A 69,301-nucleotide genomic window follows, 5' to 3' on the forward strand; every position below is an offset into this window, starting at 1 on the left:
TGGGAAACAGAGGCTGATATGCGTGCCAAATATCCCCATTTTTTTGAATCTTCAGGTAAATTCCTTTACTTTATGTTCGAGGACGAACATGATTTTTAGTGGTGGATAATGTAATGACCCGTTAGGTCATTTTGAGAATGAGTCATCTCTCTTTCATAAAATACTCTCTCCGGAAAAAAAAATTAATTATAAATTTGGACTATTCGATAACTACGGTTATTTAGTTGAGGGTAACTTTAGATAACTAATTTAATTGATGGACTAAAGTATTAGTTTAATTAATATCTTATACCACTTTATTTATTAAAATAAGTATTAGGGTTTTACTTTTGATTCATAATTGGTTAGAAAATAAAAGAAAAGAGAATAGAAGAAAAACTTATCTAGGCGCTCGCGAAGAGAAACCAAAAACTACTTCAGGTAATGACTAATTCGTGTCCTTCAAATTAGTACATATATTAGTATATTGCTTCACTCATTTTAGTGTTGGGCTGAGAAGTGTTTTTAAATTGGAAATTAATTTCTGTGCAACATGGTTGCATCTAGTTTAGTGGGTAAGTTTTAACTTCTAGTAACAGTAGGAATAGAAGTAATGAAGATCAGATTATAAGTATTTTAATAATAAAATGGATGAGAAGAGATAGATATGGATGAATTATTTAAAATATAATAAAAAAAATTTCTTAGTTCATGCAAATTAAGTTATACGGTTTCGTACAATTTGGGTTGATTGTGGATTCTTTTTATTCATTTTTGTAGCTATCATATATATTGGTATATCAAATTAAATATTAAGTGTATTGTATTATATGAATACTATTAAGTTTAGGATGTTTGGAGGAATTGAGACCTAATCCTAGACTTGATTATAGACTTGTGTAAGTTTGGGGTCTAGGCTAGACATGGGTGTTGTTAGTTTTGAAATCTTATTGTGGTTAATTATTTGTTTAGATCATACTTATTTGGAAACCCAACGAAAAGGGAAGGCTCAGGTCTCGGAGTAATTGCGTGATTAATTAAGGCAAGTGAATTTCTAAATCTCAGTTTAAGCTTATAGATGCTTGTATTTCTGTGTCATATATACTAGGGAGTAATGAAAATTAGACTGGATTATTGACTGTATGATTGACCATAAAAAAATAGAGATGAGGGTATAAAATGGTGATCTAATGACATGTATTGGTGGAATTGATATGTTGTGATTTTGGACACGTGAAATGACTATGTTGATGTGAGATATGAAAAATTATTGTGGTTGTCATGTTATTATCGTGAATTATATGAACATGAATTGATTGCACTGGTTCTGACATATTGTGTTGATACTGAAAATGATATGAAACAAAAGGGGTCGGGCCACACGCTCCGTGGCAGGTATTATGAAATAAAGGGGTCGGGCCATACGCTCCGTGGCAAGATATATATATATATATATATATATATATATATATATATATATATATATATATATATATATATATATATATATATATATTGAGGGGACGGGCCACACGCTCCGTGGCAGGTTACATGGACAGAAATGTCCCCCATGGGTTCCGGACTGTGATTCAGCGGATGTGTACCGATAGGACAGACATGCATCATTTCATTGCATTGCATTGCACCTTTCTGACATTTGTGAATTTGTGTTTACCCCTATGTTGCTCTGTGTATGTTGAACTTGACTTGGTATGATTCATTGATGAGAATTTGTGGACTGTATTACTGTTGTTATTGTACAAGTGTGGAGTTGGGCTGATTTTATGCAGGTTGTAGTTAAGGAGGTTCGGTTGGGAGGACAGGAGTACTTGTATCTATTAAGCTTTTCTTAGTTTCAGCTATCCACTTGCTGAGTATCGTGTTGTTTGGTACTCACCCCTTGCTTCCACACTTGTGTAGGTTGTGAGCTCGGACCTACTTGATCTTCTAGCATTTTCTACTACATCTGAGGCTATCATTCCGAGTGTCGAGGTAGCTGTCACATTTATCTAGCGGACACCTCTTGCTCTTTTCTTATGTTTTAGTCCTATTCTAGAGACAAAGACATTGTGACTGTATTTCTTTTCGTACTTCAATAATAAATTAGTGGCTTGTACACGTGACAACCAATCTTGGGGGGATGTTGAGCTTCTTTTATGTGTTTTCACTTAAGTTAAATTTTGATCCTTTTCTTTTTCTTCTGCATCTACTTTTCGTTGGGTTTTAGGCTGACTCATCTCAGTGGATTGAGATGAGTGTCATCACACCCGGATTCGGGTCGTGACAAAATCTACCTCAACCGAAGAACCGGAGTAAAACAAGTTAATCCACCAATGCCTTTCCTTTTTTCAATGTCTCACGTTTCCAATCTATCAATTATACAATATTCGTAAGCAAACGAGTCCGTAGACACCCATATTACTATAATCAATTTTCTAAACCCCAAGCCTAGGGTTAAGTCTCAATTCCCTCCAAATATCATAAAATTGATGGTATTCATATAATACAATACACCTAATATTAAATTACCTATCTCAATATATTAAAATATGAATTATACTTTGATAATTACAAGACAAATCTGGAAAAGATAAAAACTGTATGCTAACCCACAGATACACCATATATTCCTATATCCCATTCTAATTCATCATTACCCACATATACCCTCAATTATTTGATAATAATTAATTAATAAAGGACTTCAAGGCTTTGTCCCTTCTGAAACTTGAACCAAAACGCTAGCTACTGTAACATTCCAAAACCAATCCTCCACTCTTTAATTTATATAATATACTACTACCTCTTATCACATATACATACTACAATCACTGCTAATCAATTACTAGAGAAAATAGAGGTAAAACCCTCACCTGTCGTTCCTTCTGGTCACTGCAGGTAAGCTTTTGTATTCTCCCTTTATCTTATAAAACGATTATTAACTTAAATTAATAAATTTTATCCTTTTATGTTAATAAGCGATATAGAGTATTAAATAAATTATCAATTTAACCTACCAATTAAATTAATTATCCAAAGTTATTCCTCAACTAAATAATCATAGTTATCGAATAGTCCAAAATATCCATTAAAAATTTACGGAATGAGTCTATTATGAAATAAAAAACTCTCGTACTCAAAACGACTCAATGGGTCATTACATTAAGTGATATTGATTAAATGATTTTAAATTTTTTACTCTAATGTATGTGTGTGTATGCGTATCAACTCATTTTTTTCCGTACAAATCTAATGTGAAGAGGTCCATTGAGATGTCCATAATTAAAGTTTTTTCGTCATTGATTGTTGATTTTGTACTCAAAGTAGTTACAAAATATAAAAAAATATTAACAACATTCAAAATAATAAAGCTATAAGTAAAGGATATTAATTTAAAACTAAAGGTCATAGCTAAAGTGGATTCCATAATTTTCAAAAAATTATACACTAATTAAATTAAAGTAGAATAAAAAAGAAAAAATTCAGAAATAGTTGTTATTATAGAAAATTTAAAGACATATAATTAAACATCTATTAGTGTAATTTTTATTTTTATCTTAACTCAACAAATGAAAAATGGAGAAAGATCAATGTGGTAAAAAAAAATTAATTGATATCAGAAAATAAAGAAGGACAATTTTATCAAATTATCTTTTTTAAGTTAATATGTTTCTAAAAAAATGTATGACAAGTAAAAGGAACAGCAGAAAGTAATGAGTTTGAATATATTAGTTGGAGTATAATTTTTAGGAAATTAAAAAGCGCCTTTTGAGTTGTCTTGAGAGTTAAATTACTGAATGGTCCAAAATTATGAATAATAAAAGTAGTCCTGACATATATGGATACACTATTCTCATGCAGATGTAAATGACTTTGTATTTTTAACAAAGATAGCCAAATTAATGTTTGTTCAACATGTACAATTTGTTTGTGACTTCTCGTCTGTCAATAGGAACCAGAGTTTAAACGATGACGAATGACGGAATTAGAATTTTAATTTAATAGATTCTGAATTTTCTTAAAATGATTTTTTAGAGTGTTAGTAATAATTAGATTTTAAATTTAAGTGTATATATATAATGAACTTGTTAGCACAAATATATTATTTGAGCATAAATTATAATTGGTTCAGTACTTAGAATTTTGAAATATTTTGTACATTTGGAATTCGCTTACTTAAAATGTGATGCCAACATTAAACCTAATTAAATTTTAGTATGGATGAGCTTTCTCTTTTCAATTTCGATTTTATAATTATAGCTTGTTGGTGAAATTATAAGATTACAAATTACAATTGAAAAATAAAATGAAGAAATTAACTTCACTTCTTGGCTGAGGCGCGGATATCTCGCTCTCTTTAAGGAGATTCAAGCCCACTGCAGTAAATCGTTTCACTGGTCCAGCAGTAATCCTCTTGACTTGTCCCCTCCAGGATACAACAGCCTTATCACAAAAATGTAACTCAACAAACTCTGGACAAGAGTTGAGTTTAAAGCTCTACACAAAGAACACCTCCCTTCAACTAATAAGAACTCTCTTTTTTATATAAACTTAACTCTCTCAATTTTTTCTTCTCTTATTCTTCCATTTCAAAACAAAGAAGATCTCTCTATTTATAGGAGAGAAAATCATTCAAAGATGAAAAAATAATAGAATGCCATCATTATCATCATTTAGTGTACCATTATGATTTAGTGCACCATTATGATTTAGTGCACCACTTATTAGTGATAATTAGATTAAAAATACATAATAATATGATTTAGTGCACCACTTATTAGTGATAATTAGATTAAAAATACATAATGGTATGATTTAGTCTTGCACTAAATAAAGATGATAATGAAAGACATTTTATGCACTAAAGAAAGAATAATTAAAGATGACATTAAATGTCATCAAAGGACAATTGCTAAAATTGTAATTTAATAAAATGTTAAAATGCTCACACTAACAATCCCCCACTCATTTTAATATTCTATAAGAGAGTTTATCAGCTGAAGGAAGATTACTATACATAATGAAGGTGTGCTCTGCATTGAACCTCCACTTAGTGAAATAATAACTTTTACTCCAGAGTCGTAGTGGTCTCAGACTTGAACTATGACTGCTTAAGGGAAATAAAATATTACTGCTCACACATAGTAATCAAGGTATTGTCACGAGCTTTATAAGCCAGCACATTACGGCCTTGTGCTATCCCGGTTTTATGAGTATTTTTTGAGAATAAGCCTAATTCTCATAGGAAGCGGCCTACTTCCATACTCACATAGGTGAAATCTGTCGAGAGTGCTCCTGTAAATTTAACACTCCACCCATACGGGCTACAAATTTTCATTAAGAGTTTTTTAAACTCAACCTCCACAATTCACTACAGGAAACAATGCACTCACATCATAGGGAGGGAATAAAAATAGTGCATTTTTTTCACAACAAGTCATCATGTGATTCGTTTTTCCTATTGAACCTGGTTATAGGATCTCTAGTCTCCAAGTTGGGTTTCCTCATATATGACTCATGGATTTATAGGCTTCAATCCCATCCCCCTCGATGTGCTCCAGACCTTTTCTCTTGTTAAGGCCTTAGTAAAAGGATCTGCAAGATTTTCACAAGATTTGACATAATCAACATTAATGGTACCACTTGTCAAATATGATCTTACATTACTGTGTTTCCTCCTTATAGGTCTGGATTTACCGTTGTAATAACGATTTTGAACTCTACCAATTGCTGCAGTGCTATCACAATGAATTAAAATTGGAGAAATTGGTTTTTCAAAATAAGGTATTTGAAATAATAAATCTCTTAACCAATTCGCTTCCTCACTAGCTGAAGCTAAAACAATTAGTTCAGCCTCCATGGTAGAGTTAGCAATTATAGTTTGTTTTTTTGATTTCCAACAAACAGCACCACCACCCAATGTAAAAATGTAACCAGTGGTAGAACAGGAATCACCTGCTAGAGTGTTCCAATCTGCATCAGAAAAGCCTTCAAGTACAGCAGGATATTTTTTATAGAACAAACCACAAGTTTTTGTTCCAATTAAATATCTCATAACTCTTGTTATAGCATGCCAATGTTCCTTACCTGGCTTGCTAGTAAACCTGCTAAGTACTCCTACTGCATATGCAATATCAGGCCTAGTGCAATCAGTCACATATCTCAAACTTTCAATTACGCTAGCATATTCCTTTTGATTTATCACATCAATTTCACTTTGAACAGGAAATAAGTGTACACTTGAATCAAAAGGAGTTAAAACATGCTTGCATTCAAGAAAGTTATATTTTTTTAAAATTTTCTCAACATAATGTGACTGGTCAAGGAAAATTCCATCACATGTTCTAGTAATTTTTATTCCTAGAATAAAATTTGCCTCACCAAGATCTTTTATATCAAAATGGCTTCTAAGAATGTTCTTAGTATCATCAATAACATTCATATTTGAGCCAAAGATCAATAAATCATCAACATATAGGCAAATAATAACATGTGTATTATTCCAAGTCTTATGATATATGCACTTATCACACTCATTTGTTTTAAAATCATTTTCAATCATGCAGGAATCAAACTTTTCATGCCATTGTTTTGGTGCCTGTTTCAAGCCATATAGGGATTTAGTAAGTTTACATACTTTGCTTTCTTGGCCTGCTTCAACAAAACCTTCAGGTTGTTCCATATAAATTTCTTCATTAAGTTCTCCATTTAAAAAAGCAGTTTTTACATCCATTTGATGAATATGCAAATCAAAAATTGCAGCCATAGCAATTAAAAGTCTAATGGATGTAATTCTTGTAACCGGAGAAAAAGTATCAAAAAACTCTAGGCCTTCTAGTTGCTTAAACCCTTTAGCAACTAGTCTAGCCTTATATTTATCGATTGATCCATCTGGTTTTAACTTTTTTCGTAAGACCCATTTGCAACCAATTGTTTAACAACCTGGTGGTAAATCAACTAACTTCCAAGTTTTATTAGAAATTAGTGATTCCATTTCATCATTTACAGCCTCTTTCCAAAAAATAGAATCATACGAAGATAAAGTTTCTTGTAAAGTGAAAGGGTCATCTCCAACATTAAAAACATAAAAATCAGGCCCAAAATCTTTTTCTACTCTAGCTCTTTTACTTCTCCTTAACTCAAAATCATCAATTTCTTTATTTTTTAAAATGGAAGAAGAAGAACTAGGTAGTGATAAAATATTTTGTTCAATTCTTTGACCCCCACTATTTTTAGAATCAAAAGAAAATTTATTTTCATGAAAAATAGCATCACCTGATTCTATTACAATATTATCTTCAAGATTAAAAAATCTATAGGCTGTACTATTTGAAGCATAACCAAGAAAAACACAAGTAGTAACTTTCTTACCCAATTTTGTAACTTTGGGATCCATTAGCCTCACAAATGCTAGACAACCCCAAACTCTTAGATATCCCAAATTTGGCTTATGACCTTTCCACAACTCAAAAGGTGTTAGTTTAGTCTTTTTATGAGGCACTCGATTTAACACATAACACGCAGTCAAAATAGCTTCACCCCAAAAATTCAAAGGTGCATTTGACTCAATAAGCATGGCATTAGTCAATTCAACCAAAGTTCTATTTTTCCGTTCCGCTACACCATTAGATGAAGGAGAATAAGGAGGAGTAGTTTCATGAATTATTTCCAATGATCTAACAAAAGAATTAAACTCATTTGACTCATATTCACGGCCTCTATCACTTCTAATTCTTTTTATTTTCTTTCCAAACTGATTTTCAACCTCATGGAGAAAAAATTTAAAATTTTCAAAAGCATCACTTTTATTTTTCATTAAGTAAACATATGTAAACTTAGAAAAATCATCAATGAAAGTGATAAAATATCTATTTCCTCCACAAGTTAAAATTCCTCCAAGTTCACAAATATCAGTGTGAACTAATTCTAATAAATCAGTTTTTCTTTCAACTTTAAAATGAAGCCTTTTAGTGATTTTTGCTTTACTACAAGCTTCACACTTTTCAAAATTCTTTTTAATCACTGGATTAATCCTAAATTACTCATGATTCCAACATAACGATCATTAATATGACACAAACGAGCATGCCAAAAATTAGTAGAAGAAAGCATGTAAACAGAAGTAGAAATTTTATTCATTTCAACATTCAGTTTAAACATCCCATCACAAGCATACCCCTTTCCCACAAAAATACCTTTTTTCACAATTACATATTGATCAGATTCAATAATTTGTTTAAAGCCTGCTTTATTAAGAAGAAAACTAGACATCAAGTTTTTTCTCATGGAAGGAGTATAAAGTACATCTTTCAAAGTTAATATCCTTCCAGAGGTAAAACACAATTCGACATCTCCCATTCCAAGCACTTGAGTAGTATGAGAATCACCGAGCATGATGGTTTTGGGCTCTCCAAAAGGAGTATATTTTTTAAACCAATCTTTGTCATAACAGACATGACGGTTTGCATCAGAATCAGCCCACCATCCATCAACATTCTCAACCATGTTTATGTCTGTAATCATTGCCACAAAAGGCTCTTCGGTAACGTTTGCCTGAGGTATAGGATCACGTTTCCGGTATCTGTAAAATCGAGCAATATACCCACTCTTGCCACAGATAAAGCACGGTCCTTTATCATAAACTTGTTGATTTTGGGCTTGGCTATTTTCACCATTATTTTTCTTGGGAAGTCTACCATTATTTTTCTTGAACTTTTTCTTCTTAGGCTTCAAAGAGGTATTTTTGCTAGATTCAGGAGTAATATATTTTGAAGTAACTAAATTTACCTTCGTTGTGATGTTGCTCTCTTCATTTTGTAAAAGTGCATCTTGACCCCTTGCCTCCTCTTCCATGCGGATTTTCATGATCAAAGTCTCAAGAGAGGTTTCCTTTTGTTTGTGGCGCATAGTTTTTTGAAACTCCTTCCATGAAGGTGGAAGTTTGTCTATTATGCCACAAACAATAAGATTGTCTCCAATTTTGACTTCCTCAGACCTGAGCTCTCTAACGATCATTATAAAATCTTGAGCTTGGTCTATCACTGATTTATCATCCACCATTTGGAAACGAAAAAATCGACTAGCAGCATATTTTTTCGCTCCAGCTTCTTCGGTATCATATTTACTCTGCAATGCTTTCCATATTTTCTTTGCACTAGAGTAAGTTCTATCATAATAATCATAAAAATTATCAGATAGACAATTAAGAATATAATACCGACACTTGTAGGAATCATTATTGTACTTTTCCACTTTCTCTTGATGAGAAATTAGTTCATCGTTATCCATGGAGAGGATGTCAACTTTATTAGGATTTTTTTGAGTCAACACATATGAAACATTGAGAAGACTTAAGTAGAAAAGTACTTTACCCTTCCATCTCTTGAAATGATTACCATTAAACCGAAATGGTTTGTTTAGATCTCCCATCTTGATATCCGCGGATTTTTCAATTGTAGCCATATTGAATCTCCTTAAAATTGTTGGTGAAATTATAAGATTACAAATTACAATTGAAAAATAAAATGAAGAAATTAACTTCACTTCTTGGCTGAGGCGCGGATATCTCGCTCTCTTTAAGGAGATTCAAGCCCACTGCAGTAAATCGTTTCACTGGTCCAGCAGTAATCCTCTTGACTTGTCCCCTCCAGGATACAACAGCCTTATCACAAAAATGTAACTCAACAAACTCTGGACAAGAGTTGAGTTTAAAGCTCTACACAAAGAACACCTCCCTTCAACTAATAAGAACTCTCTTTTTTATATAAACTTAACTCTCTCAATTTTTTCTTCTCTTATTCTTCCATTTCAAAACAAAGAAGATCTCTCTATTTATAGGAGAGAAAATCATTCAAAGATGAAAAAATAATAGAATGCCATCATTATCATCATTTAGTGTACCATTATGATTTAGTGCACCATTATGATTTAGTGCACCACTTATTAGTGATAATTAGATTAAAAATACATAATAATATGATTTAGTGCACCACTTATTAGTGATAATTAGATTAAAAATACATAATGGTATGATTTAGTCTTGCACTAAATAAAGATGATAATGAAAGACATTTTATGCACTAAAGAAAGAATAATTAAAGATGACATTAAATGTCATCAAAGGACAATTGCTAAAATTGCAATTTAATAAAATGTTAAAATGCTCACACTAACATAGCTTAGTTAACTTTTATAGAGAATTATATTTCCCATATCTCAATTTATGTAATATATTTCTATGTCTATTTATGTGACATATTTTTCTAATTATAAATAGTGTCTTGCAATTAGTTATAACCGATTCTACTTAGAACTTGATTATTTGTTAATTGTCAATATGATAATTCATAAGAATAACAGGAACTTCAAATTCAAAGGGATTCCAAGTATTTTATATCTTGTGATAAATTATTTAAATTACGTTGTCATTCGTCTCTACAGAGAAGAGAAGTCAATCAAGTGGCAGATGATTAATTAGCTAAACATGGAAGTGGATACTCCATTATTAGTTATTGATAGGACTTTGTGATTAAAAAAAATAAAAAGAAAAGGTAATTGTGTTTTCCCTGCTAGAACTGGCTATTTATTTTCTTGAAAAATATTTTTTTATTTTATTTTAAAATTAGTGTGTGGTTATAAAATTTTCAAATAACTTGAAGTTGAATTTCAAATTTGAAAAAGGGATCCAAACTTGTTTTTTAATCATATCTTCATAAATTTCAAATAAAATACTCTCGAGCATAATTTTATTTACAACTCAAACTTTATAAATTTCAAATAAAGTGAAAAATATTTAGAATCTACGTCTAAACACTTACTAAAATTGGCCGTCAAAAATAGGAATTTCATCAACTTGCCAAACAAATGTAGTGAGATATGTTGACTAACCCATCCTCAAGAAAATGGTTATATCACCAAGTTTCAAGCATTTAAGATGGCCATACGCCATAATAACTGAACAGTCTCGATCAATTTTATGATATAACACGATGAATAATAATCATAGTATCATTTTCTGTTGGGATCATTTTCTTTGCAGCCATATATCCTTTTCACCCTTTCTATTATATTTTCTCATATTTACTTTATGAATATCTAGGGACTTATTTCAGGGTTGTTTTATTGGAAGAAAAAAAAAAGGCCTCCCAATTTAAGATTTCAAACAATTTATTAAGAGTTTAATTATAAATAAATACTGTCACGTAAAAATTTTAATTAAGTTCTGTGTACTTAAGTGCATAAATTGTTTACGCCATAGGTTAACTAACCTATTCTTGTCTTGTCTATGCTCCAGCTGAAATAATATTTTAACTTTTTTAGCTAACTTTGAGATTCGGTTAATTTTTTTTAACAGCATCTTTTCCTACGAGTGCAATGTGAATACCCGAAAATTAGAATATTACTCTTATTATAACCGATTAAATTATATTAATAATGTAAAAGTTATTTATAAATTACAAAAAATAAAAAAAACCGTTGGTTCAGCCAAGGGCCAATTCAAGACCTCACGCCAGTTGTTTTTCCCACCGTTTGAACGTACGCTACACATCAAATTTGACTTCTTTATTATAGCTAGTAAAAGTTTCTCGAGATGATAAAATTAGTTCATAAAAATTTGATTTATCTAATTTATGTAAGTTTAGGTCGATCAGTTATTTGTTCATTTATTAATTCAATTTATTTTGTGTCAATTTATTTCGATCTATCTAAGAATTAAGTTTATATGATTCATAAGAAATCTTGTAAAAAAAGTTATTTTATTTTTTGATATGTTATATATAGTTATAAATATTTTTAGCCCAATTTATTTCAACATACGTAACTTTTGGGTGGACACATTTATAAATTTTGTCTATTCTAATCCATTCAAATCCGCTTATTTAACAATTCTGGTAGTTGATAATGGATGAATTGCTTAAGAATTATTGCTTAAGAATTAGTACAAAATTAAAGATGTGTTTCGGGGATAATGAAATAGTTGAAATTTGCATTATCGTCCACATTGTGACCTTAATCTTATCTTATCATCTATAACGATTTTCTTAATTATTTTTTTAAAAAAAGATTTAATAATAATCCTCACGGCCGAGAAATGTCAAAACTGTCAAGTTAGGGGGTTCCATCGTGAAAGGGAAAATATTTATTTGTAGTTACTTGAGAAAAATGACAAGAATGGTCCCTTATATTTGTGAATTGGTTTGAGATGGTACCCTTGAATGTCTCCATTAGCAATTTGATACTTTAAGTATGCAAAAGAAACTGAATATTTTTGTGACATTTGGCGGTGCAGCTTTTTGCAATTTCTGTTAATTTTGGTGTATTTTTGCTGATATAGCTTTTTCAAGTGTAATTTTATTATTTTTGTTTGTTTTTGTTGTGAGGTGAAATTTTCTTGAGATTTGACAGAACCTTCCTTAGATTTCTTGTTGAATCATTTGTCTTCACAATTCCCATTAAATACAACAAACATATATAATATGTTAAATATTTAATGGAGATTAAAAATGCTTATTTATAAACAAATTTAAGAGATCAAAATTTCTCATAAAAATATTTGAAGGACCATCTTAAATCTATTCCCAAATATAAGGGACCAGTTTGTTATTTTTTATATTTATATCAAGCTAATGAATGCAAAATATATGTTTCACAGAAAAACTATTTTTCTTCATTTTAAAATAAGTATTATTTAATTAAAACTACGTTTATTAAGAAATTATAAATATAATGTATAATTTATTAAGTTATTTTTATTCAATAAATGTCTCTTGAAAATTTCATACTATTAAGAAGATTGAGTAGTAGGGTATATATAGTTGAATAAATATATTAATTTTTATCTTGAATTTTTAAATGACATTTATTTTGGGAAAATATATTTTAACTAAAATAACATTTATTTTAGATTTTGTAAGTTTTAAACGAATGAAATGGTTGTGCTGTTGCGTTCTTTCTTTGTAAACTTTTAGATTTAGTATAACATTATGTCTGATAAAAGGCAATAAAAAAAATTAAAAATAGAGAAATTTAAACAATGGACAAAAGTCCAAGATAATAAGAAAAGAACATTAACACTTTTTTTATACCCGTCTGAAAATTTGATATTTATATTAAAATTTAATTAAATTAAAATTCTAAGATATATTTTTAAAAATAATGCTTTTAATAAAATTCTTTCTATTTCTAAACGTCTCAAATTCGAAATGTCTAAATTGACGGTGAAAAGATCTCGAATAATGTAAATGAAGAATATTACACTACAAACAAGAAGTGAAAGAATTTTGAACCACAGAATGCGATATATATTTATTTTAAAGGAGAAGTTTTCCATCCACTTGAGTTAGATTTCTGGAGAGTTTTTTTGTCTGATACTTTAACCGACATTATTATATTATTATTTAGTCATGTTTGTATCCAGAACCATAAGTTAAATAAATTCTGGATATTCCTCTTTTTTTATTTTTGTCTACAGTATGCATTTTCCTTTTCACAGTCCACAGATCTTCTCCAAATCAAAAAAATTCGATATCAATGATGCAACGATGAAAGGGAGAGGAAAAAAAGAACAAATTTTGCACTGCTAACACTGTAATTTCACGTTTAATCAAATTGCATTATATAAATTAAATTTAAAACATAATAATAATGACAAAGGAAAATTATTAAAATAATGCTTAAATTATGACCGGATATAAAATAACACACTTGTACTTTATTGGGGAACCTAGTATCCCCACCTCATGATATTTTTTTAAAGCATTTATATATATATATTTATCCGATGTAACACAAGTTAAAACTGATTTTTTCATAGAAAAATTGAAGTCAAGGAAATAAGAGAATTTTCATTTTTTATCTTTTATTTGAAGAGTTTAAATGAGTAATAATGATCAAATCTCTTTGTTCTTTTACCTTTTAATCAACAAGGTCCAAAAAAGGTCAATAAAATCAAGCATAGACAAAGTTCAAATCTCTTTATTTTTTTCCCTATGTGTGTACAAACGAAATAATATGAATGTGTTACAGGTTTACGCCAAATCCAGTCATACTATGGTCATCATTCTAGTTAGAACTGTCAAAATAGTTGGGCAACCCAATCCTAAAGAACTTAGCGAGTTAAATAGGTTAGGATGAGTTAGTCCTTTTAATTAAAGGATCTATATAATAGTAGTCCAATCCAGCCCTAAACAGGTTGCGGGTTGGGACAGATTGACCCTTCAATCAAAAGATGAATAATATTGGTCTCTTAGAAATATTATCGAATATTGATCAACACAACACCGATACATCAAAAATTCACATGTCCATGAGTTCCACACACTTTAGTGGAACACTTACAAAACAATAGAACATTCAAGATACAACAATCATAAGATTTATCATAACAACATACATTACATGATCATTTTTTCATAAATTAGACAAAAAATGAGAAACGAGAAATTAGGCAAAAACACAAAAGTAAAAGAAGTTAAAGATTCAATTTTTATAATAATTTCAATTGTCTAGTTGCTGAAGATTTGATAAAATAAACACACTACTTAAAATATATATAATAAATATTACACTAAGGGAAAAGATTCAAATATGTCATCGAACTTTGAGAAAAGGCTCATCTATGTCATTTGTTAAAAAATTTGCTCATTTATGCCATTTTCGTTTAAGAAAAGACTCATCTATGCCATTATTTTGTGTAACTTAAATGGCATGAATGAGCCAAACATTTAATGGATGATTTAGAGGAGCATTTTTCCAAAGTTTGATGGCATATTTGAACCTTTTCTATTTTAAATAATAATTTAGTTAATGACGTGACCGAATCAGAATTGACCACGTATACATAATAGTTTTGCAAAACGAAAAATATTTTTAGTTTATAAATAATGACATGGATGAGCCTTTTCTTAGACGAAAATGGCATAAATGAGCCAAATTTTTAATGGATGGCATAAATAAACTTTTTTTCTCAAAGTTCGATGGCATATTTGAGTCTTTTCCCTTACACTAAACACTATAATATGATTCCTATATTTTAAATTAAATACTTATATCCTTTATGTTATTAATGGCTAGAATTAGAACTGTCAGAACCCAATTATTGAATTAAGTGGGATTGGGATAAATTTTTTCAGCTCATTTAGAAATGAGGCTTTTTAGCCCAACCTCATTTGGTCCGCTAGCCTCACGGGATCAACCCGTGAGCCTCAGAAGCCGATCCGTAGGTCATAAATTTTAAAAATATTTTTTAAATTTTATGTCAAATCAAACTATATCACATAAAATTAAATCGAAAGGACTATTTTGTAAAGGTGGGTCAAGAGGAGTAACTTTCATGGGGCAAATTTATTTTTAGAAAAAATTATCCAAGTAAATGGTGGGGATCCTTGAGAGAGGGGGACCATATAGAGGAGGAAACTCTAAAGGCAAGCAGCAACTTAGTTTTGTTAGTACTTCTAAAATAAGACATACATGTCTTTGTTGTTGGTCATGTTAGAAAATGAAATGCATTTAACAAAACGGGACCTTTTTTATTAATATTTTTTTTGGGGGACAATAAAATGGGACCTATTTAACAACAATTATTGCTCTTCATATATCTTGTTTATTTGTCCAAGATTCCACAGTTCATTTGGGTCATTTTTACAAGAGGTCCCCCTCTTTTCTTTTCTTTTTTCATATGAAAAAATCCAAAAATGGTAGACTTGACCAACCTAACTATTCAATAATTTAAACGTACTATAATCTGATAGTAGTAAATATTCTTAATCGTTTCCCCAATTGCAGATTCAACATGTAAGATCTTGCTAGCTAGTTTATTTCCTTTTTGGTGAATCACCGATATTTTGGGATCTTACTTTTTGGAAACTGGTTCAATTTTATTTTTTTTAAAAAAAATACATACATGTGAAGAGCTAAACACATTAGAAATTGTGGCTAGCAAGAGAATTTGAACCCCGTTTATTGATGAGTTGCATTTTTTATTTGCTTAAAGGGAATTTAACATTTAATATGTATACCGGCACTATCACTATCTCACTTGAGCTGAAAGTAATGTAACTGTCCATAATTTTTTTTATCTTACAGAGGATAATGATGAGTTCTCGTCAAAATAAAAATTTAATCCTATTTATATAATCCTATTTAAAATAAAAATTTAATCCCTCTAGATCTGCCAATGGTTAGCTTGTTGAATTATAATATATATTTTCTGTTTAAATTTGTTTTATGCGTGATGATGTGGTAGTTAATCTATCATCTTTTGACATATTTTTTCGCATATTTGACTATTCCTTCACTGTTCTGGTTTCTATGGTCCAAAATGTTTGAAGGTCCAATAAACATCATACAGGGAATTAATATCTAGAATGAAGACATCCTTGTCAAATTTTACGTGCTTATTAATTGAGGGGTGGTTTGGTTACTGATTAGAAAGTATATGATTAGGAACTAAATTATTTATGTATTAAAATTAATATAATCAATAATAGTATATGTGGTAGTATTTTAGTTTTTATGTAGCAAAGTTAGCATTTTAAATATGGTGTTTCGTTATTAATTTATAATGCTATATGACTAAAATATGTATAAATTAATTATGAGTCAATTGATGTAGTTTTTTTTTAGGATAAATTATCTAATTTCACGAATATTCCTATCATATTTACTAATTCTCTCTATAGTTCGAAATAACTATATATTGTTTCACAAATTAATAATTTCATATCAGATTTTAAGTCAGATATATATATTTTTGCTATTAGATAAACTCTATATAGGGAGAGAGGAGAGTGAAAGAGGGAGAGAGATGAGCAAGATAGGAGACGAGCGAGAGAGTCAGTTATTCTAGATATATGCGAATCACACTAGATACATGTATCGAGGATATCAGATACATTCTAGATACATTATGAAATACATATATATGGAAAAGAGGCGAGCGAGAGACGAGAGAGTCACTGTATCACAGATACGTCCAAATCCACTTGAATATAGTATGTTTAGAATAAATTACACCTAATTTTGACCTCATATATCCGAGATACATGTATTTGAATACGCTAGATATATGTATCTGGAGCTCAAAATTTGGCACAAATGGTAATTTCAAAAACTTAAGAAAAGGCATTTAATTAGATCCTAAAGTAGTGAAATTTGTATTGTTTGCTTATTTTTTTATGTACAATAAAAGCTGAAATAACTAATTCTCATATTACTAATAAAATGTATAATTCTAATCAATAATCAAATGACTTCTAAGGTGCTTAACTTTTTTGCGGATACAAAATGATCACTACCCCTCCATCTCAAATTTAAGTATATATATTAAGTCGAAAATTAGGAATTTCAATTGAAACCATTGAACTCGTCTTAGATCCGCCTCTGAACAGAAACATTGACAGGGAAAACACAATATTAATGGTCTCGTGAAGATCATCTATACGCACAGTAACACTGGGCTCTATTAATATAAGATTGTTGGTCATAAATGGGGTCCTTGTGTTGATGGGGGAGTACAATGTCATTTACACTGCTGGCCACCAGTTTAGTTAATGAATCTTTTATAGTACCAAATGAAAGATATATATGAGTGTGTCAAACACAAACCATTTACTATTTGTTTGATGCTATTCACAAAACATCTTCTCAACTCTCAAGGTTTGTCTCTGTTTGACACTCCCTAAGAGGTTGATGCTTCATTTTCACATTAACTTTTCATTTTTCTTGGAAGCTATTTATTGAAGGAACTATTAATAAATAATTATGGGATGGGGGTGGGAGTGGGAGTGGGAGTGGGAGTGGGGGCATTGACATTTAAGAGTCGGGAAGAAGTAATGAGCTTAGAAAATCACTTATGGATAGGGGTGGGCATGTATGGTTATATGGTATATACCGAATTATCATACCACATCAAAAATTTTGATACCGTGATTTTGGTATTATGGTATTTTTTATGATATATGGTATACATTTTAATTTTTTTGGTATTCGATACGGTATTTGATATTTAGAAATAACATATCGAAATACTGAATATCATATCGAAGTATATAGTAACACAAAATAGCATATATATATATATATATATATATATATATATATATATTATTAGTATAAACTAAATGTTTAGAAGTTGAAACTTTCACTACTCTATTTTGATTGAAATGTATTTTAAATGTAATTGATAACCAAAAGAGTTGTTTGTACCCTTCTTTTGAATATAAATTTCTGCATGTGTAATGTGTTAGTATAATACAATTGAGACATTTTTTTTGAAAATTGTTGAAGTCACAATACTCTATTATATGAGTATATATTAGTTGAAGTTGAACAAACTATAATTACCGATTTACCATACGGCAAAATATCAAAATTGAACTTCAAAATACCGAACCATACCGAATTAAATTGGTATGATAATGGTATAATAATTTTAAAAACCAAATACCAAAATTATTATGCCGAAGTTTCAAATACTGTACCATACCATATCATGTTCATCCCTACTTATGGAACTTGTTTTTAAGATTGGATCGGAGAGATTCTTTTAATCTACTTTTTGATTTTACCTGACGGTTGACATGTGTTTGTTTGATTGGTTCCACTTCAGAAGAGAGTAGAATTTACGCACCTTGACTATTTGAAAAACATTCTCTAAGAAAGCAAGTTTGTTAAAAATGAAGAAAATGATTTTTCTATTAAGTATAGAGAAAAATAAATTTTACAAATGACATTTCCCATTAATTATGTCATTCCCACTTCCCAGAACACCTCATCTTCACCCCAATTCCATAGCCCACGCCCATCCCCATCCCCATCCCCACAGCCCCAACATTTCCAACACATTATTTGTCTAATTTTTACATATATAAAAAGAAACTCACTTATTTTTCAACCTACCGAATACACCTTATATTTTCAAACTTACAATACCCAAAAACAGGGAAAGATGACATTGCAAACACAATCATGATCTTAAGAAGACCTGCTACAGATGATTTGTGTTTATTTTATTTAATTAAGGTGATGGTGAGTATATATACAATGTTATAACTAATTGAAAGATATGATCAGATCAACACAAAGTATTCGTTTGTTTGATGCTATTTACATTAGGAATTAGATTCACATTTTAAACTTTATGCATTCAATTTTAAGGTGTCGTTATGGGATAAATAAAGTTATCCTATAGATAGAGATATCCAACCATATATAATACTTCTAATCAAACGTAAAATAAAATAATTTTACATTATATTCCATAATTATTATTCACTATCCTTCGTACTAAACGGTTCCTTAGGTTTTCTTAATTAGCATTGGATACATTATATTTTTAAAATTTATGAATTTAGATCTACTGCACTATTTGTTGCAATTTTTATAAATTTTTACATGTAATTTTTTTTTTACGTCAAAAATACTGAACTCATATGAATCCTATATCGAGACTTCTGCCTCTGATATATTCCCATCCTTTTCAACTTTTAAGGTTTGTCTTTACTCCAGTCTCCATGAACCAACAAGAGACTTGATGTTTCAATTTCTCTTCTAAATTTGATTTTATGGAAATTATTGGCAAGACTAATAATTCACTCTCTAAGATCTCTTTCTCTTTTTTTTTATTTATTAAAATTTTCAACAGGGACCGGTCATGAATCTTGATGGTACGTTTTTTCGAGTAAAAATTTATTTGCACCCGACCTTTACATCAATTTATACTAATTAAGTTTCTATAAATAAGTCATAAATTAAGATGAATATTATACTAATTAAGTTTCTATAAATAAGTCATAAATTAAGATGAAAACATGTATTGATTAGTTGCTTAGTAATAAGAATTGATATGGAGATAAGTGTCATGCATTCGTTAAATTTATGTAAACACTGGGTGGAGGTATGTTTTTTTACTCCATAAATACCTCTATTTTTTTTTTCTTCAAATACTCGCACATTACATAGAGTATCTTGTTTATTTAGTTAATTGTAAATAATTTTTGTATTTTTCTTTTTCAAAACATTAAATTTGTATTGAGACAGTAGAGTGAGATACAGATACTTTCGATTTTCCACAAACTTTTTGTTTTCATGTTAGAGAGTTCTTAACAATATTTTGATTTTAATTTTCATGATTTTATGAAATCGAAACGAAAAAATAATTAATTGCATGATAGAAAGGCTAGTGTATGATAAGTCTTTTTCTTTTATTGATTGACGTTAAATGGCTACCATTCACCAATTAACAAGTGTCAATAATATGCTTTGTGGATTTTCTTCTGTTTTTTCCTCTTTGTTTCTTCACTTTGTTGTTTGGCAAATCCAAAAAAAAAAAAAAAAATAGTAGCAATTTTTGTTACCCCTCAAAATTATTCAAATTTTGTCGATTTAATATTTAAATTATTGGTGCTGTTGTTACCTCTCTGAACTATAACATTTTCTATCTAAAACTCCTATGCAGTAGGAAGTGACATGAAGAATGACCTCACTCTCTTTTATAGTGTGTTAGGAGCTAGAAAATAGATCAAAAATAACATCCCATGTGGCTGGAAAAAGTTTAAATTGTAGACTCTTGACATCTAACCTAATTTTATTTTTGAAGAATGCTATTAAATAGCCGTTTATCTAATCGCTGAAATTAAAAATAGTCAGATATATGTATGTGTATTTGTATTGTCTAGTAAAAAAAAATAAGGAACCAGAGGTGTAAACCTTATATAATATATGTATACTGGTTAAGAAAAGTAAAAGTAAATCCAACCGACTATTTAGATTTAAAAAAAAAAAACAACTGGTTTTAGCTCCTTGATAGCATGTTATGGTCTTTTTATGGTCTAGAACCCAGTAGAATAACTGGCCCAAAGACCTAAACTGTTTCTCAATCCAACTGAGCAAAATTTGTTGGGCCAATCAAGGCCCCAATAGGGAATTGGATGTACTGTCCAAAAAGGCCTAGTATTTAGTGAAAGATAATGGAAGAAAATTAATTTACATAAATGTACTATATTAAGAAAATATTTATCATTTATAGCAATAATATATTTTTTTTAATGAACACCTATAATACAATTTTAATACATATTAGCAAAAATAATTTATAAAACTCATATAATTCAAGTTTTATACATTGATAATTTACTTATCAGATACTTTAATACATTTATAATTGATTTTATCAATTTCTTACCAAACAAGTATAATATATTTTAAAACACTTGTAATACATTTATATTGCATGTATAATTCACTTTTAATACATTTTAGATATATCATAATATTGCTATATATAGCTATAAATGGTAATAAATAAAAAATATCGTTAAAATCAGTAATTATTTATTAAAAAATATTTTTCTTAGTATTTTTTCAATTTTAGAACTCAAAGGAGTCTGTGGGCCTAATTTATTTGCACGTAATGAAGGTCTGAATCTGAATAGTTCAGGCATTAAATCATTAATTGCATTTGTTTTCATTAAGATTTGAAACACTTAACTGTTCTGAATAGGTCATAATCATTAAGATCTAAAACAAAGTTTTAATGTCATTAAGTGATATTCTTATGTAAATAATATACACTATTACTCCATCCATAATCAACAACAACAACCACTAACCACCTCTTCCATCACAACCACCACTGTTGCTAACCATTCATGGCAGCTGCTACTACACTTATCTCTTTCATCATTATAATTATATCAATTGCACCATCACCCCTATTTTTTAGCTGCCAGAACTTCCACTATCACTGCCGTCACTACAATCAATTCCTACTATCAAAAAACTTTGCCATCTCAATTAGTACCACCCCCAAATACCACCATACATTCTTCGACACCACCACTGTTGCTGCCACCTCAACCACTACTATCAGTCACTACCACCATTGTGGTCAATCTCTACTACAAACAACATCCATCATCATAACTAGCATCACCGCCAAGTACCACAAACACATATTAGCCACCACACATTTTTCAGTTACCATTATCAACACCACTAATTATTAGCATTAACCAACTTCACTCTTACAACCACCAACACCTCTGATAATCGTCACCGCAACACCAACCATCTTTACCGCCACAACTATCACTATCGTCATTACTAGCAATTAACAACTATTACCATCACCGTCACCACTACACACTATCTCCACCTTCACTAGCAAACATAAATGTTTCATTTTTTTAATCACATCATAATTTTATTTTATTAATTTTTTAAATATTTAATTCATTTTTATTTGAATTGTAATTTTGTCATGTACATATAAAAAAATTATGTACATTTATATGTTGAAAAACAAACAGTCTTAATCATTCAACGTTCAAATGTTGAAAAAATATCTTAATGATTCAAATGTGCATTTAGATTCAAACGTTTAAATTTTAATGAAAACAACAGAAGCCAGATTGTCTTAGCTGACCCACTCATGCCTTTGGCCCAAATTCAATACAGTTTTGCAAATAAGCCCAAATATAAGATGGGCCAAAAAATTCTAAACTTTTGTTGTGGGGCTGGTGCTAATTGGGAGATTTGCATAGACAGCCGAGGACCACCATTTAAATCATAGTAGAAATTTATATATATAAAAAATGTAAGTTTAGTTTGGAAACAACTTTAAGTAAGCGTTTGAACATGTGATTTGATATCGCGATATGACATTCAATGTTTGAATTGTAATTTCACATTAGTTTTATATTATGAGATGAAATTTTAAATTGTTCAAAAAGTATGATTTGAAAATTTTAAATATAAAAATTGACCCACATATTTATATTTTGTAAAAAAATCCACATTTATATCTATTAACCATTTATTCATATGTAAATAAAATACATAATTCATATTATTACTTTTTAAATCATTTATATCCGATATAATGATTATTCTCAACAACTTAAAATTTATTGTTACTTCAAAACAATTTTTACTTTATCATTTTTCTTTACCGAATTCATTATTTTTTTATCAAGTTCATTTACCAACCAAATTTATTACTACTTCATTCAAATCAATGTGTAATAAAAAGAATAATTTTCCATCCTTATATTGAGTGACAAGACTGACCTCTGTGACATTAGTTGAAATTTTTTATTTTCTTAACAACTTCAATTTTATGGAGCTTTAGCTCCATACAGTGAAATGGAGCCTCAAAATGCCAGAGAATTGTTGAACCATAGGCATTCATTTATATGCAATTTGATCAAATGAAATTGTTTAAGCATGGGCATTCATTTATGTGCAATTTGATTAAATGAATTTTTGAAGTTAGAAAAAATAGATTCAGAATACTTAAACAAAGCATGAACCATTAAGACATAGGCACACAAGTGATAATTGTCCTAACTTGTGCAATGTTACATAATTTTTTTGTGAGATACCAAAGAAATGATAAAATATTTACGGTCTACTAACATGAAGACATAGTTACTGATGATATTGACCAACAAATGACTCAAAGTAATAATGTTGATTCGTCTTCTCGGTTATATGATCCAGAAATGCAAGTTCAACGTGAGGATTATATTAAAAACTAGTACACTACAACTTATGTTCAATTATTTTCTACTACGTTAAAATTTGACCAATAAATGTTATATTTTTTTAAAATACCTTTGTGATTGTGTAATGTGAGATTTATAAACGTTTGCTTATTTGGTAAGATTGTATAAAGAATTTAAATAATTTTAATAGTTTTGCAATTTACGAGGTTATGAAAAAACATACAACATGAAAGTCCAAATTGCATTTTCAAACAAAAATTCAACTTCATCCATGATTTCATGTCGAGTGACCAAATGGACCCTTAGTATATGGAACTAAAGTTATAAATATTTGCGTTTAAAATTTGAGGTATTAATTGCGTAAGCAAATCCACACACGAAGTTTGATTTTTCAAGTTTAAACTTCGATTTTTTTTGGTCTAAAGTTTGATTTACCAAAGCCAAACTTTCGTTCATTTTATTTTGACTTGTCAGGGTCAAACTTTCGACAGTTGCACCGAGGTTTCGAAATTAAAATATTTTCCATTTTTTTTCAACTATATCAAATTGATTTAAACTCAATTTTCATATTTGAAATTGAGAATCCATTTTTTCAAGCGTGCAATAATAATGTTTTACAAATTGTATATTGTGCAACCGAATTGTTCGAGAAATAATATGATTGATTTTTTCACAAAATTTCTACTAACTGCAATTTTCGAGAAGATGATGTACAAAATTGGGATGAGAAAATTCAAAATTTTGAATTGATGTTCACATTAAGGGAGTCAATAGGCGATGTACTTTTTTTTTCTCCATTCACATGGTTTTATCCCAACGAGTCTTCCTTGTAAGATTTTTAATGAGGGATCCAAAATGAATATTATTAGATACGCGTTACTCTATTTTCTTCACTAGAATTTTTTTGCATTGAATTTTTTCTAGTAAGATTTTAACAAGACATATTATCTATCAAATATAAATTCAAGAGGAAGCATTATAAATATTATTATAATATAATGAATGTAAAAAAGCTAACAACTCTAACTTCAGGATCAAGTTAATTTTTTTCTATAAATAAAGAATTTTCTTCATGATAAAAAATCTCTCAAGACAAATAAAAAGCATTGTCTCTCCTTCCTACTATATCCTTCTTATTGTTGTTCTAGAATTCCATAACATTGTCATTTTATCTAAAATTCCATACGTCTTACAAATTACTGGAAAGTATATTATTAAATCCAATAAAAATAAGATGTCCTGCTCAAAAGTTCGAAAGGTAGAAAAGTTAAATATTGCTTGTTTTCTCTTTTAGTGACATTATTAGAATAAACTAAGTACCGTACTCAATTTCTCTAATCTTGATGCCGGTTGAAAAAAAAATCCAGGTCGATTCACTCAAAAAATAAATAATTCATTAATTGTTGATACATAAGTTTCCCTTTTCATCTTTTGAGTTTATAATTATGGGTGTGTTTAGTACGAACACGAATATTTTGTTTGATTTGTTAAAATATTTTATTTCAGGAAATAATTTTTTTAGAAATGAAAAGAAATGAGTTTTTTAATATAATAAGTAAGAAAAAAAAAATCTCCACCCAATCCCCCCCACCCCCAACTACTAGTAGTGGAGTTATGATTTTTACTCGAGGGTTCAAAATATGGATAAAAGAATACACAAACTAATTGAAGATGGTTCAATTTATTATATGTACAATTAAAAATAATTTTAACCATCTATAACTAGTACTATTTTCTTGCTTATTTTATCAAACACAAAAAAAATAGTAACAAACTAATCACTCATTATTATTATTATTATTATTATTATTATTATTATTATTATTATTATTTTAAAAAATGCCTCCTACCAAACACATCCTGTATGCTGTTCTTTTTCTTTTCTTTCAAAAGATGGTCTAAATAAATTTAAAGAAAATGAAATGTTTATGTCTAAGAGCATAATTATCGGCCGGATTATTGAAAGTCGTTCAAACGAGAAATTGACAATTGTTAGTTGTTTTTTTTTTGAGAGGAGTGTGGGGGTGGAAGTGGTTTATGAAAATGAAATGAAACCATAGAACATGTGAAAGTGGTCCATGTATCATTATAAACCCAAGGATGTAATTGATCAATCCTTGTCGCCAAAATCCAACAAAAGTTCTTTTAAGGAAATCTACATAAATATACTATATTAAGAAAATATTTATTATTTATAGTAATATTTTTTTTTTATTGAACACTTATAATATAATTATAATACAATTTTAATATATATTAGCGAGAATAATTTATGAAACTCATATAATACAAGATTTATTCATGGATAATATATTTATCACATACTCTAATATACTTATGTCAATTTCTTACCAAACAAGTATAACAAAATAAAAAGTATCGCTAAAATCAGTAATTATTTATTAAAAAGTATTTTTCTAAGTAATTTTTTCTTTTTTTAATTTGCCACAAAAATAATACTAGAGTATATTTTTAACAAAACGCAATAATCTTATTGTAACATCCATTTACCCTTTTTTTTACTGTATTGTTAAGAGCTGACATTTAGGACAGAAATAAGATTTCTAAATGTTATAACATAAAAATATTTAATGTTTGTTTATAGGATACATGTTTGACATTCAAACTTGAACACATATAAAATTTTAATATCGAGGAGAAGATTGGAATTCGACGATTAACCTTTTTATGGTAGGTTTTTGGGTCGTTAGATCCATCCAACATCTAGTAAAAGTGATGGCATGGTACCATACCTAGAGAAGTACTTTTTTTTAATATCTATATACAAAAATAAAGAAATTCGACTGGCGTGGCTGCTAAGATATCGACTTCTTTTCCTTAAGTCTTCACGGAGCCTAGAAACTTGATAGAGCCTAGGAATCGTCGCTAATTTGTTATTATATAACACTTAACAAATCAAATTCTTTTGACAATCCATAGCTAATACATTATTAAATATAAAAAACAGGTACATAAAATGATAACATTTTCCAATAATTTTAAACCTAAAATTAAAAAAAGTGAAGTTTTTAACTAAAGTGATCCACCTAACTCAACTGCAAAATTGGTTATGAATGGACCCCTACCCCTCCCTTTTCTTTATTTCATGTTACCCTACATTGGAGCATTTAATCTGAATTTAATTATCTAGAAAGCAAGAAAGGAAAATAATAAAATAGAAAGACACAGTACAAACACACTATCTTTTGACTATGGACCAAATCATGCTTTTTTATTTTCTGCCTATAATTAAGGTGCCTTCTTAGTTAGACATCCTCAATGGAATAGCACATGCAGCATGCATCAAAAGTCATAATTTCACCAACCCCACAAATCAGAGAAAAATTCCCCACAATTCCTCAATCTACTCACATTAATCACGGAAAGCTAAAATTAAATCAAAATATTGCACTTTTACTACTTTATATAAATTCTCCATAAGAATGAAGAAAATTAGAGATCCAAGAAAACCAACACTCTCAATATTCTACTTACCCTTTTTTTGTTTCATTTTTTTTTTCACTATGGGTTATTTCATCAAGCAAGTGGTGTGCATTTTGTTCTTGGTGATTTCAACTCCATTTGTGCAAATTGAAGCTAGAAATAGCAAGTTTATGATCATTCCTACATCTCCTTCACCTGCTCCGACTCCAATTTCTAATGAAATTAGTTTTCCCCCATTTTCATCCTTAAGTCCAATTTCATCACCAACACCAGCACCAGCATCAGCACCAACACCTTTCTTTAATGATTTTACATTTCCTCCGTTGTCGTCCTTAAGTCCAACACCATCACCTAAAGGGGGTGATCAAGATCCTGGCATGCCAACACCAGCAGGAGCACCAGAGAAAGGTGACATTGAAGCACCAACACCCCTATTGAGTGACACTCCTTATGGACTTTATGGTCCTCATTCTCAAGAAGTTCCTTCTACTACTGTCACAAATCTTGATGATGTAGAAACTCAAACTCCTGCAAAGGAACTTCAAGGTGCCCGTTTTAATACGGACGAGTCCCACAACAACAACAACAACAATGGCTACTCCGACAATTACAATTACGATAGCCACTCTGAGAATTACTACAACAACAACAACAACGGCTACTCCAAGAATTACAACAACAACAACGGCTACTCCAAGAATTACAACAACAACGGCTACTCCAAGAATTACAACAACAACAACAACGGCTACTCCGAGAATTACAACAACAACAACAACGGCTACTCCGAGAATTACAACAAAAACAACAATGATTTCTCCGAGAATTACAACAACAACAACAATGATTTCTCCGAGAATTACAACAACAACAACAACAACAAAAACAATGATGTTTTCTCTGAGAAATACAACAACAACAACAAGGATTTCTCCGAGAATTACAACAGCAACAACAATGGTTTCTCTGAGAATTACAACAACAACAACAATCTTTTCTCCGATAATTCCAACAACAACAATCTTTTCTCCGATAATTCCAACAACAACGGCTTTTCCCAGAATTACAACACTAACTACAACAATAACAATAATGTTTTCTCCGAGAATTACAACGATAACAATAATGTTTTCTCCGAGAATTACAACAGTAACGGTTTCTCCAAGAGTTATTACAACAACAACAACAACAATGGATACTCTGAGAATATGTCAGAGAGGCAAGGATTAAGCGACACAAGATTCTTGGACAATGGAAAGTACTACCATGACATCAAGAATGAGAATCCCAACAACAACAACTACGATCATGCTAGCAGCTACAATAACAATGCCAATATGGTGGAAAGGCAAGGATTGAGTGACACGAGATTTTTGGACAATGGCAACTACTTTTACGGTAAAAATGGTGAGAAAATGACCATGGAAGAGTTTAAAAGACAGCAGGACTATCCAGGCACTGAGAATCAGTATGAACTTCCTTGAAGAGAAAACATTTATCAATTGGAAGGACAAAAGCAGGGGACATGAAAATAGATTTTACAGAGTTTGATTCAATTTTAAGTTATTGTGAGGGGGACATGAAAATAGATTTTACAGAGTTTGATTCAATTTTAAGTTATTATGAGTGAATGTTTGTGTATTAGTTCTACTTGTGTCTGCAAACACTTTTTTTTATGCAGTTCTGCAAATCAGACCAAGGGAACTTTGTGTTGTTTAACACTTTTGAATTTTAATACTTTTTTATAATTATAATGACATTGAAGTTTCATGCCTGGTTATAAACTTGTACTAATATTTTTGTATCTTCAGTTTTTCCTTTTTTTTCTTGGTAATAAGGAAACTACGCAAATCTCACACAGATGTAAATCGCATTAGGTGTGACGAGTTCGACGGAGAAACACATGCAGGTGCAGGGACGGAGTTAAAGTACAATTTACGGTTCGATCGAATCCAATAACTTTAGTTCAAATTTTATATTTATCTTAAAAAGTTTAATAAATAGGTTTGAATTATTAATATAGAATCTAGGACATTGAAATGTTGGCTCCGCCCCTTTGTCCTAGTGGTGGCTTTCTTTTATTTCCTGAGCAGATTTAGCAATCCAAGATATAGACTCCTATAAACTTGTTTGATTAAAAAAAGATCATAATGTACGCGGATTTCATGTGGTTTGGAGCAGATAACTATTTTTTCAAGTTTGAATTTCAAAATTTACATAATGATTTCCAAAATTGTATTAAAGGGAAAAAGTATGAGAAAGGAAAAAAAACTAAAAGAGAAAAGATTTACATGAGCATCTTACTTTTGCTCTAGAGGTGTTTTTTTTTTCAAGTCATACATCATTTCATTTCACTACTTAGGCTTAAAGTGTTGGGTCAGTTGGTTACTATATATTAATTATGGATTTTTAAAAAACACTAATTTTTGTAATATAAACAGCTAATTTTAAGAGTTTTTTGTGTTAATATATAACTTAACATACTAGGAGAATATTCTTTAGCTAGAAAATTGGAAAGAATTGTTTGTGGTCCAATTGGGATTCGTTTTATGCATTAGAATCTATTATGAAACATAAATTTGAAAGAAAATGTTGCTAAAAATCTGTAATGTACTTTAAGTCTGTATAGTTATGTAAAGTTCCCCAGTATGATTGTGGCTAATTTAGCTAATTTGTGTAGTTATTAAACGGACCAGAGAGTGTGTTTGGTATAAGGGAAAATGTGTTTCATTGAAAATATTTTCTAGGTATATACGTGAGTTTCTTACTTATTTTCTTGTGTTTGGTCGTAAACAAAAAATATTACTATGATAATATTTGTATATAATCCGCATAAATGCTATGAGAGGTGAAGGTCATGGTAGGGTGATAGGGATGAGGACTACAGAGGTGGGTTAAAGATGAGATGTGTTCGAGAGTGGAGAGAACAATTCATAAATAGCCATTTGTATATTCATTGACATGAAATTTTAAATTTTGTTGGCGAAATTTAAGGATATTATTATAAAATTTCACCCATCAAATTTCAAACTCCGCTATTAAAAACAGGGCTGTAAAAAGTGGCCAGTAAACGTTAGGGAAACTTACATAAATATATAATATTAAGAAAATATTTACCATCTATAGCAATAAAAATAATAATTCATTGAACACTTATAATACAGTTTTAATACATATTGCAGATAACTATTTATAAAACATATATAATAAAAGTTTTATAGATGGATAATACATTTATCATATACTTTGATAGACTTATAGTACATTATGTCGATTTTACTACACAAACATAATATATATTTTAAAACACTTATAATACATTTATATTGTATGTATAATTCACTTTTAATACAAGTGTAGATTTATCATAATATTGCTATGTATTGCTATAAACGATAATAAATACAAAATATCGCTAAAATCAGTAATTAATTTGTAAAAAACACTCAATCAAGTAATTTTTCCTAAACGTTATTTCTTAGTCTTAATCTAAGATGGGCTGTTAAAGTGGCAAGCCCACACTAAGCAAATACAGTTTTGGGCTTAAAAGAGTATATGACCATAGATGGGCCGTTAAAGTTGGGAAAGCCCAAAAATCCTCCCAGGATCCGGTTCTTGTCCCTTTTATGTGTGCATATATAAAAAAGTCTTAGAAGAAAAACCAAACAAGTACAACCTTTAGCTTGGTGAAGACGAAAACCTTTGTTCTTCCATTGTCAGTGTTCAACATCAGTTCTATTTCTCGTATGTTCACTTGTATTTGAATTGATGATTCTAAGCTATTACACAATCCATTTCAATAATTTGTACTTACTACTTCCAATTTCTCTGCTAGGGTTTTAGCTAAAAATGTCGAAGACTCCGGATCCAAACAGTACTGGTGCTGACGGCAACAAGTCCACAAGAGAAGAGGCAACAATTAAGGTTCCTTCTAAGGACCCAAAGAAAAAGGATGATAAGAAAGATGAAGATCTCGTAAGTAAACTCGAAGAAAAATCGAATTTTGAATGTTTTAATTCATCACTTGTTAGTTGTTGTTACTAATTTTTGAGTGAAATTGTGCTGAGAGAGTTAACATGGAATCAAAATTTGAAAGTTGATTGATTTGTTTATGTTTTCACTTCTCTCTATTGATTTTGCTGGGATTAGTCGGAGGAGGATTTGGCGTTGAAGCAGCAATTGGAATTGTATGTGGAGAGAGTTCAAGATGCTGATCCAGGACTACAAAAGGTTGCACTTGAGAGTATGAGGTACTTTTCTTTCACCCGTTCTTCGTATTTTTCGGGTATGTGGATGGAAGTTGACCTAGTCTGGGATCAAGGGGTAGTTGTTGAGACTTGAGGTGAGCTGCTGAATTCCCATTTAAGTTGGACAATGTTTACAGCTAAAGGTAGTCTAAAGGTTTAAGGTTTTGTTGAGCTTCAGTTGGGACCTTAAATATGTTTTGGGGCTTTGATATTCTAGTTGCTTCCCATGCTGTGTTGTTTTGAGGGAAATTTCGGGGGCACACAAGGAGGGGAACTGCCTGGTAGAAGTTGTCTTTAGTGCTTTAATGGCAGCTTGAAGATGGTTCTACATTCCCCTTTTTCTCTTCTCTGTGAATGTTGCATATATGCTAAATACACCTGTAGTAGAATAAGTGTTCTTGAATATTAAATGTAATAGTTGCAATTTTATTGTTAGCTGGCATGTTCTTTTGGGAACTCTTTCAGAAAGAGCTACGACCCCATTTGAAAGTGCTTTGAAATCCATCAGTTAGACATGACAACTGATAGAAAATGAATGTATGCATGTATAAAAGATAGCCCTTTGAGAATTAGTGTGCACTACATGCATATGAAGCATGTATATTTAAATGTTGCATCCTCGAAATACCAGTGGATGATTATACTATACCAATTTTTTCTAGAGTTGTCTATAAGCTCTAAACTTCAGTTTGAATGAGAAATCAAATGCCTTCTTAAATCATCAATCCTCGAACTTTTTAGGGCCGTTCCTTTACACAAGCTAGGACATTTCTTTTTTGTCTCTTTTTCTTATTCATCTTTTCTTTGTTATAGACAGGAAATTCGTACAGCAACAAGCTCGATGACATCAGTTCCAAAACCATTAAAGTTCTTGCGTCCCCACTATGGAACACTGAAGGGATATTATGAAAAAATGTCTGACTCAGATTTGAAGGTATGGAACTGGCATTGCACTTAACTGCTGTTGAAGTTGAATAAATTTCACTCACACAATTTCAACTGCATGCAGAAACTTCTGGCAGATATACTTTCTGTTTTGGCTCTGACAATGTCAGCTGAAGGAGAAAGGGTAAGTCTTGTTTTTGATGTATTTAATAATTCTGCATGTGTGATATGCTATTACTCGTGCTTATGTGAACATTAACAACTTCTTCATCTATTTTATGGGTATTATCAATTCTATTGGTCCTTACAGGAGAGCTTGAAGTATAGACTGTTGGGTTCTCAAGATGACATTGGTTCCTGGGGACACGAATACGTTAGGTAAGTTTGACAGCTAGTACATTTATTGAACTCTTATTTAAGTATCCTAATCCTCTCTGTTTTTTTCCTATGTATGCTATTATTTTTAAAAATATATTAATATTATTTACGATTATTTAAAACTTATTCTGGAATAGCTAATTAAGATACGACTTCAGAAAATCTGCAACTTCTCTGTGCTTTACAGCTCTGAAACAGGCTCATATTTGTATTTATATTATTTCCCAGTCTTGACGGACATCAATGGTGCACATGAGTATGTGCATGAAATCATTGACATATGCTGTTTTGTGAAACATAGTATAGTATCAGGAAATAAACTCTATATATCTGCATGAATTCTGGTTCATTTTAAGGGGAAAGGAATTTTTAGCAGTAGAGAAGTATATCTATGTCCTTGTCCCTAGTGTTGGGGTTGAGCCCTAGGAGTAACAACACGGAGACTCCAAGCCTGAATCCCAGCTAGAACATTCACAGTGAGCCCATCTACTTCAGCCTTAGTGGCAGCGTGGCACAATTAGCTTCCATCTGTGTCTTATGGGATTTATGTGATGGATTAGTCAGGTTGGACGCTAACTGACCCAAAATCACTATTAGCATCATCCAAAGATGTTTATCTATATGGTTGTGTAATGTTAATGCTAGTCATCCATTGTAATGCATGAGATGGATTTCTGATCGTGTTCCGTTTCAATATTAAGATACTAGCTCGATACACATTACTTTGTGTGTGAATTCATGTGTTCCATTTCTCAGTTCTTTCCCAATCCACTCTACTCCTCAATTCTTGGCTAACAGACTATTTCTACAGGAACTTAGCTGGAGAAATTTCACAAGAGTATGTAAAGCGGCAGGTTTGTTTTCCTTCAAATCTTAAGTTGTGTAAGGTTTCAGAAGAATATTACTATGTGTTTCTATACAGTTTGTGCTGTTCATGCTTTGTTTAGAGTTCTGGATACTTTATGCATCAGCAATTTGGGTTAACTTTACTGCTATTATACATATGTACCTTCTATCATCTTTTTACAAGTCATTGATTCTCTTACCATGGCATATTACTACTAAACTAGTTCTACGAGGCCCGTGTTAAGCCCAAACTCAAGATATAAAAGTAATAATTTTAATTAAAGAAGTATAATTTATGTTATTTTTTTACTTTATCATTAATATAATCTAATGGCACGTTACACAGTCTTGTTGATAAGTCTTTATAGTTATTAAAGTTCTTAATCATATAATTGAATAATTTTAATTAAAAAATGTTTATGAGGTAAAAATTTTGGCCGGAGAATTAGAAAAAAACAAAAGAACACAGTGATTCGATATTTTATAAAATAGCATGATTTAAATGTGTAAATAATTACAGTTCGATGAAGATCATAAATCGGATAGTGGCATTTTTTGTGAGCAAGTAATTTATTAATTATCGATTGGAATAAATTTAACCTGATATTTATTAAGTTTTAATTTCACTCTTAATTTCATGTGGCAAGAATTTTTGCAAAATTTCTTGTTTCATGTTATTGAATAATCTAATACGACAAAAGAATTCAATAACATCAAGTTTATATTACAAATATTTGTAACCTTAATTTAGAGCCTTTACAAAAATTGACTTTATAATGATCTTATAAGAATATTAATAAATAATTATTAAAGTACATTAATAAGGACTCCATTTGATCCACATTTTACTTGTCTTTTATTTTTTATACACCCCTTGAAAAATACCCATCCGTACCATATTAATTATTGTTTTAGTTTTTTTTCATGTCCATTAAGAAATATATCTACACAAGGTATTACTAATTACCTGATTATTAGATGCTTTTTGAGAATTAAATAATATAGAAGAGATCTATGGGGGTAGAATTGATAATTGTAAATTTTAATTCCGTACTAACAATTATTTTGAGATGTTTTTTGAGCCAAAGTGACTATTTATTTAAGAGAGAGTATTAACTAAAAGGTAATCTAATAAGTGGTAAGAAGAGATTCATATAGTCGCATTAATTACAAAGGCCCAAGTGGGAATGGCCTTAAGAAAAAAAATGAGGGCAAAATGGGAATATGTAAGAAAAAGACAAACATCAATTGCCAAAGACGAACATCAAATTCCATGTGTGGCAACTTCACACATCACTAAAGAATCAAAATTTTGGATTTACCTCTGTAAGGACTACGAAATTTGTCATTCTCACTTATATATAGTAATAATAGTAATATAAGGGAGGTAGCGTCATTGTGTTAAAAAAATAGTAATATAAGGGAGGATAGCTAAGTTTTGTAGGCCTCACTGGAGTAAAATCGTAATTTTATATCTTTGGTGATGTGAACTTCTAACCTACTACACGTGGTGGTGTCATATTTTCCCTCCATATCCTAACTTTTATCCCCTCAATTCTCAAAAAAATCTAATTCATAAAAGCTACTTAGTAAATAGTACTTTGTATTTTTCTTTTTCTTAATGGATGTAAAAAGTACTAAGACCACAACTAAATTGGGATGAAGAGAGTATATCTTAAGGGGTATGCAAAAAATAAACAGGACAAGTAAAATGGGCCAAAGGTAATACTATATAAATGTACTTAATTATTATTTATTAATATTTTTATAACAATATTATTGAGTAAAGTCTCTACTCCTTGTTTGGATGGTGGCTATAACATAATGTTTTTTTATATGTATCTTATTGTAGTGTATTGTCGGGCGAATATAATGTTTGGATAGATTGTATTATTTTTCGTTGTTACATAATGTCACACACATCAATAATCAGAAGTATAAACTTATAATACTATAAAGAAAAGTAGGGTACGGGATAGAGTTATTTTAAGAAAAATCAAGGCAAATGATAAAATAGAATTATCAAATAATAAGCAAAGGCAAAATGAGAAAAATAAGGTAATAGCGTGACCACACCAAATCAATTGTTACATTCGTGTTACGTAATGATGAATTTAATAATATGGTACAATATAATTTAAGTAACAAGGAAATCAAACATTATATTTAAACTAACAATATTGATAGGTAACAACCATCCGAATAAGTTATAGACTAAGGGTAGAAATATTGTAGTACAAATTTGAAGTTATTGAAATTTTGTCTTGTTAGATGATTCTAGAAGATGAAAAAATTAGTTTTGCAAAAACTCTTGCTACCTGAATTTAAAACTTAATAAAATATCGAAAGCAACTTATTTCTATTTATAACTAAGAAATTGTACGCTCACAAATTGATAAAAATCTCAATGCTTTTTTATTAGTGATCTTTGTCCACTTGTAATCATCTACATATTTTAAATCATGTTGTTTGATATCAAACCACGTGTGCCCCTTTGATTTTTTCAAATTCTCCACCCAAGTTTTCTTTCTTATAAATAGTTTTTTTATTGATACTTGTCCAATCATGTGTTACAAACTTTGATAATTATGAATACTTATCACCAATACATGTTTAATGTGCCACCAAATTATATGTTATGAAGTAAAAAATTATGATACAAAGTTAATTATTAAATTATTTTTATATTTGAGTTTGGGCCCGGGGCCTCTCTACCTCCACGGAGTAGTGGTAAGGTCTACGTACACTCTACCCTCCCCAGACCCTACTTTGTGGCATTTCACCGGGTATGTCATTGTTGTTGAGTTTCGGCCCGGGCTTAGCATAGACCTCATGGAACTAGTAGTTTTATATGTACAAATTTTCCACTTGAAGGTTGTAACATTTACATGTTCTTTTTCATTTTGAATAAGAAGTAGCAAACAACTTCATACCTTTTTCAACCTTTATCTTGTGAATGTTACGACATACTTCTTTACATCTGCATTTGCAATAATTAAATTTGGTTTTAATCAGCTTTTCTGTTACTATTCTTATGATGCATTAACGATGCCAGAGTGAAGAAGCCCCAATTGATGATCTAATGGAGCTTGTGCAACAAATTGTTGCTTTTCACATGAAGGTATCATTCTTCAGATTTATTTTTAGTTGAGTTGCAGGATAGAACTATAAAACTTTACTTCCTTTTTTCCTGTTTTGATGCGGAAACATATCGCTTCCATCTCCTTTTTTTTCAAGGACACCAGTTTTTGACTGATATCTTGTTCTTTAATGCAGCATAATGCTGAACCTGAGGCTGTCGATCTTTTAATGGAGGTATTTTTCTCTCTCTGCGTCTTTACATAACTTATGCACTGTTTCTGTGAGTGGCCCTGGTGAGGCATCTCTTTGAATTATTTCAGGTTGAAGATCTTGATCTCTTAGTCGAGCATGTTGATAGTACAAATTACAAAAGGACATGCTCCTATCTCACCAGTTCAGCAAAGTGAGTTTGCTCAGGACACAATTTTGGAAGTTCTTTGTCAGAATATATGAATCTTGCGAATTTTCTCTTGGCAAATTAAGATTTCTGGAGTTTTATGTAGTTTTGATGCTCATCCTCATTTTTGTTTTGATAACCATGGTGTCCTGCCAACTTGCACGCACCTCGATTAATTCCACTGGGTACCTGATACCTCTCCCCACTGCAGGTACCAGGTAGTGACAAACGTTTACTGGGAATTTAACTTGAGGCTTCATGGTTCTGAACCCACTTCATTGACCACTAGGCTACACCCTTATGTGCTATTCTCATGTGTCCTCAATTATCTGCAGTTTGTTGGGAGTTCATTTGATAATGAAACTAATGTAAAAAATGGGGTTGACCTATTGCATTACAGTAAGAAAGCCAGGCCAAAGGAAAGCTGACCAGGAGAGTGCTATGAACATTTACATAGTTTTATTTGTGGCTGCATCGAGTTGGATTGTAGATTCGAAGTTCTTAACTAAAATTGATGAATTGCTTAGAAAGAGACCTTTTTTTGATAGCTTACAAATCCATTGTATCAAGCTTCGAAATTTGGTGGATAATGCACGACTCTGTTGCCTTCTCTACTTAATGAAGACTAGACAACTTCTTTCATTAGCCGGGATTCGAGCTCGTGATGTGTCTATATGACATTGCCTGCTGTATTACACTGTTATGATTTAAGGCCCTCAAGGCATTGCTTAGAAGTTTTTTTGATGTACTGTACTATTTATGCTTACTTTTAAGATGAAGGCCTACCACTTCCTGAAAATTTATTTTCTAAAAACAGTTGGTTCACGTGATGCCTTCAAAAGTTTTTATCAAGGACAGAATAAATTGAGAATTGGGAAGGAACAAGGATATAGGGAGAGTCGAAAGCAAGGTAATAATAGTCTGTTGGATCTTCCTACAAGATTTAAGTGAAGGCATGTCTGTACTGAGATCCTTGCTCATTACCCCTTGCAAGCCTATCTTTGGGAGTGGATAACTTTGTAGAGGTGAAGTCTGAATTACTGTTTTGTTCTGGTCAGTAGTTCAAATTTTCAGTCTCACTTGAACAACAAGGTTTTTAGGAAGCCCATCTTTCTAATTTTCAGCTTGCTTTAGATGTGTCATTTCCCCTCCAGTAAATATCGCACGACTTCTTTTAAGATATAAAGATGCTATGTTACTTATCAACCCCCCCACCCCCCACCCAATGCAAAAAAAAAATTGTGATATTACATCATTTCTTTTGTTTGTTTTCTGCTGGTATGTTTGCTTTCTGCTGGTTACCACTAGCTTAAATATTATCTAATGTCTATATTGGATTCTCCAGTACCTCTGCATTAAAAACTCATGTTTTTTTCTAACAGATACCTGCCTGGACCTGACGACATGTTGGTTCTTGATATTGCATACACCATATATATGAAATTTGAGGAGTATCCAAGTGCACTTGTGACTGCACTATACCTGGATAACACGCAGGTCTGTACTTTTTATTAGTACTCTCGTTCGCCTCCCAACATCATTTGTTAGAGTGTAGGGATGTTTGCTCAAGTGTAATGGATCTGTTTTCTAGTAAGTTAGAGTCTAGTGGATCTGTAGATTTTTTTAATTTGAAATTAGGGTATAAGTTGATTCTATTTTGTTTTTGTTTGGTTTATGTTATTGTTTGCAGTATGTAAAGCAAGTGTTTACATCATGTGATGATCTTCTGCGGAAGAAGCAGTTCTGTTACATTCTTGCTCGCCATGTAAGTTCTCCTCTGTCTGTGAATTTTCCTTTCATGGATTCTCTTTCTTCTCAATGTCCTCTCTCCCCTTTAATTCCAAATAATTCTCTCCCGACCCCGTATTCCTTGCCCCAGAGAGTTATTTTTGCAGGATTTATAGCTTGTGACATAAATCAGTTTTGTCTTCGATGGTTCATCTCAGATTGCTGATTAATGTCTGGAAATGCAGGGTCAGACATTTGAGCTTGATGAAGAGATGTGTGCAGAAGATGAAGAAAGAGAAGGATTACAGGAGATCATTAACAACACTAAATTAAGTGAAGGCTATCTTACACTTGCTCGTGATATTGAGGTCATGGAAGCAAAAACCCCCGATGACATATACAAGGTTGCACTTTTAAATTTATCCTTCCCTCATTACGTGTGATTTGAATCTACTGTTGCATAGGTTCTATATTCCTTAATTGAAATATATGAACCTGACAGTTCCTGGGTGGTGAATGGTCTTCACGCTGTGTTGATCTTCTTTTGAACCTGACAATCTCGATACTCCTTTTGCTTCTTGAGTTGAAGAAGAAAGAAAAGAAAAATAATGATGAGCGGAACAAAATATCTTGTTTTATTTCCTAATATCCTTGGTGAAGAAGAGCTTGTTTGGCAAATTAGATTTTTATATATCACGACTCCGTGCAAACAGAAAACACTGGCAACCAAAATTAATGCTAATTCCCTTTTGTTTAATTTATCAGCCACATTTGCTTGATGGCCGGGCTAGTGCGGGGGCAAGTGTAGATTCAGCACGACAAAATTTGGCCTCTACATTTGTAAATGCCTTTGTCAATGCTGGCTTTGGTCAGGTATATTATGTGTTTTGTTTGTTTGGGTTCAGGGTCAGATATATATCAATTTGAATATTTCTATTCACATTATATTTCTACTCCAGGATAAGTTGATGTCTGTGCCGTCAGAGGCGTCATCTGGTGGTGCCTCAACTGCCTCAACAAGCTGGCTTTTCAAAAATAAAGAACATGGAAAAGCTAGTGCTGCAGCTAGTCTGGTGCGTAGTTTTACCGTTTGGGCGTCACTATTCGTTTTTCATTATCTATCATGAGTTACCGATTGTTCCTGCCTAAACATTTAGGGCATGATCTTGCTTTGGGATGTTGATTCTGGTCTTGCACAAATTGACAAGTATTTCCATAGTACTGATACCCACGTCATTGCTGGTGCACTATTGGGAGTTGGGATTGTGAACTGTGGTATCAAGAACGAATGTGACCCTGTGAGTTCCTTGATGTTGTGTTCTACTCTATTTCTTCTGCAGAACTTGATAGCCCTCGATCTTAATTTAATTCTTTGAGCAGGCATTGGCACTTCTAGCTGAGTACATAGACAAAGAGGACCCATCTATTAGAATCGGTGCTATAATGGGCCTTGGTCTTGCTTATGCTGGTTCTCAGAATGAGCAGGTAGAGTTCCTAGTTGTCTTTTAATTTGTGTGTACGTGAAACTTGCTTCTCTCTTTTGTAGTTAGCAATAGATTTACCATGTAAAAACTTTATTTTTGCTCCAACGGAAGGTTCTAGCTATTTACAACTATTTAATTGACTAAACTGATTTTCAGATCCGTAGTAAATTGACCCCAATACTTGGAGATAGCAAGGCATCCCTTGATGTGCTTGCCTTTACTGCTATATCATTGGGATTGGTATATGTGGGTTCATGCAACGAAGAGATTGCTCAGGCGATCATATTTGCATTGATGGAACGAAGTGAGTCAGAATTAGGAGAGCCCTTTGCCCGCCTGTTGCCTCTTGGTCTTGGTCTCCTGTATCTTGGAAAGCAGGTAACCAATTTTTTGTGTGATATAGCTTTCATTAACTTTGGGAGGGAAAATATAATTTACTTCGGTTCTTACTTTAGAATCCCAATAGCCTGGATATTTTTATCAATGTTGCAGTGAACTGTGAGATCTTGCGGGTCTTTTTTTCTTGCCATAATGATTTTGGATCCATCTGCTATTTTCTATAGGAAAGTGTTGAGGCTACAGCCGAGGTCTCAAAGACCTTCAATGAAAAGATTAGAAAGCATTGTGATATGACCCTGCTTTCTTGTGCCTATGCTGGAACAGGCAATGTGCTCAAGGTAGTACAAGACTTGCTCTTCTAAGTGGTTTCATGAGGGTAACTGCAATAACTGAGAGTTTCAATGTCTCAGGTCCAACATTTTCTTGGTCAATGTGCCCAACATTTTGAAAAGGGTGAAACCTTCCAGGGACCGGCCGTCCTTGGTATTGCAATGGTGGCAATGGCTGAAGATCTGGGACTTGAAATGGCCATACGTTCACTAGAACACCTTTTGCAGTATGGAGAACAAAATATCAGAAGAGTAGTTCCTTTGGCTCTTGCCCTCCTCTGCATTTCAAACCCAAAGGTATATTGGAATATATCTTTATAATTGACCTCTTCTTCTTTTGTCCTTTTTCTGTTGCTTCTTTAGAGTTGAGTTACTTAAAAGTGTTCTGGTTAGGTCTTTCACTCATAAGCAGTAGATGCCCAGGCTTTTCCCTCTTTTTTGGGGGGTCATGTGCAAGCTTAACTTTTGCTCCTTGGTGGTTCGGACAGGTCACTGTGATGGACACTCTGAGCAGGCTTAGTCATGATTCAGACTCCGAAGTAGCTATGGTATGTTTGAAGAACAGCAGAAAGTAGATATTTGTGTTACTATTAAAAAAATTCTCAAATCTGAACTGCTCATCTATATGCTATATGTAGGCTGCTATCATTTCTTTGGGATTGATAGGTGCAGGAACAAACAATGCCAGAATAGCTGGCATGCTACGTAATCTGTCCAGTTACTACTACAAAGAAGCCAATCTTCTGTTCTGTGTAAGAATTAATTTTCCTAGTTCTCTTATGACAACTCTATAATAGTAAGTTCATCATCCGTTCTGATCGTTTGAATCACTTCTGCAGGTGCGGATTGCCCAAGGTCTTGTTCATTTGGGAAAGGGATTGTTAACTCTCTCACCATATCATTCTGAACACTTTCTGTTATCTCCGTAAGCCCTCTCTTCTACAACTTGCATGTACTTCCCCATATTGATGATGGAAGAGTAAACCTTATCTACAGTCTATGCATTATTTGAAAGTGTGTCCACAACAAGTTGCATTTGATTTTTCTTATTCAATGGAGACAAGTTCTCTTCTTGATGTGTAACAGTGAACATTGGTGCATTAAACTTCAAACTGTTACACTAGTTCGTTATATCCCAATTCTCTTGCAGTCTGTGCAGTAGATTTATTCTTAAGAAGCTGATTTAATATAATACAAAAATACTGCTATTCAGAGCTTAATGAGCTAGTAGCTCTCTTTGATCCTATGCAGAGTTCTATTAGCTGACCACCTTTGAAACTTTTCAGGACTGCATTGGCTGGACTGGTAACTCTGCTGCATGCATGTCTTGATATGAAGGCCATTATCTTGGGGAAATATCACTATGTCCTTTATTTCCTAACTTTAGCTATGCAGGTTTGCTGTCTGTTGACCAAAGCATATTCCTTTTTTTTGGTCCTGTCCTGGCTTCCCCGCTATCGGCTCCTAATTTTATGTCTTTACTCCGGTTTCACAGCCAAGGATGCTACTGACTGTGGATGAAAATTTGAAACCCTTGTCGGTTCCAGTCCGTGTTGGCCAAGCTGTTGATGTTGTAGGTCAGGCAGGTCGACCCAAGACCATTACTGGTTTCCAGACCCACTCTACCCCGGTTCTCCTTGCTGCCGGCGATCGAGCTGAGCTCGCAACCGATAAGTATACTTCTTATTCTTTGCAATTTGATATGTATTCTGCCGACTTTTTAAAAAAGAAGTTGCCTTTTAACTATGTTGTTCCTGTAGCTTGTCTTACTCGTATTTGTTGTCAATGCTCAGGTACATTCCGCTTTCGCCCATTCTTGAAGGCTTTGTCATCTTGAAGGAGAATCTTGATTACAGAGATGATCAATAGTGACCTCAATGAGGTATATGAATGGAACGAGTCGGAGATGTTTTAGATGGCCTACGATATTTTAATCAAGGAAGCATGGCAGGAGACATTGATGATGCTGTCTAATTTGCTGAATTTGCTATGCTATGAGATCCATTTGCTAACATTTTGGTGGCAACTGAGGCTGTCAGGTCCAGCTTTGCTTAGAAGTGTCTGAAAGTTTCCAAGTTTGTTTCTCACCGGCACTGTCTTTCATGATGTGTTCTTTCCTTTTGTCCCATTGATGTGTTTTGTATAAAGCTGCAGATAGTTATTTATTGCTGAAGTTGAAACGGAAATGTTACAGTTTTCTGTTCACGTTATCTCTTTTATTTCCGGCATGGTTTAATTACGTTTCTCTATGCTTTGGGAGAGCTGAGTTATGTAAAAGGTGAAAATGGTTATATTTGCATCTTGATATCAGTTTCTGGCTCTGACAGTAAAGTTTTGTGCTCTGTTTTGGGTCTCATGTATCCTAGGGAAATTAACATTACTAGTATATTATTGAAATTTTTACATAAATAAACTCTTTTAGATTAATAATTATTTTTTTTAGGGTTTTTTTTATTACGGTCTATAGCATATTTATCTTAATTAATAATTAAAATTACTCCATTATCCCTCTTTCTCTCTCTCCCTCTTTTTACCCCCTTTGTGCGTACTGTTGCTTCTTTTTTTTCGTATCTATTTTTTTCTTTCTTTTTCTCTTTCTTGCTCCTTTTTTAAAATAATAATTAATTATTTTAATTTAAAATTAATTTTAAATAATACTAAAATGTTTAAAATTCACGTATAATATTTATAATATATTTATATTTAAAATATTTTAATTCTATATTTATCACATTTATTGAAAGATGCATATAATGTGTTATAAATTGATTTCAAAATGTATTATAATTATTATTTATTTTTCTCTTATTAATGGTGATAAAATATATTATTGTATTATGAATATTTTAGTTATATATTCACCACGTGCATTAAAACATACCTATAATATATTGAATTCAAAATTTATTATCATTACTTTTATTTTTTCTCTTATTAACAGAATATATTATTGTATTAAAAATATTTTAGTTATATATTCACCACGTGCATTGGAACATGCCTATAATATATTGAATTCAAAATCTATTATAATTTTTTTTCTTGTTAACGGAATATATGATTGTATTAAAAATATTTTAGTTATATATTCACCCCGTGCATTGAAACATGCCTATAATATATTGAATTCAAAATCTATTATAATTTTTTTTATTAACGGAATATATTGTTATATTAAAAATATGTTAGTTATATATTCACCACGTGCATTGTATAATACACTAAATTCAAAATATATTACAATTCGAATTCAATATTATGCATTGTTATGAATTCGATTATTGTTATTTCAATAAATATAATATATTTTTAACAATGTCAATTAATTTGAATAGTATTGAAATGTTTGAAATTCACACATAATACTTATAATACATTTGTATTAAAAATATTTTAGTTATATATTCACCACGTGCATTGAAATATGCTTATAATATGCATAATTTATTGAATTAAAAAAATATTATAATTATTTTTATTTTTTTCTCTTATTAATGATGCTAAAATATATTATTGTATTAAAAATATTTTAGTTATATATTCACCAGCTGCATTGAAACATGCCTATAATATAATATATTTAATTCAAAATCTATTATAATTTTTTTCTCTTATTAACGGAATATATTATTGTATTAAAAATATTATAGTTATATATTCACCACGTGCATTGAAACATGTCTATAATATGTATAATATATTAAATTCAAAATGTATTACAATTATTGTTTATATTTATTTTTTAAAAATATCATATAATTGATATATGATTTTTAAAAAAATTGAAAGAGAAACTTTGAAAATTTGAATAGCATGCCTACAATTTGATATTCAAGTGATTAAAACTATTTAATTTTATGCTTAGCATTATCATAATCATAGGACTTTTCTTAGCTACATTTTATTTTTTAATCTAACGATTAAATTTTTTAAATATCTTTATTATTTCAACAAGAGGATAACATGGATTGTGTAAGTGTATTTATGATTTTTAAAAAAAATTATGCTAAAATTTATTATTGTCAAATTTAGATAATAAACTAAACTTATATATTGATTTATTTTTATCAATTAATCGCTCAACGCGTGGATACATATACTAGTACCTATAAATAATAGAGTAGTAACCGAAAATATTTAAAAGAATTGTTAAAAAAATGATATAGTAGTTAATAGGAATTTTTTTCACTTATAGAAAGCCATCTCAACCCTAAACCCTGAAGGGCTAGCCGAAGTTACGCTTACTTCAAATTTCCCTCGCCGGAATTCTTCTTCGTCTAAGTCTGCAGCACTCTACCGCCGGCTAATTACTTGCTCCTGCCACCATCATCACCGGTAAGCTTCGGCGCTATATGCCATTTATTGAACCTTTCTAATAACGCACCAACTAGTTTGGGATTTACGGTGTAGTTGCTTGATTTTTTTGTTCATGGAATTTATCCATTTTCTTTTGAATTATCAAAATAAATTGTTTCAATTTTAAATTAATCTTCAATTTTTAGTATTAGAAATCAATTAATCTAAGTGCCACATGAAATCAGTTTATTTAAATGTCGTTAAATTGAGGTTGATGATTGTGTTTATGGTTAGTATATTAGTGATAGTCATTATCTTTACTACTTATTAATATGTTTTGAGCTCAATTCTGGTTACTCTGAAGTTGAAGATATCAATATGCGGTTGAAAGTGATATCTCGGTCTACGGATGAATTTACTCGTGAACGCAGTCAGGACCTTCAGGTTTGGCCACTCTCACTTGTGTTAGGGAATTGTGCTTTCACTCTGCATATCATCGTTTTTTTTTGAAAATATTAACTCACATAGTGATTTATGCCTGATTAGAGAGTGTTTCGGAACTTCGATCCCAACCTTCGACCTCTAGAGAAGGGATTGGAATATGTTCGCGCTCTGAATGCAGCAAAACTAGAGAAGGTTATTCCTGCTTCCTTATTTGATTTATATTGTTTTATTTTGTTTGAGTATGCTAATTTAAGTTGTTTTCTTAATAGATTTTTGCAAGGCCATTCGTTGGAGCAATGGATGGGCACATTGACGCGGTCTCTTGCATGGCAAAGAATCCGAATAACTTGAAAGGAATATTTTCTGGCTCCATGGACGGTGGTATGTTTTTTTCAACGTCTTTTTTGTTTATAAGTTTTTTACCTAACTTCAAATTGTGTTGCACTTTGATGATACATGTAGTTAAAAAAATATTAGAACTTTTAAAGTTTATAAAATATATTTTACAAATTAAAGATTCTCTCTCTCAAAAAAAATAAATTAAAACTTTAACCTTGACAAATAACACATCAAGGTATTGCTGGCTGTGAATGTTAAAATCATATTTGTTAATTACGCTGGACTTCTGAAAATCTTTTGTGTTCTTGCAGATGTTCGCCTATGGGATTTGGCTACCAGGTAGATATGCAATGCAATTGTTTTAGTTACTTCCTGGTATTGTATTACTTGGCTATCAAGTATTTTTTATTATAATAAGTGCGATCTTACATAACCTTTTGTGCAGTTTTTAGGGTAAAAATCTCTTCGGCCAATAGCATCGTTTTCGGTTAAAAAGCATTTGGAACTCAAAAAATATGTTTTAATTACATTACCATGAAGTATGGATGTGATATACTTGATATTCTGACCGCGAGACCCGAGGTTAATTATTTTGGAGTACTACTAATTCACAATGCACTAGGGAATTTTATTTCCATGTTACTGCTGGTATATGACACAAGCTGTATGGTATATCTTTATCTCCAATTTTGTCACGTTTTGGACTTCTTTAAGATGTTTCATCCTAGTAGTATAAGGGGTTGAGAAGTATGAAAACTCTCTTTTTTGGCTTTAGATCAATCTGATTGGGGATTCTTCTCCGGTCACATTTTCTTTTCTTTTCTATATCTTCGAGGGGTAGTGGCCTATTTAAATTCTTAACTTGAACTTATATGCAGCTTTTTATTCTGTAATCAGCAAATAGAAGCATGTTAGTCGATTTTTAGAAAGCTCTAATTTTCAGTTCCCATTACTTGATGACCAGAACCTGTGTATTCTTTTGAATATTTTTTTTGATCCCAGTCATGAACCTTATAATGAATGTGTGCCCAATTTTTTTTTTTGCAAAACAATAGGCGGACAGTACGTCAGTTTCCTGGTCACCAAGGTGCAGTACGTGGTTTGACAGTGTCCACAGATGGCCGTATTCTTGTATCTTGTGGAACTGATTGCACGTAAGGCTTCACAGGAACCATTGCACCCGTTAATACACAATTATTATTGAAAATATTCCTGTACTGTATCTGACCCACTGTGCTTTGGGCTACTTTGCTGTAGTGTTAGGCTCTGGAATGTTCCTGATGCTACTCTAATGGAGTCGGATGATGGATCTGATAACTCATCCCAGGTAAATGCATTTCAAGCTTTCTGTTCTTTTCCATGCATGAACTTGGTGTGCCAGATTATCTAACAAACCGAATTCTTTTATTCTCAGCCATTGTCTGTTCATGTTTGGAAGAACGCATTCTGGTAAGTTATTTGGCATCATTGCCCTTGCAAGATGATTAACTTAAGCATATCATGATAACTTTATTTGTTTTTCTCTAGCTTCATATCTTCAAACTGCTATTGATGTTGTCGTTTCTCAGGGGTGTTGATCACCAATGGGATGGTGATCTTTTTGCCACAGCAGGTGCTCAAGTTGATATTTGGAACCATAACAGGTTTGCTCATCCATTTCTTGTATCTTTTCTGCTGCCAGGTATGTGCAGTTTTTTAACACATTTTACTCATCTTGTGAACCAGGTCTCAGCCAGTTAATAGTTTTGAATGGGGGAAAGACACAGTTACATCTGTTCGGTTTAATCCAGGGGAACCTAATCTTTTGGCAACATCAGCAAGGTTTTCATTCCTTAAGACTCTAGAGTCTTCTTTTCTTCCTTTTCCTTATTGTTTGTTGGGAAAGGAGTGAAGGCCTTCTTATAAGTTTCCTGCCCATATGCTTACCTGGCTCTTTGTTTTAAGTTAGTGCAAATTACTTTTTACTCAAGGTAATCAATCTATGATTGTTAGTTCATAAGCTGGTTTCCATGATCTTTTCCTTTACTTCTGATACTTGCGTGGGTATCTGCACCTTCCAATCATGTAGTATACATGTTTAAATAGACCCTTTTTCGGATATAACCTTTCTCAAGTTAAATATCTCTTATCCTTTTGAAAATTCACTATTATGTGCATCTGTGTTGTTAATCTCTTGGACAAACATTTACGAAGCTGTTGCAGCTTCTTTGATTGTCAAATCAAACCTAAAAATATTAATTAGTGGAGCACATGAAATCTTCCCAACATTTATGAAAAAAAAACAATATAATCTTGCATCTGTAATGGTGTTCTGAAAAATAATCTTGTGTTAGATGGTTTTCCTTCGAACGCTTGATTAGTTCATGCTTTCTGCTCTTTTGATGGGCTCCTGAATGGTCTTTTAGAATAGCAGATGCTATGCTTGTTAATTCTAAGATGATATTGTAATTTCAGTCACTGCATTATAATTGATGCTCCCAAATTTCCAAGCGTCATCTGATTTTTGGCCTGCACCTACTTATTGTTTGGTATGTGATCTTTCTTGCAGTGATCGTAGCATAAGCATCTATGATTTACGGCTTTCTACACCAGCTAGAAAAGTTATTATGACGGTAAGCAGCACGGTTGTCTCTGTGAACATTACTGCTAATGATTAAGTGGTCTTGTTTTGGTTAAATGCTTGCCCATAAGCTACTTATTTTTATAAGGGAAAAAGGACATATATACCCCCGAACTATCGAAAATGGTACTAATATCCCTCTGTTATATTTTTGGTACAATAACACCCTTGCCATCCAAAAAGTGGTGCAATAATACCCTTCTATCTAACGGACGGACAAGTGGGGACACGTGTCCTCATCTTGTCCAGTGATCGGTTCCCAATTTAAAAAAACCACACACAACAAACGAACCTGTTTTAAAAAAAACCCGCCCCAATAGACCCCCCACTTCACTCTTCAATTCTCTCTTAAGAACTTCAACTGTTGCTTGAACTTGTTAATGAAATCATCGGCTTTCACATCGACTTCATTGTCTTCATCGCTTGTTTTAGCATTCTTCTCCCTTGTAGTTGCCGGCTGTCAAGCTTCCACAATGGCTTCTTCCTCAAAATGCGCAAATGGCGATTTCATACTAGCTGATTTCTTCATCTTCGTTGGCAACTTCACCGGAGCTTCACTGGACACTAGCTTCGTATCTGATCTGCTCCTGCTCACGTGTCGTTCCCTTAACTGACTGTACACTTCATCCAAGCTTGTCATCTCACCTTCCTCTTCTTCATCATCTTCATTTTCTTCTTCGATTTGCTGAAAATCGAAATGGGTCTCCATATCTTTAAGTTTCTGTTCATGAGTTTGCTGGAAAAAGTACTGTGTCGATTTCGATTTATCTGGAAGGCTTTCTTCGAAGTGGAAATCCGGTTCCATATTTCTGAGTTTTTGTTGTTGGGTGTGCTGAAATAGGTACTGGGTTTGTGTATCTGGAAGATTTTCTTGATGGGTTTGGTGGAAATTGTACTGGGTTTGTGCCTTTTGGACATTATTCTCTTGAAGAGAGAATTGAAGAGTGAAGTGGGGTTTGGGTCTATCTGTTTTTTTTTTTAAACAGGTGCTTTTGTTGAGTGTGGATTTTTTAAAATTGGGAACGGGTCATTGGACAAGATGAGAACACGTGTCCCCACTTGTCCGTCCTTTAGAGAGAAGGGTATAATTGCACCACTCTTTGAATGGCAGGGGTGTTATTGTATTAAAAGTTTAAGGAAGGATATAGTAGTACCATCGATAGTTCGGGGGTATATGCCCTTTTTCCCTTTTTATAATGTGGGAGTGATTGAGGCTTTGCTTTTCTTTTAGGCTTTGAATATCTTTTGAGTGATTGTCTTGTTCATAGATTCAGTGGTCATGTTAAAAGAACTGCTTGGACCTCTCCTGAGTAATTCAGCTGATGTAACAAACAAGGCCAAGTTACAAATCAATGATCAAACTAATAAGTTTGCACTTAACCTGTCCCTTCTCACTGCAAGCTTTGGTGACCTTGTCATTTTTCTTGTTTTTCGCATTTTAGGACACTTGCACCGACAGCATCTTTTGTAGAGCAAAGATAAAAAATCTTCAATATTAGGGATGGGAAGAAGGAAGCCTTAGTATATTTGATAACAACTTTTGATATATATCTTCTTTGTATTTTTTCAAAAAAGTTCATTTCTGACTTAATCTCTCTTTTTGCAGACAAAAACTAATTCTATAGCATGGAATCCGATGGAGCCAATGAATTTTACTGCCGTGAGTGCAGCATGAGAACTTTGTTCTCCTTTACTGTATCTTGTGTTGCTCTCTCATAAATCAAGTCATGATTTGCTTTCAGTTCCTTGATCACCCTTTCTGTTACCAAGATATGGTTTTGTTATGATAGTATGTTGTTACGTGTAACCTGAATGTAGATTATAGGTGGCAGGATGTAGCCACTTAAACGTGAATTTGAATATATATATTTTTGGCAAGGTACTATGAGATCTGATTTCAACTGGAATTAAAATGGAATTAGAGGAACAATTTGTTAGTCACCACAATAATCAACTTTTAATTTTGTGTATTTCCTTAAGTTGATGTTTGTGTACGTATTGTGTATTTCCTTACAAATGTGAAGAAAGTCAAGGGAGATTGGTCTCAACTGTAAGTCCTCCCAAGGGCCTGAACTTAACCAAGAGGGTTATGATTTAAGTGCTTATTACAAAGAAATGTAAAGAATACTCTGCCTCCATGATTTTTTTGGGTAAAAACTGCAAACATAGTATAAATATCTTTTTAAGTATAGTTTAACTCTGGATTTTGTTGACTGACAACAAAATACCTAGTGTAGTCCCACATGGTGGGGTTTGGGGAGGGTAGAGTATGCATATACCTTAACTTTGTATTTTGTAGACTAGACTAAGTTGAAAATTTGGATCTGCCTGGTTTAACCACTAAGATTATGAAGAGCTACTGGATTTCTTTTCCAATTAGCACACAATCACTGTTTGGCTACTTTTTCCTGGTTAGAATTGAGGTTGAAAACTTCAAATAGAGCATGAATAGAACTGCTCCTTTGTGAAGTCATATCTAGGAAACTTAAAGATTATTCTATGATGTTTATCTCAAAAAAAGAAGAGATTATTTTAGTTGACATCTCATTCATACTAACTTTTCCTTTGAGGAAGTACTTCTGGTGGGGTGGGTGGGGTATTAAGTTCCTTTTGAGAAAATATTTGAACCTGATTTTTCTATGTCCGAAATCTGTAACATACCTTTATAATATTCTCAAATTTTGGTTAAGGTAACTAAAAGAAATTAGAGAGTCCTAAGTTTCTAGCGAATTCTGTGATAACTTGAAGCATAAACCTTAAATGGAAAAGTATATAACCAAATTTTGATGATGGTTTAAACTTTAACATGGAGTAAGGTTGATAATAGTAGCCTGCTTCCAGTCCTTTTCCGATTGCTAAAACAGTTTTGATTGTTATAGTTTGAATGTAGAATTTAATCATCTTAAAAATGGATGGAAACTTGCAAACTTAGATAGGACCAAAGGTGACTGGTTCTTTGGAAGGTCTTTTCTTAGTGGGAATTGTCTAATTACACTTCTATCACCACCCTAACATTATTTCTAGAAGTTTGTGCAGCTCAAGTAGAGTTGTGTAGTTCCATCATGAACCACAGCCCTTGTGCAAAATGTTGCTATGCTAGAGTCTTATATGCTGCTGATTTTTTTAATCTTTAGTGGTTGGATGTTTTCACTTTTCAATATGAATTTTATATATTAGGTGCTTTCTTTGCAATGACTCCTCGCATGTCTCGTCGATGTAGGCTAATGATGATGGCAAATGCTACAGTTATGATGTTAGAAAGTTAAAGGAAGCGAAATGTGTGCATCAAGATCATGTCTCTTCAGTGTAAGGCATCAACTCTTTCATTTACTGCAGTTCATGTGCTGGAGTTGACAACCAAGGTTTGTTGCTAATGTTTGTGGTTTATTTGCAGGATGGATATAGATTATTCACCAACCGGTCGAGAATTTGTTACTGGATCTTATGATAGATCTGTAGGTTCCTGTCAAGTTTATTTGTTCATCTATGTCCTCAGCACTTTGACTGAATTACCATCCTTTGTAGGTGAGAATTTTCAAATATAATGGTGGTCGCAGCAGGGAAATGTATCACGCTAAGAGGATGCAGAGGTTTCACTCCATATCTTGATAAAGAAGCATTTTTTCTGTTTTATTTTTAGTTATCATGTAGTAATCCCCAACAATAGTTTACCATCTTGGCTGCTTATACTACTTGCACTTTCAAGTGAATGTGTTTTCCTGACATCTGTCATCAACTCAGGGTATTCTGTGTCAAGTTCAGTTGCGATGGAAGTTATATTATCTCAGGAAGTGATGATACAAACCTTCGTCTATGGAAAGCAAAAGCATCTGAGCAAATGGGAGTTGTATGCACCTATACTACTTGATTCTTTTGGTTTATATACTATTTTCTGGGAACTTGTGTACATGTTTCCTTTCTGTTTTAGATGCATTATGGGTTTGAATCTTTCTGAATTTTTCTTAATGTCTCTCTCCCTTGTTCCTCTTTAATTGTGGATTTGGTTTCAACACATTGGTTAAGATGATAAAAAGATGAGATCAAGAGGTCGTAAGTTTTTATATCACATCTGTTTTAGTTTCTTGGGCTGCTTAGCATGGTGAGATTTCTGGTTTTAGTTATTAGAAGCAAACTAAAGAAAATTTTACATTTCTTCAGTAGAACAAGCAGAATGGTGAGTTATTAGAGTTTGTTAATTAGAATGCTGCAAGCATGTACATGAAAAGGAGATTGCAAACTTGAAAAAACTCTGTTTTTTCATTAAAATTGTTACACAAATCAAAGAGTGTGATGAGCAATAGAAAAGGAAAAGAAGGAAAAAAAAAAGAAGAGAGAGAGAGAGATGATTAACATTTGATTGTGCAGGAACTGTTGTGCAAAAGAAATAAAATACAATTGTCTTAGAACTTCTCTTGAAAGAATGACATTTTGATATGTTCTGTTGCCTTTATATTGAGTTGTTTAGGTCTTGCTTTCTGATCGTCCCAAAAATATTCCTTGAAAGTTTGGTTATCGACAATATTTAGAACAACTAGCAATTGTCTCCGCCTTCTTCCCTTTGAAGCTTCTTTATGTGCATCACTGTCCTTTTGCCTTCAATAATGAACAAAATAATCTGGTCCTAACTATTTCTGGAGGGTCAATATCGTACTATTGTTTTAGAAGAAAATGGGAAAGAAAGTTATCTGATGTAAGCTTCCCTGATTGTTCTGTAATTCTGTTTCTGTTTTTCTTCACATCAATCTGAATGTTAAAGCTGAAAATTATGTTCTTGCAGATTTTGCCAAGAGAGCGGAAAAAACATGAATATTTGGAGGCTGTCAAGAATCGTTACAAGCATCTTCATGAAGTCAAGCGCATTGTCAGGTAAAAGTTCATTTTTGTCTTAAGATTCTTGTTTAAGGTCCTAATGTTATGACCCGCCACTTGATCTTGAACGTGAGTAAGTTGTCAAGTGCCGCACGGATGTCTTAGTTGAAGTCTAAGTCCGTGCCACTTAGGTCATTAGTACCAAATCGTAGTTGGTCATCTTGTTAACTGGCATGTAAGATCATGTCCTCCCAGTGTGAAAATCTTGTTACACTTGACCTATATTATGCTAATCACAAGCCTGAACAAAAGCTGTGCATGGTTAAAGCTAAAATGAGAAGTTCAGAAGAAGATGATTACCATTGTCAATTGTCTCTCTGCATATATTTGTTACTTTTGCATTCCCGTTGAATATCTCTAATGATTCCCAGTGAGCTCAAAAGAGGTTAATCTTCACTCTCCTTTATTATGATTTTGCAGACACAGGCACTTGCCAAAACCAATCTACAAGGCAACTAAACAAATACGTGAGATGAATGAATCTGAGAGGCGGAAAGAGGAGAGGAGGAAAGCTCATAGTGCCCCCGGAAGCATTAAGAATAAGCAACTGCGAACGAAAAGAATTGTCCAAGAAGTCGAATGAAAGTGTGGCTGTCTTGATCTGCTGATGCATGTTAACCAGGCCAATTTGAACAGTTTAGAAAGTAATTACCTATTTTCACAGTTGTTAGCAGGCCTATAAGACATTGTATTTTTTATCGGAGGGAAGAATTAAAAAGATCTTCGTTTCATGTCGTTATTGAGATATAGTGGTGGTTACTTATGTTAAAATTATGTTGTTGCTTACGCTTTTTCTTTCATCATCTTACGAGTTAACTGCATAGTTTTTCATGTGGTTTCTCTTAGAAATATTTATGTCCGGTATGAATTTTGAAATCTTGAAGTTGCATTTGCATATGGATCTGCTACAAATTTTGGCCTGCTCTTTCAAATAGTGATAAAAAATTTGGATCCTATCACCCAGAAATAACGTGTTAAGAGACACCGGTTAAGCTTCCTTTACATGCACACTAGATTAGTGAGCTAAATTTGTGAATACTTCTCTTGGGAAACATTTGTCGAACATCTGAAAAGTTGGTGTTTCTAAGAGATACCAGTTAGAATCTTCATTTTCACTGCATTTTTGCACCACGATGTATTTTAACGAGTCCTTCAGTCAATTAGTTTCTATGGTTAGTAAATCATATGCTTGGATGATCACTTCGAGTTTTCTCGAAGTTAGATTTGATAGTTCAAATTTAAGATACACAGATATTAAAATTTGAGTAATTTTTAAAAAAAATATCTAAAATTTGCTCACGTTCAAATTGTTGGAATTGGGCTTTTGCGAGCTTAAAAGAAAAGGACATAGATGAGTCAAATTTTAAACGAATGGTATAGATGAACTCTTTGAGAACTGGATAGGGATAGCGCCATAGACCGTCTCTTTAGCTTAGAGTCGTTTTCATGAGCGAGGGGCTAAGCATATACACGCTTCCTTCGGAACCTGACTCTATCTTCGACTGCCAAAAAGCTGCCAAAAAGCGAAGAAGACCTCACCCGTTAAGGCCACACAACCCTCTCCCTCGTCTCTCTAGTTTTTTTTTTGCAGTCGAAGCTGCGGTGGAGGCTTTGGCTTGGCTCCCAAACCCATGCCATTTACTTTCTTCTTTCTCATTTGAGTTTTTCCCTTTCATTTTAAACGGTTAAATTTGTAAGAATTTATAAATATTGGCTATACTTTAAATAGAGACCTGAATTGGTTATTTGTGCACTCCTCCAAAAATAAGCCGACTCGTAGGGGCAGCCAAGCCAAGCATTCCCCTAGGGTTTAGCCCAAAACCCTCAAATTTCATTTCAACAGTAAATCTTTCTCCATTTGCATACATTCTGAACAATTCTCCTTTTCCATGGCCATCGCCGCCGCTAGATCCATTTTCCGGTCACCTTCCATGCGCAATGCCGCATCAAGGATCGCATCGGAGGCTAAAGCTGCTCGATCTCCCTTTCGCACGCCTTCTAGAAGTCCTCTTTCTCATCGCATCTTCAGGTACTCATTTTTTTACTAGAAGTTTCTTGCATATTCAATTTCATAATATGTGACTGAACAATTTATGCAATTCAAAAAGGTGTCCTTCTGAGATGAGCGTTTGTTTGGAGTCGCTGCAACCATACCACACCGTCACTGCTTCGGCTTTGATGACTTCTATGCTTACTGACTCTCTCCGTAGTTACAGTTGGCTTTCAGAAGGTACTTTTTCACTTTGTTATTGATTAGTTTGGTTTCTGTTGGCATTTAGTTGACCCAATTAGAGCTGATAATTTTATTTGTTAAGCGAATCAGCTAAGGAAACTATGTTAATCAGGAGTGCTGCCTCATTAGTTGTGTTCTATTTATGTTCATTGCATGTTTGAGAATTGTGCAAAATTAGTTATTAGCTGATGCAGATCAGAGTAATCAATCAAATAACTATGCTTTAATTCTAAAATTAGTTTTATGGATCTTTTGTTATATTCCTCTCGATTTGTAGAATCAGTATTCAGTGATTCATTGTAGTTAGACTGTTACTTTTTCTTTGATAATCAAGAAATTTCTGAGGACACGATCGAAACACAGTGGTTAATGGCCCCTGCTCCTGTACGTTTCACTTAAAAACCATCTTTTTGTCTGTGGCAGTGACTTGGGCATAGCCCCACACATCATCTGATGCGCATGGGCTCTTACTTAAGACCAAAGCCCTGGAGGCCAACTGTTATTATGTTAGTTGGCTTACCACAGTTCTCTTTTATTTGGGTTTAGATCTGCCATGCTTTGCGAAGCTTAATATCAAGAGTCACTAAGGACATAAAATGTATGTAGAAATTCAAAATGGCATCTTTTCGCCTCTCACGAGGAACAAAGATGTATTTGTCAGCCTTGCTGTGATTGCACGTGATCAATTTTTATGACACGTTCGTTCTGAAAGGATCAAATTTATCTGTACTTCTGGGGTTCGCGTTTTTGAATCTTTAGTTCTCTCTATTTGCTCTTTTAATTTTGTCATTGCTGGGGGAGTGGTGTTAATTTGGAAGCAGGTGTATTAGACTATAAGCTGTAACTGGCCTGTGAGTATCAATCTAGTAATCAGCTGAAGATGTTCATATAACTGTTTTTAGTTCAGGAGGAGTTGTAGCTCTCTTCTTCATCAAAATGTCCTGTACTGGCTGAGTTTTTCTTGATTTCAAGATGCTTGAAACTATTAACTAGTTGACTAGCACCTATGCTGGCAACAGCCTTCAATCTTACCAATGATTCGATTTCAACTAGACTTGAAATCATTCTTTTCTACCTGAATGAATAAGCCAATTTAAATGGAGTGACCTATCGTGTAATACATCATTGAATATACTTTCTCCTCTTGATGTCTAGTTCCCCTTTTCTTTCTTTTCCTGTAAAACCGTAACCATTTGGCGAGGTTTTGTGGTTTCCATGTATCCATCTTTTATATTTCTCTGACCAACGAGTTTTCATTTTTGATATAGGTATCTAGCAAGACCTATAGGACCCTCATTTGATGTCCTTCCCTCATTTACTACTTTGGTAAGTCAATCAAGTATTTCTCTTTAGTGTGTCTTGGACATATCCAAAGTTTAACATGGACCTTCTAATTTATAGTTTTGAAATATCAAAAAAGTTTGGAATAAATATTTTGTTACTGATGCAAGTATGATATATGAAGCCTCCTTTGAAATACCCTTGAAACAATTTCATTGCCCTGAAAGAGTTCAGTGATGTCAAAGGCAACGTTATCCTCAGTAATTGTCACTAGTATCTTGCATTCTCTTCATTTTTAGTGTTGCCCATCACCTATTTTCCGGTTCCTATTTCTGTCACTTTGATTAAGTGTTGGATGCTTCATTCTTCCTGTTGTAGGCGTTGACAAGACTAGATGAAGAAGGAGAAGCTTAGAGGACTGAATTGGATTCATTTATGTTTGGAAGCTTTTAATTTAGAAATTTCTACTTACATATGAGATTTTGTTGAGTACTTTTGTTGGATTGGAAATAATGTATGATGGCTGTTAGGGGTGTATAATGACAGGATATCTGTAGATTTTGCTGATGAATCTTGCAATGAGATGTTTATTTCATGTTCTTTGTGTATCTCTGATCGCAAAAATTGTCATTGGATTTAATTATATGGACAAGCATAAGCATGTTTTCTTTGTTTGTTACCTCAGCAGTATTAATAGATCAGGATGTCTTTCTAGACTACACTGGGTAGAATTGGTGCTTACGATTTTTTCTTTATTCGATCAGCCCAAAATGAAGACGTGTGATGATTTTTGGAGAGCAGGAGCAATAATTACAAGTGTGTACTTTTCACAATGGCGCGCTAAGTAAAGAGGGTTATAATGAGCAGCTCCTGGATTATCTAAATTTTTAAACTTAGAAGTGCTAGATCTCATCTTTTTCGAAATACAAACATCCTTCTCTTGGAAGTTGGAGCTCAACACTTATGTAGCCAGTTACTTGATACGGAACTACTACGTTTGCTTATTTCTGACTTGTGTGCCTCTCTTTATATGTTTTTTATTAACGGTTTACCTTTCTGTTTGTAACTTTGCTATTTGCAGGTTTTTTGTCATCATAATTGTGGCGTAGATGAGTATCTTCATCTGATCGTTGTAAAGAAATTGTCCCAGTTTTTTGTTGTTAAAAATGTACTTCCATCACAGCAGCCACGTTGTTTCTCAGTTCAGAATTAAATGTCCAATCTTAGAATTTTATGTGATGATGAGGATTTAGCGATGAACTCAGATGCAATTTAAAAAGTTTGCTTATAACCTGCATCGCTCTAATTCAGCATTAATACACTAAGACATCATTAAACCCATATGACTTTGCAGAGGAGACAACCCCACACCCAACCAAAACTGTAAAAAAAGGCTTCCCAGCCAAGTCCGCAGCTGTGACTAGATCAAACCAACAACTCTAACAACCATCGAATCAACTCTATGAAGATACAACCTTTTCCTTTTTGTTGTTAAATATATCAATCTACGTCTCATGAACTTGGTTTCTAGGTGGATCTTGTCACTTATAACTATAATTTTTTTAGCATCATTATCAAAAAGTGTTATATCATTTAAATGTCACAATACTATTACATTGAAGAATGAAAGGAGAAATCAAAGCTCTCTAGCTGGGATATATTGCACACCAACCAAACACGAAAAAACAATTCCACAAATAAAAAAAGTAACAGAGGAAAAAACTAATTCCAAGATAAATATATTGAGTCCTTTATAATAATGTTAGGACCTTCATGGAAACTCATATATATTACATAAAGAAACGATCAGAACAACCAAACATAATTGGAAATAGACAGCAAATACATAAACTAATTAACCTTTTTATTCTACTCCGATCCTTCCGTCACAATCAATCATTAGCTACTTACAAGAAACGTACGAAAAAATCGTAGTGTATTAATTGATAAATTCTATAATACAAAGTCTATGTCTTCAAGATCGATATTAGCTGATGGATGTCCCTCTAAGCATTCTGCGTTATCATCTTCCTCTACATCATCATCGTCCATAAGAGCAAGTACTTCATCTCCAACATCAATATCTTCCTCTACATTATTATTCTTGTCCATAAGAGCAAGTAGTTGATCGTCTTCTTGCAAAACTGAATTAATATATTCGTCAACCTCATTCATATTAATCTCACCCGTAACTCCATCATCAATAATGGTTTTTGATCCCTTCTTCTTTATCTTACATATTACGTAGCCCTTCTTCTTAATTTGTCGAGGCTCCAAATAACCATCATATAATGAGTATTCAGTCATGAGCCACTCCCCATTAGCGTTCTTGTTATCGTCCTTGCCGTAGTTGTACTTCAAACTTTTCACGTACCCTATAACTCTACCTTTCTTGTCAAAAACCTCTTTTCCCTTTCCTTGTGCTTTCCACGTACCCTTCCCCACAATTCGCGAAAATCTTTTCCGCTCCGGATTATGTTTCTTCTGGGGCGTAATGAAGTAACGTGTGTTGCTGTTGTTGTTGGTGCCTTCAAAAATCTGCCATGGTTCCTTGTCAGCGTAAAGATCCACCTGATGCATGAGTTCATTCTGATCAGGCAGTGGCTCATCTCTCGCAAACCCTAATAAATATTTCAGCACTTCAGTATTCGTAGGGTGAAATCGATACCCCATCAGACGTCCCATTATTTTACTGATGAACTAAAGAAACAATAATAGGGATAGATTCGAAAAGAAAACTCAACCCTAATGATTACTTTGTAATGAAGATGATGAACAAGTTAACTACTTTCTATTGCTATAAACGTAATATGGAGCTTGATATTATCGTAAACAAAACTCAACCCTAATGATTACTTTGTAGTGAAGATGAACAAGTTAATGCCAACGCAACTATTTATAATATAATCCTCAAACCTAATTATGTACTTGTTAGGAAACTTTTGTTTTTACTTCTAATTATGTACTTGTTAGGATACTTTTGTTTTTACTCCTAATTATATACTTATTAGGAAACTTCTTTTTTATTTTTTATTTTTTTGACCTTTCGAAGGCTGGAAAGCATTTTTTTTTTCTCCTTGATCGATTTTTTTGATGTTATTTATTCAATAAAACAATTACTATAATTTAAACCCTCCTAATTATAACTTGTTGGAAAAGCTAGAGTTTTTGGAAACTTTTTTTTTTCCTTTTGAAGGTTTGAAATCTGTGGAAGCTTCTTTTTTTCTTCTCCTTAATCGAAATGATTTTTTAATATTAATTATTCATCAAAACAATTACTACATTCTTTATCCTAATGATTTTTATACACGCAACTTTTGTTATTTCATTACTCTTAATTACTACTAGAAATACATGTTTTCCTACACAAATTAATCAATGTGGCATTTGTGTGATTTTTTCCTCCCATTTCCCATCAAACCAACTCATGACTGGAAAAAGATACATGATGGAAAACAGAGTGTCACTCTCTAATTTTTTTCGTATAAAAATACTATTATTTTTTTTCCCACTGATTTAATCAAAATGTCTATGGAAAAAGCCGCTAAAATATTTTTCAAGTTGGACGAAAAATAGTAATTTTTAGTAATGAATAATGTCACCTACAAAATTAGAATTCTCGTACAATCTCTTATTGAAGGGGTTTCATTTTAAAACATTTATTTGAGTAATGAACGACTTAGTGCTAAAACTATACTCCTAATAATGACAACATGTAAAACAATAACTTTTTGTGCCTCATACAACTGAAAAAGGTTGTGTGGGGTTTCTTTATGTTTTACAATAGTTCTGACCCAAAATTTAGCATATATATATGCTAAAAATTGACTACTTATTAGTAAGAGGTGTAGTCAAGCTTACTCTTGCAATGTAGCAACTCAATTCTGCCTAGTTAGTAAGATTTGAGCTCTATGTAATCGTCACAAAAGGCTATGAATCAGAGTGGAAAAGAAGATGTGGTGTATTTTAATTTTATTTTTGGTTATTTCATGACTAAATTATCTTTAGTTTAACGACTTATTCATTTTTATTTGTTTTCAGTTCATATCTAATCACTCTATTAGATATCCTATTTGACTTAACATTTAATTAAGCTAAAGTCCATTGATTAAGCTAATTAAAATATGCTTGAAACACTTTTTAAAAATTATATATTTTTGTGACTTATCTAAGTTTGGTCGACTTAGCTTTTTTATTTTATCCAACTTTATTTGAGAGAAAGGACAAAAATATCAATCGTTTTTGGTCCATAATGTCTTCATCAACGTTAGATAACAACAACCACCCAGTGAAATTCCATAACGTGGGGTCTGGGGAGGGTAAAGTGTACGCAGACCTTACTCCTACCAAGGTAAGACGACTGTTTTCGAAAGACCCTCGGCTCAATAAAAGTATAAAAAGAGGTTAGATAAGGCTAAGAAGTTTAAAGCGATATGAGAAGGCAAATAACGAGAGCAACACAGATAAAATACAGTAATCAAAGTACAGAAAGTACAGAAAGTACAGAAAGTAATAAATAATAACAGAAATCAGAGCACAAGAAATTATAGTGCGCTAATGCACCTACTACTAAGGGAGAATAACGAGACTATGGAGGGTTAGGAGATTACTATTTACAAACTAACCCCGCACAAATAAAAACAAGTAAGTTAGCTAACAACAGAATTGGCCTTATCATATTTGAATCTAATGGAAGACATTTGGTTTTTGTCCAAATGAAAAGGACCCTTAGCCCCATTAGGAAGCTGCTGGAAGGAGTCGAACACAAAGGAAGTTTTGCTGGTATTAGCCATCTTTGCCAAGTGATCCAAACCGTGTTGGCATCTCTAAAATAATGTGAGACGTTGACATTAGCTTGTTACATCATGTGTCGAATTTTGTCAATAGTGAAACTGAAGATAACAGAAAAAGTTCAAAATGACTAATATGAATGAGTTTCTGTCACGACCCACTACGGGACCTCGATCCCCAACAGCTTATAATATACGGAAGTTTAACAAATACAACTAACAGTCTAAAAGAGTTATTAAGCTGCCATATATAAATTAAAAACTCTAAGATTAATAACAAGAAGTGTTTTAGCACCCCAAGGATACTAGTCTAAACAGGTAGAAGAACTTCTAAGAATACAACTTAAAAGGAAATTAAGACACAACTCCCACTATAAGGAAGGAAGAGTAAAATCTGTTGGAGAATCATCTTCGTCCTCGCCTATGAAACATCATTGACACTACAACCAAACTATGCCAAGTGGCATAGCAAGAATAGTATCAGTACAAACAACACATATTGGTAGGCATCATCGGTCAACCCCGAGTCCACCTCATAATATAAATCAACCAACCAGAAGAAAGCATGCAAATAGGAAAATATACCCGCCCAACCTTATGCACAAACCTCTACCATTCTCATTAACCTCCCTAATGTCCTTCAAGCCTAGCACTTATCCTATCATAACCTAACCTTTTATCACATAGAGGAGTTTTCGAACTACGGTTTATCACTAATTCTGCTTAACCATTCTACTTTCCTTAAGCTTTCATGCCACTAACATCTGTCCCTAGAATATTTGGCTTTTCACTTGCAGGGCGGCAATATTAAGGTGGTCTAAGATCCTCTCCTTCTTAACCGTACTGGTCCGCCATAGCGAAACCTAACCCACTATGGCAGCCTCGCCATAGTGGGATTCCTCCCGCTAGGGAAGTCTGCTCAGAGACAGAATCTCCGAATCCTTTCCCAATGCCCCATTAACATATGCACCAAGATGACACCAATAATATCCGACTCTAAGTCACTAATCTCACTCAACAACATATCAACTTCTCACCACTCGCTTACCCACGACCTCATACTTACGATACAAATGTATTCAACAACCACAACGTAATAACACAGATGACACCTCTATGGTATGAAAATTGGTAATACTTGGACCTTCGATCTTTTCATATCAACCACAACGTAATAACACAAATGTATTCATTAACAGATATGAATACAGACGTATTCAGCAAGCACAACATAATAACACAAATGACACCTTTAAGGTATGAAAATTTGTAACACTTGGATCTTCGATCTTTTCATATCAATTATTACACAGGATGGACATGCTCAATTTAATTGTGTTAGTTCCTTTATCATCACACATATAATCCAGATACACAATCACATCATATTATAGCATTATTCGGACTTCTAGTCCTTAACTTGAATCAATTTACATAATGGGCATGATTAATAACAGTTACAACAATCAATTGGTTCTCTCATGGAGCCCACACCCAAACTGTTAGTGTGTCGGCCTGACACCTAATCCAATAATTATAGTATCGGTGCGATACTCGATCCAATATCTACTGATGTGGTACCTGATCTAATATGTATCGGCGTGACAACCAATCCAATATGTACAGGCGTAGTAACCGATCCAATATATATCGACTTGGTACTCGATTCAATATGTGTCAGCATGACACCTGATTCAATATGTACCGGCGTGGTACCCTATCCATTAACAAAAATCACAAATACAATCAACATTGAATAGTTCAAACACTTGCACAATCAAGTAACAGGTTCATTGCACGCATTTAATCACGAAATAGTCATTTCACTTCAAATTCATTCTATGAGATAATCACATGAAGTCAATTACATTCTTCCCTTCCATTTCATGAATACGCATTACTCAAGTACTTACAGGGAACAGTAAGCATGAACACGCACAATTAAACATTCAACCATATTTCTCTATATTTTAGTAGCCTAATACTAGGCCTCCCTTTAATTATCACAAGTCTCAGGATGTCACAACAACTCATAAATCTCCTTATCCTTAATTTGACAAGAGTCATCAACCCTCTGAATCGTGGATTATCAAGATTGGCATTCAAATTACCGGACTACTATCACTAGTCATCGAAAATCATAACCAACATATACCCTCATGTCCTAAATAGTAATAAGCATCACTTAGCCATTCAGACTCCGTGCCCTAAGGCCTAAGCATGGAGTCTTCCGTCAATCTACGATATAATATGCATTGGGAACATGTTTACAATTACTCAATTTAGAAAACCTAGCCTACCTGGGCGCCAAGCTGTTGTAGAAGGATTATAGCATGATCCCTGACTTTCATAAGGAGAAACGATAGAGGCAGGCCTAAAATCTGTCGATTATAGCATTTTTTGAGTTAGAATTCCCTTCTCCCTCTTCACCAAGCCTATAACAGCTTTTTGAGGGTTTCTAAGATAACCCTCTTCTATTTTGGCATTTAAGGGAAGACGGATAAAATAAGAATTCGCATCTTTTAATTCTGTCCCGTTGATCCCGTTATGGCGGGTCCTATCTCATCATGGCGACGCGGCTATGGTAGAAATATTTCCACTATGACTGAATGGTGTATGTCTGAATTAACTTGAATCATAAAATTTTGCACCACCTACATAATGACGGTTCGGATTGTTACGATTGTTTGGGATTGCGTGTGGTTAATTACTTAAGAATATCTAAAAAAATCATTATGGTAAAATATTTTTTTCCCTTATGTCTAGATTTATTCTCATATTTCATTCTACATTATGGATACACTCGAGCCAGCAATAGCATCGGATGCTAGTCACGGCTGGCGTTTAGATTTTGAGCGTGACAATATTAATCCTCATCAGCTGAACCAAATTTGTCAAAAAGTAGAATTTTCTATGAGCTCTCAAGAGGTTTTAGAAGCGTTGAGAAGGAAGAAATTTCCTTTCCAAGCTTTACAATTTTGTCTTGTAAAAATCTTTGCACCTCCTCATTAAAAGATCTAAGTAGCTCAGATGATTGACGGAAGCAATTTTTCTGACGGTTGATTTAGTTCCAATCTAGAAGCTAAATTTGTCAGTGTTGGAGGAATTAAGAATATCCTCTTATACATATACATTACCATTTATCAGACCAACTCACTTGGATAATTTGGAAGGGTCGGATATTAATTAGGCTTCTTTTGTACTGGATAGTTATAGACTTCTTCATATACTTGTTAAAAATCCTTACCTCAACTACTAACACCTTTCTCATTTCATATTTAATATTTTGTACCTAGGGAAAACAAATTATGCGGCTGTCGGTCAAATTCGCAAAGGCTTCGACCTGCCTCACTGTGCATAAAAAAAAATGTGTTTAACCCTCCCCCCTTATATTTTTCTATTTTTTTAAAAATTGAATTTGATACTATAAAGAACTCATAATTTTTTTTTATTTCCCTGACTAATAATATTAATTTAATAAACAATGTCGGAGATCAATTACAGATCTTTTTTTAAGGTCATAAGGAATTGTCACTTTCAAATGACATGATTTTCATTTACAAAAATAGACAAAATTAAAGTGGATTGCCATTTATGTTGTTTAAGCACCATTTTCTCTCTTGTAATTTATTTTTTAATTTTTCTTCTTGATAATCTTGTAAATTTAATACTTATTAATCATATCATTTTACATGATTTTCAATTTAAATTTGGATTCACCGGTCAAAAAATGAATTAATTATAATAATAATTCATTTACCTATTTTATTATGTTGATTTACTCACTAAGATTATTATGTTTTTTTGGTAGGTTTTTAAGATTGATAAGTTTGGTCAAATTTTGACTTCTGATCAAATTTGATGTAAATAAATATATATGGAATGTTATTTATAAGATTTTCAAATATTATCTCGTAAGAACATCTCACAACATTGGAATTAGTTTAAATATATCTCTTGTTATATTTTCGAACTAAATATACCCCTCTTGTTATATTTTCGGTTCAAATATACCCCTCTCATTATATTTTGATGCAAATTTACCCTTAATTTTAACGGAATGTCAAAGTTAAATAATTCATTCCTAATTTTAAATATCTCATTTTTTTAGGAATAAATAAATTTCCAAGTAGTTTTTTTCTTAGAAATGACTAAGTACTAATAGATGAAATTTCTAAATTACAAATATGTCCCAATATGTGTTTGTGTGGAACATCACTGAAAATCCAGATGTGCCATCTCCGAAATGCTAGAAAAGTTTGATACAAATAACTAGATAATTTTGTAGAAGACACTGGTATACGTGAGCCTGATACTTTTGTAACATTAAAGTAGCTCAATTTTACCCACTATTTTTCTGATTGTTCTTTCTGCAGGAAAAGATGCAACCGAGGATGGTGGACACAGCAGTAGTAGTGCTCGAGCAATGTTGGACCGGAGAAATTGATTCTTCAACCATCCCAACAAGTGTCAAGTACACTCGCCTCATTACAACAGAGTACTTCTCCAGTTCTTGGGCGTTGCTGTTGGCCTCCGCTTCTACACTAAACAGTCAGCTTGAAGATTGATTTATAGTGATCTCGATTAGAAGAGCCAAAAAACAGAGTTTTTTCTTTAATTTGTTAGCTTGGCAAACCTTTGGTTAAATTCTGGGAACTGTACTTATGATATGTTGATTTCTGTGATTGTGAGGATGCCTTTGCTTTTTCTTTGTTCCCATTTTAACTATGCTTTTCCTTTTTGTTGTTAAATATATCAATCTACGTCTCGTCAACTTGGTTTCTAGGGATCTTCTCACTTCATTCCTCGATGATCATATAACTATAGTTTTTTAGCATCATTATTAGAAAATGTTATATCATTTAAATGTCACAATACTATTACATTGAAGAATGAAAGGAGAAATCAAAGCTCTCTAGCTGGGATATATCGCACACCAACCAAACAATTCCACAAATAAAAAAGTAACAGAGGAAAAACCAATTCCAAGATAAATATATTTTGAGTCCTTTATAATAATGTTAGGACCTTAATGGAAACTCATATATATTACATAAAACAACATCAGAACAACCAAACATAATTGGAAATAGACACCAAATACATAAACTAATTAACCTTGTGTTCAAACTTGTGAGAAAATTAATGCTTCTGTCTCCGGGAACTCTACATCCCGCACAGTCGCCGCTTTAATTGTAAATAGAGTAGTCATTTGAAAAAAACAGATATTACCGCCCAAACTCTACACCATTTTGGAGATATGGTTGATACAATAACATTTCTACTCCCAATAGAATATATTAATAGGTATAAGTAACTTATCAAGTTGCAGCAGAATTTAATCTCTCTTTGCAGTCTCTTCCTCAATTCTGATTCCATCAAGAATGCTTAAAAAAATTTCATAACCAAAAACGCAAAAGTAATTCAATACAAATCCATGAAAGATAGAATTTTACAGATCATTGAATAAAATACTGATGTAAGCTGTCGTACAAAGTGACGGCAGAAGGGAAAAGCCCACAAAAAAAAATTGTCATGATTGTGATCAGTCGTTCAAGAATTGAGCAGTTTAAATCGTTTTTCTTTTGACATGTCATGAATAGAGAAAAAAACTACAAATAAATTATAGTTTTGTTTCATTATTTATTTTTTGTTGAAGATCCAAAATAAACTTTCCAAGGAATTGATCACTGATATTAGGAATGAAATTTGTCACAAAGAAGAAGATAAAACAACGGGTATGATTTGCCTACTTTATATAGGTAGTTCCCGAAGAGACACAACAGTTTGAACAGATGCAAGAATGGAAGAAACAGGTTTAAAACTAGACGAAAAAAAAATCCAAGGCTGCCACGTTATATGTATATAAGATTAGTCATATCATTTTGCATGATTTTCTATTTAATTTGGGTTGATTGGTCAAAGAATGAATTAATAATAATAAAATAATAATTTATTTACCTATTTCAAGATGTTGATTTACTTACTAAGAATATTATATTTTTTTGGTAGGTTTTTAAGATTGATAAGTTTAGTCTAATATCGAATTCTAATAAAATCTAATGTAAATCAATGTATATAGAATGTCATTTATAAGATTTCCAAATATTATGTTATAAGAACATCTCACACCAATTATAAATATCCTTTTTTTGTTCCTTAATTTTTCACCTCTCAATTGCTGTCTTTAATGCACATTGAGAGCTGGAGACTTTCAAGCACAACTTCTTTCTCTCTTTTCTTTCTGTTTTTCAGCGTCTCAATTACAATATATAGGATTTAGAGACGTCACATAATACATTTCTCGTAGCTTTAATTTGCAAGATACAAAGAGAAAAATCATGTCGTCTTTGACAGCATTGAAGAAAAATAATGAAAAAGATGTAAGAGTCCACACTTCTCAACTCTTCATGGACTCCAACAACAAGGTGCTTCATTCCTTTAATGCCAGTTATACCAATTCTATCTGGTCATTTCAAGGAAGAATTTTGTTACAGTTCATTTGCAAGCCCACTATAGGGTTAGACATGATCAAATTCAAACCCCAACATATAAGCACAGGTATCACATTTTTCACATGTATAAATTGGTTCTGGAATTCTGATAGATGGATGTCAAAAGTAGAAATGGTTGAAGTAATTCAACAGGTTAGCGGCAGCAAGGCACAAAATCCCATTATAACTATCCACAATATTAACGAAACCATTACTACACTCAAATGAAAAATCTAAGTGGTTATCTTCCAAATTCTCATTGTTATCGAACAAAGCATAAATATCTATATTGGTGTTTTCATAAATTTTGAATTAGGATGTGATCGTCTTGTTTTCAATTGAGATGTGTAGAGATAAAATTAGGACTAGTAAGAAGATATAAAATTAGGGTCGGTAACAAGCCATAACACTCTCTTCTTACCAAACCCTAACTTTATGCCTATGCATCTCAATTGAAAACAAGATGATCACTTACTAATTTGAAATAATTACTCTGAAAACATCGATATAAATATTTGTGCTTTGTTCCGTAAAAATGAAAGTTCAGATCAAAATCCACTTAGATTTTTTATTTGAGTACAGTAACGGCTCTCTTAGTATTGTGGGTAGTTGTAATGGAATGATGTGCCTTGCAGACGATGACCTATTGAATTACTTGTACAATTTCTATTTTTGGATTCCATTTAACAGAAAGTTTATAAAACTCCCAAAATCAATTAATAAATGTGAGAAATATGATACCTTTTGTTATACGTTGGGGTTTGACTTTGATCCTGTCTAACCTAACGGTGGGCTTGCAAATGAACTCGACTAAATTTCTTTGTTTAGTTATCAACATGCAATTGATCCTCCTTAACCTCCTTAAAGTTTAAGGAAATTACTTATTAAAAGAAAGAAAATTACTTATTAGAGAGTAGCAAGATAAACTTATTAAAGAGGCCAAAAAGTTTGCTAGTTTATTAGCTTCTCTAAAGCAGTGATGTATACTGAAATTTGGAAGAGTCGACTTGCGAATGATATCTTCTATGCAACTGCTTATCCTGGGATTGATATTGTTCCTGTCAGTTACAATATTTGTAGTCTCCACCATCACATTTTTGAGACCTTTTTTGATGCTAATTTGAAGGGACTTTGCTTCTGCAATATTTCTACTACAACACTTAATAAGCATGGCAAAGGTAGAATCAAATCACCCAACTCATTCATCACTAACACTTCCAACAACACCTATCGTGTCGCTATCCTTCATATAACTTTCATTCGTGTTTAGCTGAATCTACATAAGCATATGAGA

The 69,301-nt window shown here is 32.4% G+C and overlaps 7 protein-coding genes across 12 annotated transcripts; 4 read left to right on the top strand and 3 right to left on the bottom strand.

Moving 5' to 3' along the window:
• Positions 1–5,553: 5,553 nt before the first annotated feature.
• LOC129891878 (uncharacterized) lies at positions 5,554–9,771 on the bottom strand. Its single transcript, XM_055967349.1, has 5 exons — positions 8,821–9,771; positions 8,284–8,586; positions 6,067–6,169; positions 5,885–5,967; positions 5,554–5,574 (listed from the first exon to the last, which is right to left on the bottom strand). The coding sequence occupies exons 1-5, from the start codon at positions 9,439–9,441 to the stop codon at positions 5,554–5,556; spliced, it is 1,131 nt and encodes a 376-aa protein (XP_055823324.1). The 5' UTR covers positions 9,442–9,771.
• A 17,157-nt stretch (positions 9,772–26,928) lies between these two features.
• Positions 26,929–28,648, top strand: LOC129891860 (uncharacterized). Its single transcript, XM_055967337.1, has one exon. It carries the CDS (start codon positions 27,008–27,010, stop codon positions 28,409–28,411), a length of 1,404 nt encoding a protein of 467 aa, XP_055823312.1. The 5' UTR covers positions 26,929–27,007; the 3' UTR covers positions 28,412–28,648.
• A 1,919-nt stretch (positions 28,649–30,567) lies between these two features.
• Positions 30,568–42,972, top strand: LOC129891385 (26S proteasome non-ATPase regulatory subunit 2 homolog A-like). Its single transcript, XM_055966725.1, has 26 exons — positions 30,568–30,671; positions 30,763–30,902; positions 31,077–31,177; positions 31,988–32,108; positions 32,184–32,243; positions 32,370–32,437; positions 33,249–33,291; positions 36,339–36,404; positions 36,560–36,598; positions 36,685–36,767; positions 38,144–38,258; positions 38,452–38,526; positions 38,735–38,893; positions 39,255–39,362; positions 39,449–39,562; positions 39,647–39,787; positions 39,870–39,974; positions 40,130–40,351; positions 40,537–40,650; positions 40,723–40,938; positions 41,130–41,189; positions 41,280–41,393; positions 41,481–41,566; positions 41,928–42,036; positions 42,137–42,315; positions 42,435–42,972. The coding sequence occupies exons 2-26, from the start codon at positions 30,777–30,779 to the stop codon at positions 42,508–42,510; spliced, it is 2,700 nt and encodes an 899-aa protein (XP_055822700.1). The 5' UTR covers positions 30,568–30,671; positions 30,763–30,776; the 3' UTR covers positions 42,511–42,972.
• A 1,835-nt stretch (positions 42,973–44,807) lies between these two features.
• On the top strand, positions 44,808–53,995 carry LOC129892022 (uncharacterized). Its single transcript, XM_055967545.1, has 18 exons — positions 44,808–44,976; positions 45,302–45,381; positions 45,484–45,573; positions 45,651–45,762; positions 46,032–46,059; positions 46,776–46,874; positions 46,978–47,047; positions 47,135–47,169; positions 47,289–47,363; positions 47,446–47,541; positions 48,269–48,332; positions 49,947–50,000; positions 51,561–51,646; positions 51,735–51,795; positions 51,866–51,930; positions 52,082–52,187; positions 53,118–53,206; positions 53,630–53,995. Exons 2-18 carry the CDS (start codon positions 45,316–45,318, stop codon positions 53,790–53,792), a joined length of 1,359 nt encoding a protein of 452 aa, XP_055823520.1. The 5' UTR covers positions 44,808–44,976; positions 45,302–45,315; the 3' UTR covers positions 53,793–53,995.
• LOC129892023 (uncharacterized) lies at positions 48,359–49,611 on the bottom strand. The gene has a single exon (XM_055967546.1). The coding sequence runs from the start codon at positions 49,143–49,145 to the stop codon at positions 48,801–48,803; it is 345 nt and encodes a 114-aa protein (XP_055823521.1). The 5' UTR covers positions 49,146–49,611; the 3' UTR covers positions 48,359–48,800.
• A 969-nt stretch (positions 53,996–54,964) lies between the features above and the next one.
• LOC129893243 (protein NUCLEAR FUSION DEFECTIVE 6, mitochondrial-like) lies at positions 54,965–58,064 on the top strand. 6 transcript variants are annotated; one of them, XR_008767407.1, is made up of 4 exons: positions 54,966–55,238; positions 55,318–55,439; positions 56,711–56,768; positions 57,805–58,064. XR_008767407.1 is itself a non-coding variant. In XM_055968754.1 (3 exons), the coding sequence occupies exons 1-3, from the start codon at positions 55,099–55,101 to the stop codon at positions 57,819–57,821; spliced, it is 279 nt and encodes a 92-aa protein (XP_055824729.1). In that variant the 5' UTR covers positions 54,965–55,098; the 3' UTR covers positions 57,822–58,064. The 6 variants fall into 6 exon arrangements, 3 of the variants coding, with proteins under 3 accessions (XP_055824729.1, XP_055824728.1, XP_055824727.1); XR_008767406.1 differs by lacking the exon at positions 57,805–58,064 and adding an exon at positions 57,488–57,782; XR_008767405.1 differs by lacking the exon at positions 57,805–58,064 and adding an exon at positions 57,102–57,322.
• Positions 58,065–58,566: 502 nt separating this feature from the next.
• LOC129893074 (NAC transcription factor 29-like) lies at positions 58,567–59,599 on the bottom strand. The gene has a single exon (XM_055968566.1). It carries the CDS (start codon positions 59,406–59,408, stop codon positions 58,677–58,679), a length of 732 nt encoding a protein of 243 aa, XP_055824541.1. The 5' UTR covers positions 59,409–59,599; the 3' UTR covers positions 58,567–58,676.
• Positions 59,600–69,301: the final 9,702 nt, after the last annotated feature.

This window comes from Solanum dulcamara, chromosome 6 (genome assembly GCF_947179165.1).
Source record: "Solanum dulcamara chromosome 6, daSolDulc1.2, whole genome shotgun sequence".
NCBI lineage: Eukaryota > Viridiplantae > Streptophyta > Magnoliopsida > Solanales > Solanaceae > Solanum > Solanum dulcamara.

What these genes read in the sequence shown, in the direction of transcription:
- LOC129893243 (XM_055968753.1), top strand. Translation starts at nt 55,099, where the DNA reads ATGGCCATCGCCGCCGCTAGATCCATTTTCCGGTCACCTTCCATGCGC. An exon ending in CTTTCTCATCGCATCTTCAG is followed by an intron (nt 55,239 to 55,317) that starts GTACTCATTTTT and finishes CAATTCAAAAAG; the next exon opens with GTGTCCTTCTGAGATGAGCG. An exon ending in TTACAGTTGGCTTTCAGAAG is followed by an intron (nt 55,440 to 57,487) that starts GTACTTTTTCAC and finishes TTATTCGATCAG; the next exon opens with CCCAAAATGAAGACGTGTGA.
- LOC129891878 (XM_055967349.1), bottom strand. Translation starts at nt 9,441, where the DNA reads ATGGCTACAATTGAAAAATCCGCGGATATCAAGATGGGAGATCTAAAC. An exon ending in AAATCCGCATGGAAGAGGAG is followed by an intron (nt 8,587 to 8,820) that starts GCAAGGGGTCAA and finishes ATCTGTGGCAAG; the next exon opens with AGTGGGTATATTGCTCGATT. An exon ending in GGATATTAACTTTGAAAGAT is followed by an intron (nt 6,170 to 8,283) that starts GTACTTTATACT and finishes ATAAATCAAAAG; the next exon opens with GAATATGCTAGCGTAATTGA.
- LOC129891385 (XM_055966725.1), top strand. Translation starts at nt 30,777, where the DNA reads ATGTCGAAGACTCCGGATCCAAACAGTACTGGTGCTGACGGCAACAAG. An exon ending in TATCTCACCAGTTCAGCAAA is followed by an intron (nt 36,768 to 38,143) that starts GTGAGTTTGCTC and finishes TTTTTCTAACAG; the next exon opens with ATACCTGCCTGGACCTGACG. An exon ending in CTAGTGCTGCAGCTAGTCTG is followed by an intron (nt 39,563 to 39,646) that starts GTGCGTAGTTTT and finishes CTAAACATTTAG; the next exon opens with GGCATGATCTTGCTTTGGGA.
- LOC129892023 (XM_055967546.1), bottom strand. Translation starts at nt 49,145, where the DNA reads ATGGAACCGGATTTCCACTTCGAAGAAAGCCTTCCAGATAAATCGAAA.
- LOC129893074 (XM_055968566.1), bottom strand. Translation starts at nt 59,408, where the DNA reads ATGGGACGTCTGATGGGGTATCGATTTCACCCTACGAATACTGAAGTG.
- LOC129891860 (XM_055967337.1), top strand. Translation starts at nt 27,008, where the DNA reads ATGGGTTATTTCATCAAGCAAGTGGTGTGCATTTTGTTCTTGGTGATT.
- LOC129892022 (XM_055967545.1), top strand. Translation starts at nt 45,316, where the DNA reads ATGCGGTTGAAAGTGATATCTCGGTCTACGGATGAATTTACTCGTGAA. An exon ending in AGCCAATGAATTTTACTGCC is followed by an intron (nt 50,001 to 51,560) that starts GTGAGTGCAGCA and finishes TCGTCGATGTAG; the next exon opens with GCTAATGATGATGGCAAATG. An exon ending in CTGGATCTTATGATAGATCT is followed by an intron (nt 51,796 to 51,865) that starts GTAGGTTCCTGT and finishes CATCCTTTGTAG; the next exon opens with GTGAGAATTTTCAAATATAA.